The sequence below is a fragment of the Pelobates fuscus genome, chromosome 2 (genome assembly GCF_036172605.1).
Source record: "Pelobates fuscus isolate aPelFus1 chromosome 2, aPelFus1.pri, whole genome shotgun sequence".
In the NCBI taxonomy this organism is placed as follows: domain Eukaryota; kingdom Metazoa; phylum Chordata; class Amphibia; order Anura; family Pelobatidae; genus Pelobates; species Pelobates fuscus.
Window position 1 is genome coordinate 84208642 of NC_086318.1, and position 72089 is coordinate 84280730.

At 43.4% G+C, this 72089-nt stretch overlaps 1 protein-coding gene across 1 annotated transcript; it reads left to right on the forward strand.

Moving 5' to 3' along the window:
* The first annotated feature begins 32813 nt into the window (after positions 1 to 32813).
* LOC134586168 (probable G-protein coupled receptor 148) lies at positions 32814 to 33839 on the forward strand. The gene has a single exon (XM_063441671.1). It carries the CDS (start codon positions 32814 to 32816, stop codon positions 33837 to 33839), a length of 1026 nt encoding a protein of 341 aa, XP_063297741.1.
* Positions 33840 to 72089: the final 38250 nt, after the last annotated feature.

The window sequence follows — 72089 nt, forward strand, 5'->3', positions numbered from 1 at the left end:
CACCTGTCACGCTGATCCTTACTATCTGTCACTCCTGGTCTCGTGGGGCGGTCATATCGATCCCTCAACGTGATCGGATCCGCCATATCGGTGGCGCACGTTCCGGTACAGGGCGGACCAGTAGGTCAAGATCCACGGGGTTGTCGACTACTACGGGGTGCCGAATTATCGAGACCCGGCACCCAAGTATTCACACCTCTGGCAGGTGGACGTGGTGCTGTGATTCCTTGAGGGAATAGCAGGACAATCCTTGCTTGTCACGGAAACAACTTTCAGCCAAACTAGCCCTCTTGTTATGCCTCGCCTTATTTAGACGGGTGACGGACGTTAGGGCTTTCGATAGGAATGGTTTTCTCTATGACACCTGAGGGGATTACCTTTACCATATCGAGACGAACTAAGTCCAGTTCATCTTCGGTGTCATACCCATACTTTGTGTCAGACACCAAACTAGGTGTGGTCGGAACGCTAATGGAGTATACCGAAATCATTCCCCCTTCGTATTCATGCAACGGGTCTACTCCTGACTTCTTACGTGGAACCTCATGGAGAGGTGCCTACCGCTACACTGGCCAGATGGAGCCGCTGGCTATTGCACCTGGCGGGCGTCGAACCTTTTTCGGAGCCCACTCGGTCAAGGGAGCGGTGGCCCCACAAGTCCTTTTTCGGCCGACGCTTCCCTAACCGACACTACACGATGCGCAGTTTGAGCGCGAGAGGGTACGCTTAGAACGCTCTGTTTCAGCAAACATCTCATACTTCCTTCACACTGGTCAATTCTAAGCTTTAAAAATGCAAATATGAAGCCTCCTGTCATGTGGTAAAATTGAAGATTATACTAGCTTTAGTGTACTAATAATCTTAATTTTAGTAATGACAGGAGGCGAATATTTCCCACCCTATAGGATCCCTCCCATGTTTTCTCGTGTTGAACAGAATATACACTTTATGTTCAGGAAGGTAAGTACGTTATGGTTGTATGTTTGCTACTTAGATATGTGGCTTGAGAGACTTGTATAGGTTGAATAATTAGACATGTACCTTGAATTATGTTGTATTTATAGATTCTTAAATATCATTGCTTTAGAATTAATATATATGGATATGTTACTCATTCTAGTATCCATTGGTATATCAGATTCTTAATGTTTATTGTATGCGGACAAGTTATCACGCCAGAGTCCTTTCACCTTTTTCTTATTCTTACAGCGTGAACGCCTTCTCCTCAAGACAAAGAATCACCTCCCATAACTCTACATCACGGAACTACTGGAGTTGATTATTCTACTATGTTGTGGAACTGTTGAAGTAATATGATTATGTTTATTGTTGCTATTTATTGTTTCGCTTCAAAGAAAGAGGAAGTGATGTCATAGACAGGGCCTTTTATGGGCACCATATCTTTTCTCTGATTGGTTGTTACTGTTTCTATGCTGCTGGAGTCTTCAGTAAAGAAAGATATGCAAATATTCGCCTCCTGTCATTACTAAAATTAAGATTATTAGTACACTAAAGCTAGTATAATCTTCAATTGAGGTTGTTGTGGTGACTGTAATGTCCACTTAAGTCAGTGCCACCATCAAGCATCAATGGGTGCATTTTGAATGAAAAGTCATTTTTAATACAACAATAAAAAGATGATATAATAGGAGCAGATTTTCACCCAGCCCTTCTAAAACTGTTATAAAACTATGATGTGTGTGATTGTGGGTACAAAAATGTTACAATGAGAAGCATCACACATATACAACGGAATATGCTGGCGCTATATAAATACCAGTTATAATAATAATAATAATAATAATACAGACTGAGCGTGTAACAGGATGTTTTCTTAAGTGCCATTGTATATATGATCTCAATAACTTCCTCAATTTGACTAGGGCTTCACATTGCAAAGATATTACAGACAAGCAGATGTTCCTACCCGCAATTAATGTAAATAGAGTATTTTTTATTGCAGTGTACATGTGCAATAAATATTAGGTGATTTGTCATGCATACAGGACAAGATAGATGTAACCTAAGTTTACCTGTTATAAACCTCTGACATTTTTTCCTATGCCACATGAGATTCTGTTACATGCTGTAACATTTAAACGTCTGATGAGATTTTGATTTGATTAATTTGAGAACCATAATTGATACCAACTCCTTATGGTTTGCAAAGTATACAAAAGAGAATGCAGCAACCCTCGGAACACATTAAAGGATCACTGTAGTGTCAGGAAAACAAATTGGTTTTCCTGACACTATAGTACCATGAGGGTGCCCCCACCCTCAGGGTCCCCCTCCCGTGGTGCTGAACCCCTTCAGTTACTCACCTTATTCCACTGCCGGGCTCCCTTACCTCTCCTCCCCCGCCGATGTCAGTTCCCCCGTCTGACGTCAGCGGAGCGGAATGCGCATGCGCGCGCATTTAAAGTGTCCATAGGAAAGCATTGCGTGATAGAGGCTGGCTTAACCCCAAATGTAAACATAGCAGTTTCTAAGAAACTGCTATGTTTACAGCAGGCAGGGTTAACCCTAGAGGGACCTGGCACCCAGACCACTTCATTGAGCTGAAGTGGTCTGGGTGACTATAGTGTCCCTTTAAAGTGTATTGCAAGATACATTATCAGTTAACTTTCTGCCTTATAAAGATAACAAAAGGGTCCATGACAAAATTAACACTTAAAATAATAATTTGCATATTTCAGTGCTTGTAGTATTTCTGGTAATCCCTGGTAATTGAAATCGGTAAAATGAAAGGTGAAAGGTGGGCAAATATATACTATTACAGCTATACTGTAATATACTTATTAGTGCACTGGGTAAACTGGTTCCTTAATTATTTCCTTAAAAATTGCTATTATGAATTTAAAATGTTTACATCACACGATAGTAATTTAAAAAATAGAAAATGAACATTAAGTTTCACCTGTTATTGAATCGAATAGCATGTTTAATCAGCAGACAATTTGATCTATACATACATTTCAAATGTATGAAATCAAAGTTAGTTAGATGCATTAGGTTATCGAGATTAAATGTATAACATCAGTTAAGGTTTCTCATAAAATTGAGGTTATATTTTGCTGAATAACAGCAGTTACTGTCTGGAAGGTCATCCTGGAGGCCAGACACATGGTTTTTCTTTACGGCAGCGGGTCTCATACTCAAGTAAGGTATTAGAGACCTATTAACTCAGAAGTATTATTTGGAGGGGACTATGCATCCTATTTGATATTTGTATGTTTTTTTCTGGAACAGCAGACAAATGCCTACCCCTGATCTATGAGTCTATCTGATGTGGTATGTGGCGTGTTTTAGAGAATTGGATATATCAATACTGATAATGCCAACAGGGGGTGCGGGAGCCCTTCAGGGAACAAATGCACAGGTACAAACATTGGAACTGTATATAAATTATAATCAATAAACATATATATTGTTTTAAATTCTTTATTTGTCTGTGCATAAAGTGGTACAGGCAGTCGTGTTGCCACGACAACATATGCAAAGGATAGAAACAACATGAAGAATGGCATATACATGGCATATTTCATAGGCACAGTTTTGAAGATATTAGAACATTCCAATAATATTGCTGCCTTATAAGGGACTTTCTATAGGCTTGTGGTTAGGCCTGTGTGTTTGAGACTAACAACCTGAGCTGGCCTGGGGCCAAGAACAGTGTGGGCCGTAACTATGTGCCCAGTTGCCTCGTTTGCTCCGTTCTTCGGAAGGGTTATGAGTTCATGGCAGTCTCATATGTGTGCTATAGGTTGTAAGGAGTAGCTGTAGTAGTGTTGTAGTAGGAGTAGTGTTGAAGGTCGGATGTGGTGGGGTCGGGTAGAGACTCCCGCTTGCTAATGGGGGTGACGCTCGCTATATCTTCGACAGCATGTGTGTTATTCACGTTCATTGGTCCCTATTTTAAATGTCTATTGCCTTCTAGCTGTTCCATCCATCCCACCATCCCTCCTTTACTGCTATTCCCTTTTTAGCTGGGCGATTCAGCTACCGTTAGCATCTAAGAAAAAGAAAGAGACAGGACAGAAGGTAGACAGAGATAAAGAGAGGGTATGAGAGGGAGGGAGGGGTACCCTTTCAGCTCCGGGCGAGCGGGGGAAGACGGGGAGGCCGGACAGGGAACGGGGCGCGGAGCGGTTGCCGGGGGTGGGAGCCGTCCCCCACCTAGTCTGCAAGGTGGCTCTCTCTCCATAACCCCCACGTTTTCTCAAACCTCTTTTGCGTGCCCCATACCCTTGCAGTAAGGTCGTCCATAAGGCAGCTATCCTTTATTTTTCCGACCATTATTGACCTGGGGGCGGTTGGGTTTTTAGCCAGTGTTGTGCAATGGCTCTACGGGCGGCTAATGTAATTTTCTGGAGGGGTCGCTGATCTTGTCTCGGCCAGTCATCTATCGACCTATTCAAGAGGTATATCCAAGGGTCCAGAGGGGGGCCCCTCTGGAAAACTTGCTCTATGATGTCTCTCACGTCCTCCCAAAACTGTCTGAGTTTAGGGCACTCCCACGACATATGGGTGTACGTGCCCCTAAGGCCGCAATTCCTCCAGCACAGGTTAGTTGGTGATTTACGCATTCTACATAGTTGGACCGGGGTGACATACCACCTAAACAGGGTTTTAAAGGATTGCTCCTGCATGGAGATACATATGGAGGAGGTGTTGCTAGCCTCCCATATTTCCTGCCACTCCACTCCCTTGAGGACCTCCCCTAGTTCTCTCTCCCAGTGAGATGTATATGTCAAGCTGCCCCACTTGGTGGTGTCTGAGCATAGGTGAGCGTATAGCAGTGTGATAAGACCCTTAGGGGGACTTTCCTTTAGGCATATGTTTTCAAAAAAGGTGCGAGTTGTTAAAGCGGCTGTTTTCATGTGGGGTTGTCTAGCGAAGTCTGGTATTTGGAGATACTTAAAGAAGTCCGCTGGGGTGAGGTGTTGTCCTTGCCTAATTAGGTCGAATGTTATGAGGGCACCTCCTTCATATAGGTGGCATATTCTCTGTGGGCCTGCTTGTTCAATCCGTTTAAAGTTGCGTGCCATTAAGCCAGGGGTAAATGCCCTATTCCTCAGAAACGGCATGAGCGGAGATGGTGCAGAGGAGAGGTGAAATTTCTGAGCCGACCTGTCCCATAAGTGTATGGAGTTGGTGATGGTGGGGCACTTAGTCCCCGGTAGGGGCCTAAGGTCCTTTGGGACCCACATGTAGTATTGTGGCAGGTCGGCCCCCATAAGGAGTGACTCCAACTCCACCCACTTCCTTGTCCCCATTGGGGAGTGCCACCTCGTGACTTCTGTGAGCTGGGCCGCCAAGTAATAATAATACAAGTTGGGTAGGCCCAGCCCACCCAAGCGCTTTGGGCGGAACATGATGTGCTTGGCCACCCGATGTCGTCTGTTTTGCCATACAAAGTTGCCGATGGCTTTTTGTAGGTGTGCTAGGTCAGCTTTAGTGAGCGGTAGGGGGAGGGCCTGAAAGAGAAAGAGGATCTTTGGGAGGACATTCATTTTTACTGAATGGATCCGACCCATCCATGAGATGGGCCTGTCCGTCCAGTTCTCCATGTCCTGAAAAAGGGCTCTGATCATGGGGGGGTAGTTATATTTGTACATGTCCTCTGGGTTCGCTGTCAGCTGTATGCCTAAGTAACTAATGGAGTGTGTTGTACATTGGATGCCGTGATTATCGCGAATGTTGGTGATGTCTGCTATGGGTATCCCTAAGGGAATAGCACTGGATTTAGACATGTTAATCTTATAACCTGAGAGCGGGCTGAACCTAGTGAGTATGTCCTGCACCCCCTCCATAGAGGTGTCAATAAACATATTTTATATTCATTAAAGAAAATTCACAATATATTCTTGTCCCCTCCCTATTGTCATGAATGCATTCCATCAGTCAGTCACTGATCCTACTTCTCTATGAAACATGGTAAAAATTACATATGGTAGATTGTATATTGCCATTTGTCTCTAGCTCGGCCCTTTGAAATTACCAAGTGATTCTGTTAGGTGAAGCTAACCAATCCTGTATATACTTGCATTATTATTAACAGGATTGTCAAATGCTAGGGTAGACATCATACAACCCTGCAACTGTTGCCTGACCTGGGCAATTGCTGGAGGGCTATATGTTGCCTACCTCAAGCTTTTTAATATCTACACATTGTAAAATTGCATTGTTAATGTATTATTGGTTCTCTATGTGAAAGGGCCCCCCATGTGCATTAAATGAAGTTGTGAGTTAATTTGTGTGATTATCTATCTAGTTGTCACTCACTGTTGAGTAAGGCAAGTATGTTTATGTTAGTAGTGTCCTTAATACAGGCCTCTTGTATCTCTGCCTATAGACATTAACTTTATCACGAATTGTACTCCCCTGCAGAGAGTCACCTTCACAGTTACACACTTAAAAAAAATCATAAAAGTGTGTGATGTGTTGAAAGAAAAGGTATCATTTTTTCCATAATTTAATAGCCAGGTGCTGGTAACTTAACCAACATTTTCCAAGAATGTTTGATCAGAGTACTTGCTAATACACCCTCATAGGCAAACACTAGATCCCACACGAAGGAAAATAAATTACAGGTTGACAACAAAAAAATGAGTTCTGGCTAGTTATAGCCGCACACGTTATATCTGGGCTCTACTTCACTAATTGAAATGCTCATGAGAATATATCTACTTTGTAAATATGGTTTTAATAAAATGTCTATCTCCCTGGCATACCCATTCCTATATAATCTATATTTTCCTTTTGTTATTCTTTTGTTGCTAGACAACAATGTGTACACAGCGATTTCTCTCATGCATGTGTGATGTCTGCTCTGGGGTTATGTTTGGTCATTGCATAGCCTTCTACTGGATGCAAAGTTAAGTAACAGTACCCAGTATATGTAAATCAATATGGAATTATGGCTGGTCCTTAGAATTGCTGACATTGTATCCATGCTTTCAGTCTTCTGAAGTTTTTGCTATCCATGTGCTGGGATCTATCAATGGATTGCGCAGGAACAGCATAAGTAACTGTTTCTACATGGTAGCCACCACCAGGGGAAAATAAACATTAAGACACGAGTCAAGGAAGAGAATGGAAAAAAATAAGAAAAGTGTTCTAAAGGAGTAGATCTAGAGGAAACAATTAATCCCAGATGACAAGACTCAAGTTTCTTTCAGAAAATGCAATAGTTCTCCATTAATATGACATCAATGAGATATCAACGGACATCTTTTTTTTTTTATCTTCTTCAACCCTTCTATCTTGGCATGAGAGCTGTTGAGTACTTAATATAATGCTATATTTTTACTAGAATGTCCTATGGATCATGGTGTGTAGTTAAGAGGGTGGGCAATGCTTGCTGTAAATTATTGTGGTCTCATGGAATGTATGATGTAGCTAGAGTTCAATTTCCCTGTAATAATGAATGTTGTGGAATTTCATATGACTTATATGAGTGAATTACATTTTTCTAGCATGCTAAGGACTAAAGCATTGTTGTGATGTGCAGTCAAAACACTGTTAATGTGAGCTATCTTGGGTGTTCTTCATACGTACATGTAGCATGCACAATCCAGCAGAGCTGAATGGGAGATAGGGTTCTCACATGCACATCTATGGCAAAAAGAAAACATGTTGAATCAGCCATTAACTCTTCTTTTTTTGTGACCTAACAGGGTGCCATCACAAAACTGGGCAGGTGGCTTGTCATATGCTACCTCTTTATACCCATCCATTATGCTATAGGATAAAAAAAAAAAGTCAGAAGTAGCATTAGGATTTGAGATGCCAATTTTCTAGTGTCTCTTCTTCACCCTTCAAAGAACAGGTAAGAATGCTGGGGGGGCGGGGCCTGACCGCCATGCTGACCGGTCGCAGGCAACAGAGGCTCCTGCTGACCCCAACCTAAAATGGAAGAAACGATGGTCTCACCACAGACAATGGGGAGAAGAAACCCACTACTGAGCACGGGAACTGGCAGGCGTTGCCGCGGATCCCGAGATCGGGAGTTTCCAGGACCTTCTGGCACGAAACTTCGGAGCCCGCGGCCTACACGGGTGGACCGTGGGGCGGACGGCCGCTGCCCTGCCGGCAAGCCTGGAAGCCACGCCAAGACCCTGTGAAGTGCCTCACAGGCCCCGTTCCCCCCCCTTGGGCCGGGGGGGTTATCCCGGTCCCCACTGGCAGGAGCCGACTCTCCATAAGAGCTCAAACGGAACGCACGTGGCGCCGGAACAAGTGTGCTCTGCCTGCAAGATGGCGGCCTCAAAGCCCATGTTATGGTACTTTTTGGAAGTAAACCAAAATGTTCAAATGTCTATCTGTTCCTGTCCAAATCAATAAAATTAAATTGCGTATATACGCTGAAGTAATTAAGTCTGACACACAAGGTTCAGGTTAAAATAACTTCGAGAAAGTTTATTGGCAAGTGAAGAAAAAGCGGGCGCGCAGGCCCTTTTAAGAGGCATTTTGCGTATCATTGATTATTAGAATATCAGCAAATAAACACCATCAATTGGATTAATTGTTAAGTGTCGGGGTTAGTGTCTTACCTATTGGTTCAAAAAATTAAGAGGTTAGTCCCGTGTCCACCCACCAGAGGTGGGATTATTCTGGACACGGGTGGGGACAAGGGGGTCCTAAGCGTCATTTTACACGGTCAATGATATCAGGCTTCATGTCCAGGTGCAAGGTCTCTTATGAATAGAACATTTCATTACTACTGTGTTCTGTGGCCTTCAAACTATACTATCTTACAAGTTCTAAGGAGTAGCCAGCAAGTCTTAAGGAGTAGCCAGCACCTCCTGGTACTTGTCCTTGCAGGAAAACACAGTCTTTGTCTACTGTACTAATTGGGTTGAGAAGTTCAGTCACGTAATGTAGTTTTAAAATGAACAAGTTAAGTCATGAGGACAAAATGGAGGATTGAAGAAGTCAGGTTAGGAGGACAAAATGGAGGATCATCACAGTATAAAGTTAAAATGGAGTTAGTACAATAATTCGATACAAGTACAATAAGGATTTTTAATAATCCCACATCAGTCCCCCCTATGAAATGTTAGATTCTAAGAGATAAAAACTTTATTATGTTAGTATCAGAAGACGTGTTAACCCAAAGGCACAGAAAACCCCGTGGCCGCTAGCTAGGTGTTAATGCAAAGTGCAAGTCTATCCCTAGAGCTTACCCTAATAGGCTAACTCATCCGTCAGTATGGCTCTCGAACACTTCACACCCATGGGTGTCCCATGGCAGCTAACCCACCACTTCTCCACACGGGGCCTTTACCATTCACTGACAGATGCTGTCCCTAAGCTAGTCCCTTCCTAGAATTCCTGCACTTTATCAACAAAAGGGATTGTTTGCAGCGGCAGACAGGGTGAGTTGACGTCTTGGAAATCTTGGTCATCAACTTCGAGATGGGTGAAAGTGGGTGCCGCTTGGTCAACAGTCTTCATGAGGGATTTTCTCAGACATGGGAGGATACAACAAAAGAGAAGAGCAAAAATAAAAAGAAAAATTAGTATAGCCATACCAATCTGCATTAAAGCCTTTTGCCATCCTGTCATCCAACCAAACCATCTTTCCCAGGGATCTTTTACCCCAGAATTCCTTTTTAATTCTTCAGACAGGTCATTTAATTTTTCTATGGCTAGTGTGACTTTACCATTAGGGCCTGTGTTTTCTGGGATGTAGGTACAACATGTCATGGTGTCGGGCAAAATTTTACAAACCCCTCCTTTTTCGGCTAAGATCATATCTAGGGCCATTCTATTTTGGAAAGTCATTTGGGATGTGGCCTGCAACTGTTCGGCCAACCCCTGGAGGGCGTCTCTGGTGTAATTAACAAAACGCTGTTGATTATAATAAATGTAATTTATCCAATTTAAATTCTTGTTTGCGGTAACTATGGTGAAGATTGATTCAAATCCTGCGGCAACTTCATCCCTTGCTTTAAACTCATTGGGCACCCCCCTGGGCACTCCAATGGCATCAATATACACATGAGGATCAAAACTTCCTTTCACTGGGGCGTCACGTTTAACCTTAGTGTGGCTGGACTCATGGGTGTTGAGGTGTGTGTCAGAGATAATGTGTATAGGCATAATGGCCTTAGTCAGGGTACACTCCCCCCACCATTCCGTGTCCATTCTGGATCTTAGCTGTAAATCCCCACACAACCAGTAAATGTCTCCTAGTGACCTAGTGTGATGTTGCAGCAAGCGTACAGGGACAGTTCTGTATGTAGCACAATAACCTTTGGAAAAGTTACCTACAAATTTACCAATACCATCGTACATGGCATAGCAAGTGTAATTACCTTTATATACGGTAATACCATCAGGGGGTTTGACATCTTTGGCTAGAAGAGGATACTCCTTTGTCCATGCAATGCATATGGACCTGTTAAAATTATAGTGATAGGCAAAAAGGCTTAAAACACATTCTTCTATATCTACGGGTAGGATTAAAGGTACGGTACCCAGGTGAGGCCGGGCACCGCCACACACATAACATGCAGTTCTATTATGCTTATTAGCATTATATTTCATCCATTCTAACCATAAATTCACATCATTAAAACCTGTTTCAGCGGCCATGGTATCTTCAAAGGTGGGGTTGGCAATGGCCATCATGTCCTGAAAGGTCTGGATATGAGGTTTTAATGGATTAGGGACCATATGGGTGGCCCCTTGCCACTCAGAAGAGTTGCACATATCTTTGAGGTAGAAATGCCCTAATTTCTGGTAGGAACCTCTTTTCCAATACATTCCCATCACATACTGGTCTGCATCTGTTGGACTTGGATGCTCAATGTTAAGGATTAATTTCATTGGTGTGCTCCCCCCAGGCTTTCTTAAAGTCATTCTCTGGAGAAGCGATCTACCATGATTATCTACTTTGGCTACGGCACTCTTTGGTTTGTAACCCCAGGCAGGCCCGGCATTCCATCCCGCCACCCCCCAATGGTTACAATTGTGCCCCCATTGCTTGTCAACTACACAAACATATGGGTCTTTCGAATGAGGGATATCTCTATAGATGCTCTGGATTTGTGGTGTGGGAAATGGGCATTCTACAATATCACAGTAGTCAAAGGTATAAGTAGCCACCTGGGTGCATGATGAATTATACCAGAAGGTGTACCCACTAATATCTTTGGTAATGGCTACTTGCTGGGCCTTCATAAGGCTAATTAAGGAGAAGATGTACCAGAGATACATGTTTGTGTGATATTCGCTTCTTCTGGGGCAGGAGATTTTTTGCAGTGGGAAGCGTGGATCCAGTTTGGCCTACCGGCCACTTTGACGGAGGTTGCGGTAATCAGGAGAACTTGGAATGGACCGTCAAATCTCGGTTCTAGGGTATTTTTCCGCACAAACTTCTTGACCAGGACCCAATCTCCGGGAAGTAGGTTATGGGAACCTGTATCCAATTTGGGATATGGAATTGAAGAGAAAACTTGGGCATGTATTTTGTTTAAGGCACTTGCAAGTTCAGTTACATAATCTACTAAAACATCTGATTGGAGCTGCAACTGTTGCGGATAATAACAACCTAGTCTGGGTGCTGTCCCAAATAGAACTTCATATGGGGACAGTGAATGCTTCCCTCTAGGTGTGTGCCTAACGCTAAATAAAGCTATTGGCAGGCTTTCTGGCCAGGGCATCTTTGTTTCTTGTGACATTTTTAACATTCTGGTTTTTAGAGTGCCATTCATGCGCTCCACTTTACCACTACTTTGTGGGTGGTAAGGGGTGTGGAAGGCTAGAGTCACCCCTAGAGCAGTCCAAATTTCTTTAGTCACTGTTGCTGTAAAGGCTGGGCCTTGGTCACTTTCAATGACTTCTGGAAGTCCGAACCTACATACTATCTCGGTAAGTAGGCGTCTTGCGGTTGTTTTTGCAGTGATATTGGCCACTGGGTATGCCTCTGGCCATCCTGAGAACATGTCCACTATAACTAGTGCATATTCATGGGGCCCACTCTTGGGCATTTGGATGTAGTCAATTTGAATTCGCTGGAAGGGGTACATGGGCTTTGCCAGGTGTTTTGCAGGCACCTTAACTGGTTTTCCTGGATTGATTTTGCACAAATGACACAGGCTTTGCAGAAGTTGCTGATCAATGTTGTGATTCCAGGTGCTTCATAATACTTCTGTATGAGGGCGGCCATCAGTTCTTTTGACAGGTGTGCAGGCCCATGTGCCCATTGGACCACTGCTGGGTACAAATTTCTGGGAAGACAAAATTTGAAGTTGTTGTAATATATTCCGTCCCTTTGGACAGCTCCTTTCTTTTTCCATTTCTGGATTTCCTCAGGGGTGACTGCAGCTTGCTGTTCTTGTAAAATTCGTAAATCAGTAGGAAGAGTTTGCAGAGCAAAAATAGGGACTTCTTCTTCTTGTCCGGACACTTCTTCATCCACTTCCTGCAGATCCCTGGCCGCTAGCTTGGCAGCCTGATCAGCCAAATGGTTGCCCTTTGCTTCATCTGTATCCAATTTCCCATGGGCCTTGACTTTCAAAACGGCCACTTCTTCGGGAAGTAGGAGGGCATCCATTAGCTCCTTGATTGCAGTGCTGTGTTTGACTGGTGTACCGGCGGTGGTAAGAAATCCTCTTGTCTTCCAAATTAGGCCGAAGTCATGTGCCACACCCAGAGCATATCTTGAATCTGTATAGATGTTGGCACGTTTTCCTTCGGAAATTTTGCATGCTGAAGTCAGAGCCTGTAATTCAGCTTCTTGCGCAGACATTGCTGGCGGTAAAGATGATGATTTGATAACTTCATCTGTTGTGGTTACGGCATATCCTGTGTGATATGTTCCTCCTTCATCGGCATATCTTGATCCGTCCACAAACAGGGTAAAATCCGGATCTGGTAATGGGTTCTCATGCACAGTTGGTAAGTGCACTGTTTCCACTTTCATCTGTTCAAAACAGTCATGAGGTGTTTCTGGGTCATAATCATTCTTTATGACCAGATCTTGAAATTCCTTTTCCAGGAAATGGCGTGGCCATGCTTCTAGAAGGTCAGTTGTTGGGTATTTGACAATACCATTTTCCTGTAGCTGTTCTTCATTCATGGTGGCCCATAGTTTTGCCATGGGCCCAAGATCATTCCATGACCTTGTCTTCAACTTGGTAACAGGAATATGTTGGATAGCAGTATCCCAATGACGGTAAAGGTAGTTAAGTTGTTGAGGTAGCTGGATCAAGACCATGCTATTGCCTTCAGAGTCACAATAGAAGTCTTGTGCAGTGAGCCTTACATCGGTCCAGTGGTAAAGCTCATCTTCATAGCAAGGTTCAGGAGTAATGTTCGGCTTGTACCACATGGTGCAGAAGGCGTAATCCGGGCCTTCACAAAGAGGTGTCTCATCTTCATAAAATGACAAATGTGGATGCATGACTTTCTTGATACATCCACAGAGCAGGTAGATGTAGATTTCATCTGTGATAAATCCATAATAGATACCCCCCTCAGGGAGTGGAAGAAGAGTGGACGGATTAAGCACTTGACATCTTTGGATGGAAATGTTGTCAGGCAAAAGAAGATGACACTGTAGACGCAGGTGTCTTGCTGGAGACACGTGCTTGAGCTGGACTTGGTTGATGATGGCAGAAATGTCATGAGGGGCCAAAACAACCAGAGGGTGGCCAAGGACCAGGTCTGAGGTTCTTTCTATGAGTTCTCTTGCAGCAAAAACGGCCCTGAGACAGGAAGGAGTCCCTCTGGCCACAATGTCCAGTTGACATGAGAAATATCCAATAGGCCTCTGGCGGCCTCGTAAGTCATTAGTTTGGGTAAGAACTCCTGTTGCATGGCCTTGTCTTTCAGAGACAAATAATTTGAAAGGTTTGGAGTAGTCAGGTAGGCCCAAGGCAGGAGCAGAAGCAATGGCACGTTTGAGAGCATCGAAATTGTCCAGAGCTTCATTGGTCAGACAGAACGGGTCAGACTTAAGAGTATCATAGAGAGGTTGCATAAGCAGAGAGGCTTCAGGGATCCATGCTCTGCAGTAGGAAATGAGGCCTAGGAAGGCATGAAGAGACTTTGAAGTCCTTGGAGGTGGAATGTCCAGAACAGCTCTTACCCGGTCCCGAGTAAGATGTCTGGTACCTTGAGATAGGCAATGTCCAAGGAAGATCACTGAAGATTGACAGAATTGTAGCTTGATGAGCGAAGCTTTGCATCCCTGTTCTGCCAAATAGGAAAGAAGACTAATTGAACACCTTTCAGTAGTGGGTATATCATCTCCACACAGCAGTAGATCATCCACATACTGAAGCAAGACAACTTCTGGGTGCTCAGCTTGCCATGGGTCAAGGATGGTACCCATGGCCTTTGCAAATTGACTTGGAGAATTTTGTGCCCCTTGGGGCATGACAGTCCAGGTATACTGTTGCATCTCATGAGTGAAAGCAAACAGGTATTGACAGGATGGGTCCAATGGGACACTGAAAAAGGCATTGGCCAGGTCAATAACTGTGAAGAATTTTGCAGATGGTGGGACTCCAGAGAGCAGAGTATGGGGATTTGGTACAAGAGGGGTGTCCAGGACGGTAGCTTCATTGACAGCACGGAGATCCTGAACCATCCTGTACTTCTCTGGCTCACCCTTTGGAGTTTTCTTTTTCACAGGAAATAACGGGGTGTTGCATTCAGATTTACATTTTACCAGGGCACCCTTCTCCAAGAGTGCCTTGATGTGGACAGAAATTGCAGCAGACTGTGCTGGTTTTAATGGATATTGTGGTTTTCTTGGTAACTTAGCTCCTGGAATCAGCTTTACCACCACAGGGGGAACATTTAGGTGACCTATATCCTCTGGGCCTGAGGACCATAACTTGGCGGGCACCTGTGTTTTTAATTCCTCTGGGAAATTGGACCTTAATTCTGCTGCTTCCTCACGGGGCTTTTCTAAATGCAACATCAGAGGCAAGGAGCACAGGGCTGAGGTGTCTGATACAGATAGAGGTGTGAACATTTCTACTTGCCCGTCTGGGGTGAAGGTGATGGATGCTTGCAGGCGTGAGAGGACATCAGCACCTAACAGGTTAATTGGGCATGTGGAGGATACCACAAAGCGAGCGAGCAGGCTAGAACCAACTCGTAGTGGAGTTGTTAAAGGGCTATGTCTCGGCTGGCCATCCACTCCAACACAAGAGACATCAATATTTGACAGAAAAGATGGGTCTGGCAGGTCTTGTTCTCGCAGAACACTACGGGCTGCACCTGTGTCAACAAGGAATGTGGTAGGGTGGCCTTCAATGGGTAAAGTTACTGTGGCAAGTGGCCCCCCTTTATCCCCTGTAGACACTGCCATTACAGGGGTTACAGACACAGGCTTGCCAGTTTCCTAATCATCTGGTTCTTCAACAATTGGAACCTTTTTCACGGTCTTGGGGCCTGGGGCGGGCTTGGAGAACTTTTTGGGTGCCCCTGGTTCCCTTTTAGGTTCCGGACAATCACTTCTGTAGTGTCCCTGAGCCCCACAATTAAAACAAATTACATCCTCTAACTTGACTCCCTTGGTGCCAGAGGTGATGGGGGTAGCGCGGGCCACCATGAGGGGAGCTGGATTGGGTCTCCTTGGGGTCTGAACAGATTCCAAACCTCTAGCAACTAAAAGCAGGGTATCCAAGGGAACAACCTTATATTCAGGGCGTGCAGCAATGATTCCCTTACGTATAGAGTCTTTAACACCTTGGACAAACGCACCTGACAGCATTTGTGAATGAATTTTGTCAGTAAGATCAAATCCTAAATCTGTGAACATTTGATACAGTCTTGCATGGAACCTTTCTACTGATTCTCCTTTATCTTGAATAACATCAGTGAGGCCAGCAGCCTGATCTGCAAGTTTGTCTTTAGCCCATTCTCTTAATTGAGTGCAAAAGGTTACCCCGGAGGGGTAATCAACATCACTGGAAAGCAGATCTGTACTGAGGTGACGGGCCATGCTCGGCCAGTATGCATCCCCTGCTTTAATAGCACAAATGCTCAGCAAATCACGCCATGCGGCGGAATAGGTCTTTTGTATTTGAACTATCCCTCGGTAAAAGGGCATAGGCTGTTTTTCTGGGTCAGGGAGTGATTTCATTAGAGCACTAGCTTGAGTGGGATTGAAAGCAACATATTTAGGAGGGGCCTGTTCTCCCCGACCCTTGTGGCCAAAGGGGTCATCGATAGAACGATGAGTTGGGGCTCCCGCGGCAAGCTCCGATGAGACATGGGACACCCTGTCCATCTCGTCATCATCGAATTCTATGATATTAGCTCTTTTGCGCGGTGCAGGGCCCGCATGAGGGGAAAGGATCGGTGGTTGGGAACGAGCCCCAGATGCAGGGGTGGCTAGCGAGTCATAACCTGGGGATAGGTAGTCACCGGGGATTACCGGCATCAGGGCCGAACTGGGGGCCGCCAGATTGGTGGCCGGAAAAGGTACTACATTAGGGTTAAGGGAAGAAGTGGCGGCCATATTGGATGAGGGCACATCCGGGGCAGACTGTGCCGGACTGGGCATGACCGGAACCTGGGGAGTGGCTTGGGGAAGGGGTAGTGGATATCCGGGATAGGGCAGGGTCATGGGATATGGGAAGGGGTAGGGCCAGGCTGGGGAGGGGAAGGAGGTGGGGTATTGGACTGGGGTGGAGATAGGAGGGGACGGAGAGGGATTGGTAGGGGTGGGTGTAGAGGGAGGAGCCGGGGCAGGGGTGGAGGAGGTGGTTAGCTGGGCGGATGAAAAGGGGAGGGGATCATTAACGGAGAGAGAGCGTAGGGAAGGAATGGCAGATGAAATGTTAGGGAGAGGTACAGCAGGTAGCGTAGGGATGGATGAGGATGATGGGAATGTTAGGGACGGGGAGGGGGAAAAGAAAGATCCATCAGAATTCAGGACCGGGCAGACAGGGGAGGTGGCGGGATGGATGTTAGGAGGATTGGGAGTGGGGAACATAGTTAGCTGGCTATCACCTATTGCTGACTGAACCTTGGGGATAGACGTCCCCTGGGCGCCACTTTGGGGCGCTGGCTGAGGGTAGACCCCAGCAACACAATTCTGATGATACACAAACAATTTCACACCTTTGTGATTTATCTCTTCCTCAACCCAACCTTCTAACTGAATAGCCTTCGCTACTCTGTACCATGCTTCAGCAGTCTTTAATAAACCATTATCTGTAAGCTTGCCTTTCATTTCTGCCAGTAACTTACGCCAACTTTCTGGTTGCAATCTTCCACCCGTTGGTACAGTAATTTTACATACTTTTGCAATCTTTTCAACACCTTGAACCATCTCCTCACCCTCTCTGTTTTCTACCAAATCACATGCTAACCAGCCCTTACTGGGCTTGCTTAAATCCTGCCCCATAATCCCTTTACCCCTATACCAGCGTCCTAGATATAGAGAGAGAGAGAGAGAAAACTGAACAAGAACGTCTACAATGCTCGACTGCCACCCGAGAACCGTGGGACTTTCTCAGGTGCGTCTTCCCAAAACGTAGACTAGTCACTGAATCCGCCTACCCGGGGTGGTAGACACGGATTGGAGCGAGGTGAGAAGTGTGTGACCAATCACTTCTCTTTTAAGAGGAATGGGAGTGGATAGTATAATAATATAGGAAGTATAGAAAAGATGAAAGGCAAGGAAAATCCTTAGAGACAGACACAGGAGTTCATGAGACTCCTAATTAGACAAACAAGACAACAATACAATTGAAATACAGTGCATGCATCACAGTTCAAATGAAATCAACAATAATCCCTTTCCTTTTACATGTGCTTACTCCAAAGTCACCTCCCTCAACCTCGTAGTGTCCCCACTCGGAGAATGACTTCCTCAAGTCTCACTACCACAATTAAATAATCAGTGGACCTTCAACTCAACTAGAGCCGATGGTCCGGGTCAGGACGTCCCCAACTCAACTAGAGCTGGATGGTCCGGGTCAGGACGTCCCCAACTCAACTAGAGCTGGATGGTCCGGGTCAGGACGTCCCCAACTCAACTAGAGCTGGATGGTCCGGGTCAGGACGTCCCCAACTCAACTAGAGCTGGATGGTCCGGGTCAGGACGTCCCCAACTCAACTAGAGCTGGATGGTCCGAAAGCGCACAGTGAAGCTAGCTAGGCTATCAAAGTGACACAAAATTGGATCACAGGAAACTATGATTCTACACAGATCCCACAGTTCCACAAACTTATTTTTCCTTACAGCCACAGCCACGAGGCTCCTAAAAGAAGTAAACAGGCAACAGAAGACCCCCAGGAACACATCCACAGGTCAACCCCCCTTTATCCCAAAAGGGGTAAAATACAAACAGATAGACAGACACACTGAAGACCCAGGCAAATCCTCTTAGGTCCACCCCCCTTTATCCCAAAAAGGGGAAAACAAGCAAGACAGAACCCCAGGCAAATCCCCTGCAGGTCCACCCCCCCTTTATCTCAAAAAGGGGAAACAGGCAAACAATTCAAACACACCCAGGCAACAGATAGACTAAAATGCAGGTAAACAAATGAGTAACGAGACACCGGGCAAGATATTACCTGTCTTTGATGTCCTCCCGGGAAGCAGTCACAGACACGTGGACGGGTCAATCAAAGGGGCCGGAACGTACCGGTGGCTCTGCAGAAGTCTCTACCGTGTATCTGGAGGTGATCAATCTCCCTTCCTTCCCCCTGGATTCCTCCGTCCACCCTTGTCTTCCTTAGGACGGCTCACCGGCCGGACATAGCCCGATGCCCCACGTTGGGCGCCAAGTTGTTATGGTACTTTTTGGAAGTAAACCAAAATGTTCAAATGTCTATCTGTTCCTGTCCAAATCAATAAAATTAAATTGCGTATATACGCTGAAGTAATTAAGTCTGACACACAAGGTTCAGGTTAAAATAACTTCGAGAAAGTTTATTGGCAAGTGAAGAAAAAGCGGGCGCGCAGGCCCTTTTAAGAGGCATTTTGCGTCATCATTGATTATTAGAATATCAGCAAATAAACACCATCAATTGGATTAATTGTTAAGTGTCGGGGTTAGTGTCTTACCTATTGGTTCAAAAAATTAAGAGGTTAGTCCCGTGTCCACCCACCAGAGGTGGGATTATTCTGGACACGGGTGGGGACAAGGGGGTCCTAAGCGTCATTTTACACGGTCAATGATATCAGGCTTCATGTCCAGGTGCAAGGTCTCTTATGAATAGAACATTTCATTACTACTGTGTTCTGTGGCCTTCAAACTATACTATCTTACAAGTTCTAAGGAGTAGCCAGCAAGTCTTAAGGAGTAGCCAGCACCTCCTGGTACTTGTCCTTGCAGGAAAACACAGTCTTTGTCTACTGTACTAATTGGGTTGAGAAGTTCAGTCACGTAATGTAGTTTTAAAATGAACAAGTTAAGTCATGAGGACAAAATGGAGGATTGAAGAAGTCAGGTTAGGAGGACAAAATGGAGGATCATCACAGTATAAAGTTAAAATGGAGTTAGTACAATAATTCGATACAAGTACAATAAGGATTTTTAATAATCCCACATCACCCACACCAGGCCCAACTACACTCACCATTCCCGGGCAGCACTGCGGATGGAAACATTCACCTCCGACCGGGGACTACACTGGAGGGCTCCCTCACTCTCCTGCAGCAAACATGGACTGTCGACCGTCCGCACCCCAGGCTTGGACCTGGCCTCCACGACAGCCTTTCTGGGCCTTGAGCCCCTGAGGATACCCCTCACACCGCAGCCCAACACCTAGACCCGTTGCCGGCCATCCATGGAACCGGAACCGAGGGCACAGATGGTCGGCTCATGTAGAGCCCGGGGCCGGCAGCGTGGTACATGCCAGATCCTTCCTCACAACGGAACTCTTTATAACCAGGTCGGAGGCAGGGAAACCACAGCTTATTGTCTCCTGCAGCCTGGCAGGCAGGACCCGTAGAGCGGGAAGGGTCACCGGCGAAACCCCAGTGGAGTTTACTAGCCTTTTTTCTCAGTTCACATGTTTAACTTTACGTTGTAAATGCTATAGGCTATATCTCTTGATGTGTTCAACTCTTTACATGTTTCCTCATGAGCAAAATCTTCAGCGAAGTATATTAGATTGTATGCATATACAGCCTAGCATGTCATTAATGATTATCTACCAGACTCGCAACTATTTGCATCTCTAGTTGAAAATGTTTAACTTGCATCTCTATACCCTATATGCCGAATTAGCATGATTCAAGCTAGTACCTAAATCAGAATGTATGTTTAGACCGGAGCCAAGCTAGTTTCAATCTATATACTATTGCCAAGTAAACGTTTAACTAATAATTTGCTAGATAACACAAACTACTGTGGCAACCCTAACCTGCTAAAACTATAACGAGAATCCTTAAATACAAAAAAATGTGCTTGTTTTCACATGTACCTCTATGTTCATATGACATTACGTTGGAGGAATGCCTTTGGGGTACCTCTCAACTGTTTGTTATTAACTCACGCACTACAAAAACACAGAGAAAAAAAAAAAAGGATGCTGGTCTCCCTATCACCTAACATCCATGTATTTTGAAATTTTATCAGAACGCATTGGAACATCATAAAGACACATGTTCATGTTTTAGGAAGACAATCTCAATCCTTAACTTTCCTGGTGTAACACATAGTAGGTTATTCCCTAAACCAGGAATTGTGGTGAACGGACAATGGAGTAGAACATTTTAATGTCATATTTTTGGATACGCTTTTTAAATAATTTAATATTTTTTTAATAAAGGTTTAAAATATTTTTTTTCTAAATATTAACATTTCAAAAACACATCTTAAATAAAATAAATCAACATATAAAACAAAAAATCTAAATCTTAAAATGTTTTTTAAAATATAAAAATATTTGAAAAGCTTATTGAAAGATTTTAGGTCGAAGCCAGTGTGAGTATGTAATTAAATATACACCCATGAGACGTGTAAGTATCTTACGTGTAGCTACAGACCATAATGTGAATGCTACGGAGTCTCAAAATGTTTTCCAGCTAGATTCATAGCTCACAGCATGGCAACTCTTGAGTTGACAAGAGAGTCTAACACAAAGGATTATATAAGAGAACATGTTAATTCACTGTCCTGTAATTGACTGGTTAATAAAGTTGCTTGTTCTATGTTGACGCATTTCTGCTTAAAGGGTTTTGAAGTGGTCATTGGTGCTTGGAGTCAGAATATGTCGCTTTTCACTATGAAAAGCTGCAAATACAGAGTTAAGCCCCTTTGCTGCTGATGGTGAAATTCCGTCTCTGGTAGTCTCATCCTGGCGTCCCTAGCCAACCTGAAACAGGAGTTCTGCGCATATTGGACGTCTGTCGTCAGCATGCGCAGCAAACAATGACACAAAGCTTCTGCAGCAAATTGCCGGGGCACAGAAATGCTAATATCATGCTACGTGGTATTGTATTATGTATTGAAAAGTAAATAAAAGGCTATTGCAGTTGATTAGAAAAAAAAAATAAAAAATCTATAGTACTGATTTTCAATTGCATTCTCACAATCTTAACCACAGGGGGAAAAAACATAACAATGATAAAAATATTTAAGGAACACAACATGATGTATGTAAGTATGAGTCAAGGAAGCTGCCACTGTGAACAGCCTGCCATTTCGTAAAGCAGAAAATCAGAACCGATTTCTTACAGCATACAAAATGGATCTTACTGTACATACCCATAATGCACTGCAAACTCATTTTAGACATGTCTTCAGAAAGATTTGCATCCTTGCCAATTTTTGAAACTGTGTAGCTTAACAGAATACTCTCAGCTCAAGTAGCAACAGGAAAACTTAATGAATTACAAGTAACTAAGGACAGTGTCCATCGAGAATTGCATGGACGTGGCTTTAACCATATTAGTCAACGAAATGAGTCAACAAACCACTATCTGCTGATAACCAATTCATTACATATTAAAAAGCAAGGAGGAAAAAATGATTTTCTGTAAAGTGGTGCCGATGAATCCAGTGCTCCACACAAACATTTCATTTGCAGAGGGATTAAGTCTATGATCTTTGTCTTTCATCTTTAAATCTTTATGAGATTTTTTTTTCAAAAAACGGGAATTATACTAGGTAAGTGAAAAAAGTCCTTGTGCATTAGCCTTATTAACTAGTTTACTGGAAGGTCAGTTTACTAATGTGTTAACATGTACCATAGCGCAATATATTTACACAGTCTTATAAAAATACTGTTATTATTACATTTTAGATTTTGTGTTCATTATCTAACAAATGTATATTTCTGTATATCTGTTTGTCTACTGAAAATATACAATTTATAAAGTCATCCGTTGCATAGAATGCTGATTCATTTTGTCCATTTAAAATATATTGGTTCTGCAGCATGGACGTCTAGATAATAAAATCCAAATTGATGGGTAAAACATTACTAGTAGTTTTAAAGATTAGGATTCACAGAAAGAAAAAGAAAAACAAGGTCAACACAATCTGTGTAATTTACTAATGTGAGAATTAGATTGGAAACAGAATAGTGTTGAAGAGTTTTTCAAATTTTGGCCTAAATTTTGAAATGTACTTCATATTAACTTTGAATTCCCAGCAATTCTCACTTTATTGAATAACCCTTAATATTTTTTTCAGTGATACAGTGATTTGTTGGCACTAAATGGTTGTGCTTGTTGAAATAAGCCACTCTTAAAGACTTACAGAGTTATTCACTACACTGAGAATTGCCAGAAATTCAATTTGAATTCCAAGTGAATTTCAGATTTAAGGTTCAAATAGCCAAACTGTAAACAGAAGCCAAACTGAAAAGTCTTAGAAAATTGGCCTAATTTTTTAAATTCACTTTCAATTCTTAGCAATTCTCTATTTTAGTGAAACACCCAATGTGTTATTTTGTAGAATGTTTTGAAAGTAAGAGTATCATGGTATGTTTATGTGAAATAAATAGTGTTTTAGCGGGGAGGAGAGTCAGAAAGCTCACATTATAGTATTAAAGCGTAATCTCAGTTTCTTCGGATACAAGGTAGTTTGATGACACTTGCTTTTTCGAGCTAATAACCTTCTTATGGATGCTTAGTGCACTGTTAATCCTAAACTAAAGGTGCTTTATTCTCATTCGATATATGGCCTTTACTGATAATGATTATTGAAAAACTTTCATGTATTTATTTTTATCAATAATCCAAAACAATGTGCCACAGAATCCCATTAGATTTATGAAGGTAAGATATTGCTTTGCTAACATGCTGAGTTTAATGCTGAATTTTGCTGTTTTCCTGTTTGTCGGTAGATATCTGATTTTTCTGACACTTTGCACATGAAAGGAACACTCCATTTATTAAAAAATATATATATATATATTTTAAGCAATTTTGTAGATGTACCCCACCATGAAAACATGCATCTATTGTTTCTGCATGTCTGCTTTAGGACCATAAAAAAAAAAAGTTTGCGAAAGCTACAGTCCTGCTGTCGGCAGCATGTCCAAGCCCTCCCTTTTATCTCGTATGTGTCAGGAAATGACCAGCATGCACAGCAATCACTGCTTTCCTATGCTTCTCTACTGAGCTAAACTATCAGGAAGTAACATGACCAGTTGTTTGACTGACAGCCAGGTGGGTGTAACAAGGTTAATTTATAAAAGTGCCAATTTCTATTAAAATCCACACTTAGTGAAAAAAGAGCACACATACAGTACTTCGGCTAGCTTTATGTGCTTTAGGTGTTTGAAGTGTTCCTTTAATGTCCCGGATTTGTCATTCTATATCCTTAAGAACAGTCCAGTTGTAGTAAGCTGAGTTGTAGAAAGCCATTAGTAAATGTTAGATAAAATTAAAAGGATTACTGGAATGGTACACAATCCGCACAATTTAACAGGGGTGTTGTTTTCTGTCAGATCATGAAAACTAGAAGATAAACTGCATTTGAATTGAAGCAGGACTGGTTTTCTTTGTGTTCTGTAATATCCATAGCCAGCCAGAGAGTTAGATAAGAAATAAGAAAACGAGAAGTAACTTCAGGTTTTTCATACAGAAAACACTAGTACGACAACAGATATTGTAGTGGGTCTTCAGTCACGCTAAATCTTTAGGAAACCGCAAGAGGGTATAGCTTTTAGGAATTAGGTTCCCATTTTAATCACAAAGTTAAATGTTTCTTACATTGTTTCTATAGTTCAACTAAAGTTAAATACAAATTAAATCTCTCACAGATATTGTTTCACCAATACAAGTGAGCTGTCATTTTTAAGATGAGGGTAGACTTGAGTGTGGAATTTAATTCTGAATCTTCATTGTGGGGAAAGGAGCTTGGGAGCAGCATAAATGTGGTTATGGGACCCAAAGTTATGGCTGAAATCAGGACCGTTGCCGCCCTAGGGAAACAAAAATTTGCCTCCCCCCTTCACAATGCCCCACCCATATGGTCTGCCATATGAGCCAACGCCAGTGCTGCACACAATGTTTTTTCTCTGAAAAGTCAGTGTGTTTACATTAAAAAGCCTGCAGGCACAGGCTATAGACACCAGAACCACTACGTCAAGCTGCAGATGGTTCTGGTGACTAGAGTGTGTATGTGTGCATGGGCTGCATTGTGTGTGTGTTTGTGAGGTATGCATTGTATGTTTGTGAGGTATGCAATGGTGTGTTTCTGTAAGAGTGTAGGATGCATTGCATGTTTTAGTGTGTGTGTGTGTGTGTGAGTAGGGATGCATTCTGTGCATTTGTGTTTTTGTGTATGTGTGTAGTGTGAAAGAGAGGGTTTGTGGGGTAGAAAGGGGCTGAAAGGGGAGTAGCTTTTTAATTTTTGTTATTATATTTATTTTGTTAATATCATTTATTTTGTATATTTTCTCTTTAAGTTTTGAGTCTTACACTCCCCTTTAGTGTATATCTTACAAACCCCTTGTATGTCTATTTTTCCCCCTCTTTCTATGTCTACTACATCCTCCCAACCCCTTTGTTTGTCTTACTCCCCCAGGCCCCTTTGTGACTTACTCTTCCCAGCTCCTTGGTGAGTCTCTCCCCCCCCCCCCCCCCCAGGTCCCTCTGTGTGTATCCATCACAAGCGACTCTGTGTGTCTCTCTCCTGAGCCCCTCTGTGTGTCTCTGTCCCTACCAGAACCTTCTGTGGTTCTATTTCAGCCCTTCCTCAGCCTTTATGTATGTTTTACAATCCCCCCATTCCTTAATGATTTCTTCCACTTCCCCCGTCCCTTAGTGGTCTCAACTCCACTTCTCACCATATCCCTTAGAGATCTTCCATCCTGGCCCATAAAACTCTCCCCTCCCCTTCTGTCCCTTAGTGTTCTACCCTCCCCTCCTGTTCCTTAGTGTTGTCCCCTCCTGTCCCTTAGTGCTCTCCCTACCCCATCTTTCCCTGAGTTTTCTCTCCCTCCCCCCAGTATCCCTTACTGGTCTCTCCTCCCCCCCTAGTGTCCCATAGTGGTCTCTCGTCCCCCCCATCTTTCGCTTAGTAGTCTCTCCTTCCTCCCAATCTTTCCCTTAGTGGTCTCTCTCCCCCCCCCATCTTTCCCTTAGTAGTCTTTCCACTCCCCCCCAGTGTCCCATAGTGGTCTCTACTCCCCCCCAGTGTCCCTTAGTGGTCTCTCCTCCTCTCCCTCCCCCCCAGTGTCCCTTTGTGGTCTGTTGTCCCCCCAGTGCCCCTTAGTGGTCTCTCTTCCCCCCTCCCCAGTGTCCCTTAGTGATTCCCCCCCCCAGTGTCCCTTAGTGGTCACTCCCACCCCTTCCCTATTGTGCCTCCTACCTCTGTGTAGTGTGGCCGGGGGCCGTGGTACAGGAGCTTCTCTTTCCTGAACCCTGCTGGACTGACAGGAAGTGCTCACTGAGAGAGCACTTCCTTTCAGTCCGGCCGGGTACAGGAAGCTCCTGTACCGTGGTCCGCTCCGCCCGGCCACGCTACACTGAGTGACTGGCAGGAGGGAGCGCTGTATGCTTCCATCATGCCGGGTCACTCTAAACATGTGCCGCCGGGCCGGTGCACCCTAGGCGACTGCCCAAGTCACCTATAGGACGCGCTGGCCCTGGCTTAAATCCCCCCGGTTTGCATCCAGATATGTAATTTGTTAAATTACGAAGATTCTGTTGCTATGTAGATTCAGTTTGGTTTCTTTGGTATAACAAATTAACAAATACACATTCCTGGCTAATCATGGCAGCATCACTTATGGGTTAGCCCCGCCCACAACAGGAACAGGACAGGAAACAATTAACTAATTAGAACAAGACTGTAGGCATGAAATGTCCCTCCTCCCTCTACCCCACAGTCTTTATTTCTGTCCTTAACAGGACAAACAGGAATTTGTCTCCTAAGACAATTTTTTTGAGACCACCTTCCCATGTGTACCATGGGCTTACCAGATGAAGTTCAGCCTCTCTTCATCTGAAGAACTCAGTAATCAGCTTGCAGGAGCAGGACTAACTGAGTTAGGTACATATTAGTATATGTACCATGTCATTGGAATCCTATAATATTGGCTGCAAATATTTACAATTAATGTTGGGTTGGAGCTACCTTAAAAATTCACCTTGTATGCATGAAATAACCCCCTCTGATCCTGGAGCAGAGAATTGGGAAAAACCTGGATAAGTATTTTAATTTACTTAGTCTGTTTATGTACCTGATTCCTTGGGCTTTCCATGTGTATCAAGCTGCATGCTGCTTCTGCCTCTCTCTGAGCCAAAATTAGTGTTTTCGACGGCTTTCCCAGTCTCTTTCTCGGAAGGTGGAGCATGCGAAGTAGCGTCGGCATCCAGGATATCTGTTTGCGCATGCGTGAGCCGCTGAGTCCTTTTTACATTCCCGGGAACTTTAACCCCTTAAGGACCAAACTTCTGGAATAAAAGGGAATCATGACATGTCACACATGTCATGTGTCCTTAAGGGGTTAAAGGCACAGTTCATTTTCGGTATACAGTGACACTACAGTGATTGGAACCTGTATAGCTTGCTGGAAGGCTGTCCTAGAGAGTAAATTTATCTAATAAGGTAAAATTACAATCTTAAAAAAAAAATTTAACCCCTTTTTCATCTCTTAAGGATTTATAATTCCTATAATTATTCTTTGTGTTCTATTAATTGATGGCTTCTCACTCTGCATCAAGATCTTTATCTAGAAGACAAGGTGAGCCTCAATAATAAAATATATATTCAGGGGGTAAAAGAGTGCCTCTATGGGCCCAATATATATTATTATATTGGCCTCTTTCAGCCCGAGAAAACCACGGGAGGATTCTCCAAGAAAACAAATCTTTACTTTAAAGTACACATAACGCCAAGGGAATTTCTCTCACATAGGATTAGTCAAATTGGCACAGTGGAATATGCGTCCAATTCAAATGAAGTTCTTACAAAACTTCAAAAAAAAGAGTGCAACTGGGATCAGAGAATTCTTCTCACTCAGAAAACATTAGACAACCTATCTTGGTGGACAAAAATGAAACAAAAATCTCTGGGCTTTCCATTGGAGGAACCCCCCTGGAAGACAGCTACCATAGATGCAAGTCTCCAAGGATGGGTGCACATTTAGAAGAGAAATGGATACAGGGTACATAGACTTCAGAAGAGAGAAAGATGCATTCAAATCTAAAAGAACTAAGAGCGATTTACTATGCCCTTTTGGGATTTCAGAAGTGCCTAGAGAATTATTGGGTAAGAATTCAAACGGACAACAGAGCTGTGGCGTCCTATATAAATCGACAAGGTGGAACCCGAAGCAAAGCGTTCTTATTAGAAATAGTTCCACTTATGGAATTTGCTCAAGACAAGATACAGGGTCTGAGAGCAGTCTACCTCCCAGGACAGGAGAATGTTTTGGCAGACTATCTGAGCAGAACTATGATCCTAGCGGGAGAATGGAAATTGCATTCAGAAGTATTTTAAATGATATCATTAAGGTGAAGCACGCCTCAGACGACTTAATGGCTTCGAACAGAAACGCTCAAGTCCCAAAGTATTTTTCGGGACAAGCGGACTATCGATCAGCAGGACAAGATGCCTTTTTCCGTCCCCGGGACTTTGATCTGGGTTATGCATTCCCTCCCCTGCCTATGATTCACCAATTATTGAGGAAAGTTTGGAAAGACGGGAAGATGTTTATAATAATAATTCAAACTTGGCCAAGGAGACCTTGGTTCCCTATCCTGAACAGAATAAGCTTGAGTCCTCCATTGCCACTTCCTCAGAGACCAGATATTTTGATCCAAGGTCCAGCAGTTCATCACAATCTTAACCAGTTGAAATTGGGGGCTTGGATCTTGAGAAGCAGAGACTCTCAGAGCAAGGATTACCTGATTCTGTGGCTGAAACACTTTTTTGAAATCCAGAAAAGGATCCACTTCAGCCTGTTATCACAGAATATGTGATCATTTTTGGTTATGGTCAGAACAAAACTCCATAAACTTCCTGCATCCTACTAATATTGATGTTCTGAAATTCTTACATGCAGATCTGGAGAAGGGTTTAAGCCTAAGCACATTAAAAGTACAGTCATCAGCAAAATCTGCATTGTGTAACACCTCATGGGCATCAGATCCTCTGATAGCGAGGTTCTTCAGGGCAGCTATACGCATAAGACCTCCATCCAGAAATTATGCTCCTCCCTGGGATCTACCTCAGGTGCTGGATGTTCTGTCAAACACCCCCTTTGCTCCTGGATGAGTTGGGTATTAATCTTCTGACATATAAGACATTGATCTTAGTGACGATTACCATGGCTAAAAGAATGTCTGAGATCCAAGCCTTATCTAGTGATGAAAATCATATCCAGGTCTTCAATGATAGAATTTGTCAGGATCGGGACAGGGATCCAACACGCAGAGTACAAAGAGTGGAAAGGTACGTATACCGGGCCTTAGAATGGCCGGACTAACGTACCGAGAGTAAAGAATAGTCAGAGACAAGCCGAGGTCGAGGGAACGAGAAGACAGATAAGCGAGAGACAAGCCGGGTCAAGGGATAACAGAGAAACAGGGTAGTACAACGAGCCGAGTCAAAACCAAAAGAGCAAACTAGAATACCAGAGCACTGAGTGACTAGACAAGCTAGAACCACGACAGGGCAATGAGCTGAAGTAAGGAGTAAGCTTAAATACCCTGGTTCTGGATGGAAATCACGCCTCTGAAAAGTACCGATTGGATATCGGACACTTGAGTGACAGATAGCTCGTGCTAGCGTCATGACGTCACGTATTGAGCGTCCTGCTAGAAAAGGACGTGGATTCCTCGCGGCCGGTGTTTAAGTGACTGGATGAACCGCGAGGAACGGAGAGGACAGCTCGCCTGGACGGATACACCACCAAGTCTCTACCTCCCTTAGAGGTAGATGCCTCAGGTACCCTGACAGAATTATCTTAAGACCTAGAATAGAATTCCTACCTATGGTGGTTTCACAATTTCACATTTCACAGGAAGTTGTCGTGCCATCCTTTTATCCAAACCCTTCCTCCTCTGAAGAATTTAAGCTCCATCAATTGGAGGTTAAAGAATGTCTGATGAAATATCCGGAGGTCACTAATCAGTTTCGGAAGTCACAACATTTATTCATTCTTCCAACTGGCTACAGAATAGGTTAGGCTGCTTCTACCGCTACTTTGAGGCGTTGGATCTCAAACACCATAAAAAAAGGCTTATCGTGTTAAAAATCTATCTCCTCCAGAAAAAATAAAGACTCATTCGACTAGAGCACTGGCTACCTCCTGGGCTACTTGGGCAGAGGTTTCATCTGATGACCACCTGGTCTTCTCCTATGACCTTCATCAAATACTACAAACTGGATGTAGCTTCTTCATCTACTTCCTTCGGGAGAGGAGTTTTATCCTCAGTTAATTCTCATGAATAAAATAATGTTGCAGAAAAAAATCTGTTTTTTTCTCCCTCCCATTGGTCTTAGTTTGGGTATTACCCATAAGTGATGCTGCCATGATTAGCCAGGGATACAGAAACATTTTTCCATACTTACCGTCATTTTCTTTTCTTGGCTATTTTTCATGGCAGCATCAGCAACCCTCCCTTGTTTTGTTTTATAGCTTTTAAACTAGACTGTAGAGTAGAGGGAGGAGGGACCTTTTATACCTCCAGTCTGGTTCTAATTAGTTAATTGTTTCCTGTCCTGTTCATGTTGGGGGCGGAGCTAACCCATAAGTGATGCTGCCATAAATAATAGCCAGGAAAGGAAAATTACAGTAAGTATGGAAAAAAAATTCTGTATTATGATTCAATAATTTTTATGATTTTAACAGCTAACTGAAAATAAATTAAAATACTGTTTAAATAACCAAAAGTGCCATGTGGAAATAGCTGAATAGATATATCACATTTTCACTTCTAACAGCAACATTTGGATGCCATTCAGCATTTTATAATAAATAAATAATAAATCCTGTGCTGTTAGAAAAGCATTAGAGAGACTAAATGGCTCAATTGCCTATTGTTTTCCCTTTAAAACCATGAGTGTTCATTATTCACTAAAGTGAGAATTCAAAGTGAATAGAAAGTGAATGTCAAATTCAAGGCCCGAGCAGCTGAACTGAAGGCAGAGCTGGCTTGTAGAAGTTTTCCAGTTTGGCTATTTTGACCTTAAATTTTAAATTCACTTTAAAATCTTACTTTAGTAAATAACCCTGTATGTTTCTGTATTGGTTTGTCTAGCTGTTTTACAGACACGGATTTATGTGTCTCTCCTGCTGTTGATGGATTTCGGTTTCCGTGATTCTGAGCTAGTTTTCATGGTGTAAAAACTGATGTAGCATCAAGGCAGTTGTAGCTTAACATTTTCAGACCCCTGATCTTGCGATACTTAAACAAAAACAATAGCAGTGTATTCCTAATGCTATAGCGCCTTGCTACCTAAGTGTCCCTCCCACCGTCTGAGGGTATAAAAGATATTACTTCATTTTCAGCCCACTGCGCGGTGCTCTTCTTGCTGCCCCTCCATCACTTTGGATGAGGTCATCAATTTAGCCGAATTGTAAAATAAATCAGTTATGTTTAAACTCTTTTTCATTTGTACATGTAACACTAATGTTGGAAGGCTGGGTGCCAAGCCTTAAATGTTTCTCTGCAAGTTAAGCAGATACTTGGCTTCCAATGCAACTCAATTCTAAAAGTTTAACTTGGCCCATCATAACTGCCTTTTCACAGCAATTTAAAGATAATGAAAATATATATTAACATTTTTAACATATCTGAAATGTAAGTTTGTTTGTTAATCAGTCATGAGACATATTAAGTTGGACTTTGAAAAGTCCTTCTTGGACACAGAAAGTTGAGAAATCATCTTTAAATAATGATCCCAGAGTCTATCTATCTATCTATCTATCTATCATCTATCTATCATCTATCTACCCGTCTGTCTGTCTATCTATCTATCTACCTCTCTGTCTGTCTGTCTGTCTGTCTGTCTATCTATCTATCATCTATCTACCTGTCTGTCTGTCTATCTATCTATCTACCTGTCTGTCTGTCTATCTATCATCTATCTACCTGTCTGTCTGTCTATCTATCTACCTGTCTGTCTGTCTGTCTGTCTATCTATCTACCTGTCTGTCTGTCTATCTATCTACCTGTCTGTCTGTCTATCTATCTATCTATCTATCTACCTGTCTGTCTGTCTATCTACCTGTATGTCTGTCTGTCTATCTGTCTGTCTGTCTATCTATATATATATATACCTGTCTTTCTATTTATCTAGCTGTCTTTCTATCTATCTGCAAACAATTGCTCCAATAAAATGGCTTTCTAGGCACTGACCTTTATTAAATGTAAACATTGAATGCAGAATACAAATTTAGAAGTACTACAGTGACATGGAAGAAATAATACCCCATGGAGTATAAGTCAATAAGTCTTACATTTAATTATACGCACCCCTATATAAATCAATGAAAATAAGACCAAAAAGGTGCAATTTATATAAGATATGGATTAAAGGGACACTGTACTGTAACCATTTCTTCTCATCCCTGGAGTTTCCTGTAGTTGTTCCATTTAGTGTTAGACCATTTTCAATGTATTTTCCAATACCTACTAGAGGTATGGCTAAGGCATAGAGTACACACTTCATTCTAACCATACCAATTCATCCCAGTAATGGGTGCTGTGATAGGCTTAAAGTGGTCAGTTGACACTTTTAGCCAATCACAATTACCTTGTACTGGTTGGTTAATGCTTCCTGATTAGCCCAAGCAGCTCAGATGGGATGGGAAGCCAGTAACTCTTGTTTAGCATTAAAACATTAAAAATGTGTGAATGCTGAATGTAAGGACACCAAAGGACAACTGACACAATAACCACTTCAATATGATGAAGTTGCAGTGCCCATAGTGTCCCTTCAAAGGAACACTCCTGCCACTATAACCACTTCACTACAGTTTAGCAAATCTCTGCTGCCCTCTCAATGCTCAAGCTAGTGCTACTGCATTATCCTGAGCACGGGAGGAGAGGCAGCAGGCCAGCCCCAGGATATGTTTGTTCATTGAGAAAAGTTGAATAATACTTGAAGGTATGACTGTGCCAGGGGACTACAGACATAACCATAACCATTTCATTGCGATTGAGTGGTTATGGTGCCAAGAGTTTTTCTTTTAAAGAAACATTTGAATGCGTTCCAGCCATTAGTGAAAAGAAATACATGATCTTAAAAATCATCAAACTACTGGTATAACTGACATCTCTGTTATCTCTACAGAATTTCATTCGTGCAAGCAAAGATTGACAATGCTACGTGTACCAGAATCCGACAGAGACTTTCTTACATGGTATATACTTATGTAGGAATGGGACATTGATCACGCAAATAAAGATGGATATAGACTACATCAACTGGACATCAAGCCTGCCTGATCTGTTGTCAAATTCCACATTTCCTATATCTTCATGTAATGACACATTGGATGAAAGCATAGACTGCACCCCTCGACCTAATTTGGAACTTTGGATTTTTCTGATTCCTTCGGCATTCTGCAGCATTGTCACCTTGTTAATGAATCCACTAATTCTGTTTATCATTCTAATGAATAGCAAGTTGAGGAAAGAGACAAGGTATCAGCTTCTGGCAAACGTGATGATCTCTGATCTCATCTTTCTCTTATTTAATACCATCATTTCTACGTGCAACACCATTGGTTGGTATATGCACCGGATCATATGCTTCACGCTGATTGTCTTTACGTTTGCTGCCTACACTAGCTGCGTTTTGACAGTTACAATGATGGTGATCGACACGTACATCGCTATTTGTTTTCCTCTGCATTACCACGCACTTCTGTCTCTTTCAAGAATAAAGAAGGTGTTATTGGGAATCTGGATTTTTTCATCCGTTTTCCCCCTAGCTATATTTTTACTAAGTCAGACATTTGATGGGAACCCATTAGAAAGACAAGATATGTGTCTCATGTTATATTATGGAAATGACGAGAAGAAAAACTATTTAGTCACTGTAGTTTGTGCCCTTTCGTTATTTTTTTTGTTTCTTTGCTCTATCATGATCATCTATTTTTACATAAAGCTATACAACATTACCAAACAGTCAGGAATTTGGGTGAATCGATTTTCTCGAGCCAAACTTACATTAATGATGCACTCTGTCCTCCTCTGCTTATACATTATACCTGCTTGTGTTCTGTCTGCGGAAATCATGATGTTTAAAAACAATATGATTGGAATAGATGCAAGAATGTGGATGTCGGCTTTTAACAACAGCATGGTAATGATGATGCCGCGAGCTCTCACTCCATTAGTGTACGGCCTTCGATACAGAGAATTAGCTTGTACAATCAAAAATCTCTTTTCTTGTAACAAAGTGAGTCACATTGGTACAGATTGCTGAAGATCGTAAATCAGCGTACTCAGATTAAGGCAATATTTGATAGAAGCAACTAATGTTCCAGCTAAGAAATATTTAAATTATATGTAATTAAAAAGAGAAAATGATATAATGATATACCAACAGTACATCAAGCTTCAAATCAATCTATATATGTATGTATCTATCTTAACTTTATTGAACCAACAACAACAAAAATGTTTTAGCAAAAATACCAGTAAGACATGACATCCTATTCTTAAAGGGGTGATTTAAGCACCATAACCACAACATGCTGTGTAGTGGTTTGGGTGCTAATTGGCTGCGGTCTGTGGATACCATACCTCACTTTGGAGTCAAATCATTTTGAAGCTGGGGGTACCCAAGGCATCTGTGTCCCCACCTCTGCCCATTGTATTGTCACAGGAGGCGGTCAAGAGACCGGGACCACTGTATGCCTGAAGATGGTAGGAGTTACAGTGTGGGAATGAACAATCAGGGTCTGGTGCAGCACCAAGGTTTGTGTGGCCACATACCTGGGCCCTGATGCAGCTTCTGCGGATCCTAGGAGCTTGATATTATGCAGATATGTGTCCAGTACTAGAAACAAGACAAGACTAGAAAAGGCACCAAACAAGATAACAAGACAAGACTAGAAGAACCCAGAACCGGAGCAGGACAGAAAGCAGAACATGTACACAAAACATGAGGGAAAGAAGAACAGGACAGGACTGTACATGAACTGGGAATACAAGACAAAATAAAATAAGACAAGAAATACGAGGTAAAACAAGAGGAAAAATAACCAAGTACTATATATGTAATAAACATTGGAAATTTAGACATACATAAATGGCCAAGATGTATGCAGCCCACCACTGTGCCAAAGTACTCCAATTACGGTGGGTCCTAACTGCCTAGATATGCATGACTAAAAGTACAACAATAAAACACACACAGTACTTACCTGCAAGGAAAGGAGCAGAGGAATGAGACCACTGCTAGCAGGAACACACTGAAACGAAAAAAAAAAAAAAGGATAAATGGCAAAGGGCGTGCGACCGGGCGTGGCAACAAAAAACAAACATATAAAGGAATCCTGGAGACTGGGAATTCCAGGAACGGAATAAATGAATGATCCCACAAAACCCAGCATAAAGAAAACCAGACGTAGAATAGAAAACCAGAAAAAACAAGAACAACTAAACAAGAATTGTGAAAAGAGTACTGGATACCAGAAACCATGATCAGGAATATCTGCAGAATGTAACAGGACATGACATGTATATGTGGTGTGTAAGTTACACTCCTGTATTAACAATATTATATACGTTCATATTTGGATGGCAGGCAGATGGCATGAAGAAAGAAAGGAAAAGAAAGAAAGGAAAAGAAAGGTAAGGAAAGGAAAGAAAGAGAGAAAGATAGGAAATAAAAAAGGGAAAGAAAGGAAAGAAGAGAAAGAAAGGAAATAAGGGAAAGAAAGAACGAAAGAAAGAAAGAAAGAGTGAAAGAAAGAAGGAAAAAATAAAGAAAAAAATTGTTGACGATTTTGCAGGTATCTAAACAGAAACGTATACATGTAATTATTCTTCCTTTAGCTTTTTGTCCCAAGTGTTCTCTGTACATTCCTTGTTTCAAATAAATATTATTTTCTTAATAAAAAGTGCTGGGTTGGAAAGTAGTTAAAATCAGTAAATCAGTCACATATATATTCAGGCAATCAGTAAATATTTGAGTAAAGGAAGTATATAATGTGAACTAGTGAATCATGGCAGATTAAGAAAGGTCTCATGACACGGTATTAAGATTATAAACTGTTATCAGCTGTATTCTGTAACAGGCAATATATCATATCAGTTACTATTATTAATTATTAGAAAAAAAAATTATTTTAATTAAAACACTTAAGAGAATCACGCAATCCATTGCTCAATCAAGTATTCTTCAGTAATATCCAAAGAGAAGAAACTCATTTTTCTTGAGAAAATAAAATCCTCCCTGGGACTAATGGAGGCTTCTATAAACTTGAAAGTTATCTTAGGGTTTTTTTCATGAATGAAGCTACTCTTGGCTGCTCATGTACTCTTAAAGGAGTAGAGGGATGGGAGTATAATTGCATTAATTTGCAAACCGATGCAGTGCTAACAAACAACGTGAAAAGAAAGACGTTCAGGGAGCTTCTTGCACCGCAATCCACAGACACATAGCTGGATATGGCACTCCCAAGGCCCGTTGAGCTGCACCACAAGCATGTCATAAAGAAAGACCAGGACAACATGGAAACCAAACCAGTGAGTCTAGAATCTGAAAACTGAGTGAAGCTTTAGAGACCAGTAGCAGTAATCGTGTATGCCAAGTCATTCAGAACATGTTATTCTGAGTTGAGTATACTTTTTGACTTTTTGTGTATTTTGCATATTTTTATACATGCATGTATTTACCCGATTGACACAGAAATTACAGCTTTTTCATGCAATTTCCTAATTTGTTTACTCAAAGGTCTTGTGAGAAAATGACCACATCCTACAGATACTTAACCTGAGCACATGATATCAGATATACACTCGGGGGACAATGAGTAAGGTTGACAACTCTGTGGACAGCATTCTATAGAATACTGAAAAAAACTCTTTGATTCTCTTGCATTCTGAAGGATACTTGATGGAAATGTGTGGTACAATAAGAGCAAGGAAACTAAAATGTAAAGAACAAAATTAAACATAAAATCAGAACGAAAAATTTAAACTCATAATATCTAGCAAGAACGGAGAGAGATAAATGCTAACTGCAACTAAGATAAATTATACAACTGGTTTCAGTTCTGCTACACCTTTGTGGGCAATAATATCGTTTTTGGAGAAAACTCTCCCGTTCAAAACAACCCAGCAAGGAGGAGAAATCCCAAGAAGTAATCTCAACTGGGGAAACTGAGAAAACAAACATAAATCCATAAAGGTACTAATTCACATTATTTTATCCAAGTAAATATGGAATAATACATACATACGAATCAGAAAGCAAATGAAACAGACATTAAATTAGATTTTGTTTGTTTTGTAATTCGTAATTCTGTCCATGGCGTCCAAAAAAAGATGACTAAGGGAAAAAAGCTGATTAATGGTTAGGGGACATCTACTAATTATTGATTTTATTCACACATTGACAGTTATTCACTAAATTGAGAATTCAAATTTTAATTTTAAGCTCAAAATAGCCGAACTGGAAACACGCATTCAGTATGGCTACTGTGGCCTTAAATTTGAAATTTACTTTAAGTTCACTTTGAATTCTCAGTTTAGTAAATAACCCTGTAAGAAGGCCTGTACTGACAATCAGGCAATCAGTGCAAATGCTCAGTGTCGTAATGACCAAGGGCCCAGACCAACCAGAGAGATCGAAGGATGCAGGGCTGACATTCAGTTACTTAAGTCCCTTTATGGGCTGATGGGGAGCTCAGAGATCAGATCTCATCTCCGGCTGGTGGCCAAGGGGTATATTCTCACAAGCTGCACTCACTGAGAGAGTTAGCATGGCAACGCTCTCACTAAGGCTGGAGCTTGTGTGAAGCAATGTACCACCAAACGCAGGGTTCTTCCAGTCCACTGGATCACCAGGATGTCCCCCTTCACTTAGACACAGGTAATAGAAGAAACAAATGGGGGTGGGGGGGGGGGGGGGGTAAGAAAATAATATTTTTTTTCTTTTTACAATTAGATTTTTTTTCATTTTAATTAATATTAAAATGTTCTTCCCCTTTGCACCCTGACCCCTCTGCCCCCACACCCACAACAACTTCTGTACATACACGCTAAAGCCCCCTATACACAGACACACACACACACACACACACAACAGCCCCTATCCAAACAAACTGTATCCTCGTATACACACTAAAACCTTTCTTATTATAAACACACACTACACACACACACCTTCCAGACACAAACTACACCCTTTAGACAAATACATATTCTACACCCTCTAGGCACTCTCTACAGCCCTTAGACATACACACACTACAGCCCCTATACACAGGGTTACTAAATCCACCATGTTTTAGGGACACATATCACGTATACATATTTATGGGCAGCACATGAAAAGGGTCAGGGCCGCCATCAGGGGGTGACAACCATAATGGTTGTCACGGGCCCAGCGGTCCTGGGGGGTCCGGACTGCTTTGGCAGTCCATGGCCCCACAATTACTCTCCGCACATATATATAGCGATGATCGCTATATATATATGTGCAGTGCAGGTGCAGCTGTACTTTACAGATCTTCCCTGTCTCTAACTCCTACGAGACGTGCGGCAGTTAGAGCGTTGCCACGGGTTACCATGGCAACGCTCTGCGTGGCGCGCATATCACGTCTCGCGGGAGTTAGAGAGAAGAAGAGAAGATCTGTAAAGTACAGCTGCAGTCCGCTGGGCCCCCTCTGCAAATACAGAGAGCCGGGGGCCCCACCATGCCACCGGACCACCAGGGATGGAATCCCCCCCCTCCCTGAACCAGGTAAGAAACAGGGAGGGGGGGATAACTTTCATTACATTACATGCATACACTAGAAACCACACGCACACACTCCGCATTCATTACACTAACACACACACTGCATTCACTGCACTAACACACACTCTGCATTTATTACACTAACACACACACTACATTCATTACACTAACACACACACTGCATTCATTACAAGACCTTGTGCTTTGTCAGGGGACCCAAAATTTCTGGTGGCGGCCCTGAAAAGGGTTGCCCTGTAGTAGGTAGAATTCAGAAGAAGTTGTATAAGATTAAGTAATTAGACAACAAATATCCTGCAGAATATGCATTATACATACCGCAGGGCAACCATTTTTATGCGTTTTTTATAAATATGACAAAATTATATGTGTCCCTCAAAATATGATGGATCTAGTAACTTTACCTATACATAAACACACAACAGACCCTATACAAACATATATTACACTGTACGCACAAACTACAGCCCCTATACATAGACACATATATTAGAGCCCCTAACATTGTAATTAACGCACACTACAGCCCCTATACATAGACACATATATTAGAGCCCCTAACATTGTAATTAACGCACACTACAGCCCCTATACATAGACACATACATTAGAGCCCCTAACATTGTAATTAACACAAACTACAGCTCCTATACATAGACACATATATTAGAATCGCTAACATTGTAATTAACACACACTGCAGCCCCTAGATGCACCCATACACACAACCCTCAAATAACATTACACCCACCCTATAGACAAATACACACACAAGCTTTATCACTCTCTCTAAAACCGCTAGACAGACAGACAAACGCAATGTCTACAGCCCCTAGATGCACACACTTTACATCGATTGGAAACACATACACATACTACAGTCCCTAGCCACACATAGTAGACCACAAATAGACTCCTTTACACACATACTACACCACAGTCACCTATACGCACACACAATAACACAATCAGCCTCAAACAAGATACAGCACCACAGACAGGCTCCCAACACATGCAACCTTTTACTGATCATGTACCACTTTTGTTTTCTGTGTTAAATTTATATATGTGTATATTTTTATATATATATATATATATATATATATATATATGTATTAAGGCAATTTGGCCTGGATTTGTGGGAGGTGCTTGGTATCCACTCCTAGCCTACTTAAGGCACCCCTTACCTTGCTCCTTACCGTTCGAGGTCAGCGTTGAATGAGGATCCACTTCCGGGTTCTCTCAGACGCCATCTTGGTTTTCAGTATCCACGAGTTTTTCCGCGGCAAGCTGTGTCCAGGAATCCTGTTTCAGGCCTTTTCCGTTCGTCCAGCTTCTTCTGACCCCGGTCATCGTCGTAGATCGCGTCCCAGGGACTCCTAAACCGTAAGTTTAGGATCGGTTCCCACGGCATACGGTACAGCACGGGTCCTCGCTTTACGGTATCCCTGTTATGTTGCAAATTGAACAAGCCGTTTGCGGTTTTCATTTCATACGGTTATTCGGCTAATCAGTATATTAGTTAAAGTGGTCATTTCGCATATAACTGTTCCGTGTTACAGTGAAACAAGTTTTCATTTCGGTTGTTTTTGCCGTTCGGCACTTATTCATGATATGCTTAAACACGCTTGCTGTTCGCATAAAATTTATGCGCTTAAATTATTCGTTACAGCTTCTGTTTCCCTTCACATTGGGTTTCGGTTTTCTTTCTATGTATTACGCATAAATCCTTTCGTGGATTACATTCATCATTTCATGTATATACCATTCGGGTAATGATTTGCTTGATTAAATAGACAGATTATTTCCATTACTGTTTAAAGGTATCAGTATTGTATTAATGTCCATACAAAACCAACTCACATATCTGTATGGATCATTTTGACTCCCACGCTTTCAGGGGTCTTCCATACTTATCCATTTCATTCAAGTTGGTTCAGCCTACATTACATGCCTCATTTCTGTGTTTTAAACTACGACACATACATAAGGATACAGTTTCCTTTTCCAAGTAATGAATTCTCGGGTTGAATCACACGTACTGATCCAACCAATCATACGTCTTTTACATTACAGTAATATTATATATAACTTGACATCACTTTAAAGCATTGTTTTTATCCCTGCCCCTTTTTGTTATTCTATTATTTATCAACATAACGCCGTTTAAATATAGGCCACGGCCTCCCTCACCCCATCCTCTTTTTCTACTTGACACCCATCATACATTCCCCACTGTTTTAGACAGAATTGTGCATTAAAGACACGGCATCACTTTGCCTTGGTAACACATTTATATTCTCATGGTATATCACTACACTTCATTTACCAAGTAATACGCCATCAAGCCCTTAAAATCATCGCTGGTACGGGCTACACAGTCTACTTCATTCCCACACAGTCCACACTCACTATACTACTCTCTTTTTACCCGTTTCAGGCTGTCCAGGTTTAAATATATATTTCACCACACGGTTTTCCTGTGAGATATTCATACTACAAGGTACGTACACCTGCTCATATGATATTCTGCCATACGTTTAATTTCTCCCCCCTAGGTTAGAGTACTGGCAATAGGGTCACAGGCTTCCCAATAGGTATTTACCCCTTCTTGGCAATTGCCATCAGTTAGTGGTCCTGCGAGGCCAACACCCCGCCTCAACGTTTCAGAGGCAAACACCCATCGGGCCACACGTTAGCTAGCCGCCTCGCATGTTGCATAGAAAGGGCCTCACCTGTCACTCCCTTTCCCTGTTTTTCTGTGTTACAGTCACCGAGAGGCCTAAAATTCCTGCCACTACGACGGGTGGCCTCAAATCCCCTCGCGCCAACGCATAGATAGAGCCTCTCAAGCCACTTGGCAACTAGTAGGGCCTCGCCTGTCACCAAACAAGTGTAATGTTTCGCCATCCGGGTTAGCTAGCCTGCCAGTACGATTTTGGTGGTTTTCATACACTAATTAATTGTTTTGTTTGTAGTATGTCTCAGGAAGGGGTAGAGGATTTCTCCCTGCCTATCACTCCGGCTAGAGCTATCACTCCTACACAAGGAGGAGAGGTAACTAGTCCAGCATCAATCAGATCCTGTACGATCCCTCGTATAACTATGGAATTGAGGAGACGGCAAATCCCCTACCCCGCTACAGCAAGGAAAGCAGAACTTTTCAAACTGCTACGTACCTCAACTAACAACATGGATGCCGGGGAAGGACCTAGCCAGTCCAACCCAGGAGACATACATTCCATGTTGTCTTCACTCATGGCATCCATGAGCAAGGTCAACTCCAGGCTGGAGAAACTTGAGTCGGTCACCACGGCCCTTACTCTAGCAGGGCCACCCGCTGCTGCTTCACTTGCTATTAGTTGCTCCAGCCATCACCCTGGATGACCAGGAAGTTAGCCCTGCTCATATGATCCCTGAGCACATAGAAATAGATATCCTGGAAGGTAAAGACGTCAACCTGGCTTCCCTGCTGATTGCCTCCCAGGATATTGTGGAAAATAAGACTTATGCTTACGATGATGTGTCTTTTGTTGTCAGATCTAGGGACGCCCGCCTAAACAGGAAACTGACTATCCCCGAGTTTGTACTGGCCTTTGGTATTTACCGGGATGTCATCTGTGCGGTCTATCCCAATAGAAGAGAGGAGTTTGATCTTTATATGCACAAGCTGGTAGACCTGGGCAACAAATATGGTGGTTCAGCCTTTTATGACTACCATAGGTCTTTTTCTGCAAAAGTGTCTGGAGCCTTCTCCCAGTATGGAACAAGATCCAACTGGGGAAGGATTGATACCGTCATATTTTGCAGACACTTTGCAGGTCTAAGAACACTGGCTTGTGCATACTGCTCCTCTACAGCCCATACGACAAATTTCTGTCCCAACACGGCGGACAAACATGCCTCCACGCAAGGAGCTAGTTCCTCTGGTGTTTCAGAGATATTGACAAGAGACAAACTGGGACGCCCAATCAAGTTTCTGGGCAAGTCCCAGATATGTAATAATTTCAATGTTGGGTCTTGTAATTATAGCGGTTGGAGATTATTGCATATCTGTTTAAAATGTTTTAGGGCACATGCAAAAACCATGTGTCCAAATAAAATGTACTCTAAGCCTTACCTAACGTCCATTAATATGCCGGTATTTACTGCATTTATGTCACATCACCCGTCTAAACACTGTTGTGTTTTGTATGTGTGTGGGCTCCCTGTGCTATGAATGTGTGTGGACTCTGTGGTCTTGTGTGTTGGGGGGCTGTCTGTGATGTTAAGAGTGTATATCTGTTAATTGTACCATTTGTGTGTGGTGGAGGCTTTCTTTGATGCTGTGTGTATGTGTGCTGTTTGTAGTATTGTTTGTGTTTATGTGGGATGTATGATGTGTTATGCATGTTTATTGTCTTTCTATGATGCCAAGTGTTTGTATTTAGTTTTCTGGTAGTGCTTGTATGTGTTATGCAGGCTATCTCAAATTGTGTGTGGGGGATGTTTGCAAGGTAGTGCATGTGTGATTGTCTATGGTATTGTGTGGGAATTGCACGTGGAAGAGATGTTTGCAGTTGAGTTGTGGAGGTATTTATGCAATAAATATTAATTAACTATATAATTGAATTAACATATATATATATATATATATATATATATATATATATAACCAAAAGATGCTTTAGGCACTCACCCCTGAATGATGTATACAGGTATCTTGCCTTCGGTGCTTCCGGCGTCCCATATATATCCAGCAATGAAGTGGAGCACTCAGAAGGACTTCTTAATAGTGAATTTTATTTAGTAAAAGTCGTTTACATCAACATGTAAATTCTGTGATTCGACGTTTCGACCCCTCAGGGTCTGTTCTTGAAAAAGACCCTGAGGGGTCGAAACGTCGAATCACAGAATTTACATGTTGATGTAAACGACTTTTACTAAATAAAATTCACTATTAAGAAGTCCTTCTGAGTGCTCCACTTCATTGCTGGATATATATATATATATATATATAAATATATATTTATTGCACCCTCCCTTTTACTTATCTTTTGCCAGAGTGGGGAGCATGAGTCTTAATTAATGTGACTTGCACATGTGCAGACCACTGGTTTCTCTGTCTCCATTCTAGTGCATTTTTGAAAGACAGAACCTTATCATTGTAAACTGTGGCAATACTCTGAATTACTGAGAAGCAACGGATTACAAGGGAGATTTATTTGTCGTGTCTCTGCTTGCTCTGGGTGCTGGGGCACTCTAGGCTGACTGATTCTCTGATCTCCCCATCTACGGGGTTGGATCACGTAATGTCATTCATTTCTGACTTATTTACTAAGGGACTAACTTCAAATTAAGTAAGAATAAAGCGATTCTTGGATACGTATAGTGGGGGTCAAGTATTAGGAATAATCCACCATGTTCATCAATAGAATTAGTTAGGAGTTTGTCCTGACTCCCTCTTCAATGGGACCTCACCAGGCCCGGTCTGGAGCTTCTATCTGCTACTGAGCAAGAAGTGGCGTAGCAGTCCCACCCCAGCACCAAGTTCTCTGTCACTAACAGCCAAGCCACCCCAGCAGCTTATTCCCAAAACTCTGCATCTGGGACATTTGGGGCATATATATTGAGTAGGTGTAAAATAGTTAGGCTGATTGCTCCTGTGACTAGTACAATGTCATTCTTCATTTATTTGTACAACATAAATCTGCAAAGGTTATTTTTTTCTATTGTGTAAAAAAATGGCTACCCCCATTATATGTAAAAATAGCCTTAGGGCGTAAAGTCTCTCATAGTTATGGTCAGTCAGAGTGAGCAGAAGCGTGCGAGGTAGGCGTGTCTCTTGCAGGAAGGCTATGTAAACCCTGCATCATTAAGATCATGGAATAGCAGATTGTGCTTGAGAGGGGAATGGAGTTGCTTTACAATAACTAGCACCTGGTCTCATAATTTGGCAGGTTGAAGGGGGCTTAAACTTCGCCCTGAGTCCCTAGAGTCCATGTAGAGGGAAGATGAAGCTCTGATGACATTTTACCAATTTTACAAAACAATGAATAACTGAGTTGCAAATAGAGTGGACATAAAAACTGTATTGGCCACTTTTCAGTGGGTATACGAGGGAGCATACGCTGAAAATTTTTGAAAACCTTGGTAGTGAGCAGACCATCCACCACGCACTCTGGCACCCATGTATCCACCCATGTAATTAATTATGAGGAGACCGGTTTGCCAGCTCTTCAATTGATATTTATAGTTGAGTTATTCGGAAGCAGAGGTTGTTGGTATGTTTAATCACCTCACTGTGAACCAACTGTACACTGTTCTCTAGCTTAGCTCTGCGAGCCTGTATCTCGGCCTTTACCTCCTACGATGTTCAATTTGTTGCAGGATATCAGCTGTATCTTCTGTGCTGGGAAATGAGGAGTCTGATGACACATCCTCTATATTGTTGTGTCATGTGGACGTCTTGTGGTGCTATCATGTGGGACTGAGGCCTAGCAGCAACCACCCTAAGTTGCAGCAACCACCCTGTGCTTTGGTTTTGTTTTTTTTATGGGAGGTGCTTATGTGGGTGCGAAGGTGCTCAGGTATGTATTTCAGAAACAAAAACCTCAGTTGTGCTTTTTAAAGCTGCTTCTGGCTAGGTGATGGAGTCATGGCTCTGTGCCTACACAACCCTTCTCTAAGACAGCCAACGACTCCTATATCAGTCATTTTTTTTTTCAATTCTTTATTTTTGTAGTGCATATAGACAGAACAACGCATATGTGGTGCCCCAACGGCAATCCAATTACGTTTCAACTACAATTGTTACAGTGGGGTACATCGGAACTTTTGCACAATTTCTGTTAAATAGTTAGGTCAGTTCTAGTGCAAGTGGCTAATATACAGTTCGACTATGTGTTAACAACCGAATTTTAAAGGGAATAAGCTGGATTAGTTTCGTGTGCTTATCATATATGCAAGGAGTTGTGTGTGACTCACGTCTGCATGGTGCTCTGGAACTTGAGAGAAAAATGATTGTCTCTTGCGTGGGGTCCCCGGCTAGGGATAAGTTTGTTGCGCTGTACTAATATGTGCTGTAGGGCTGGAGATAGTGCCGAGTTGTGTGAAAATTTGCAGTGACTGCAAATTATGAGGGAACGGTCTGATGGCGGGAGTAGCTTATGGTAAGATTTCCATGGGTTAAGCAGTCGTTTTAAGGGTAGGCGTTGAGGTTTCTGTGGTGTGTGGTAGGTGATGGTATCAGTCTGGGGCTGGGCCATATGGGTCCGTGGTGAGAGTCTGTCCGTCTGGTTTTATCCAGTCAGGTATAGGGCCTCTTCTTGTTATATATTTTTGGTGCATAGTAAGGCAAGATAAAGTAACGTAAGGTAAAAATAGAAATAAGAAGTAAGTAAGGCAAGTTATGCATGTAACAATAACAATATTCACAATGCTGTGAGGAGGTAGAAAAAATAGTGTCCCGGTGAGAGGCCTGGCAGGCTCAAGTTGTGGCCGCCGCGTAGGTCTCCGTGGCTTTCTGCCTGGGCTTGAATTCTGCAGCGTGTACCGGGTCAAGGCCTCGAGAGGTTGCAGGTAGCGCTCTACCGAGGGAGTCCAGAGGGAGACCCAAGTCTCTCAGTGCCGCTGTAGCTTCTTGCATGTCGTGAATGACATACGTTGTTTCACCTTTGGTGACATTCAGTGTGTTTGCCGGGCCCCATCGGTACCGGAGCTGGCGTGTGCGCAGTAGGGTGGTGAATGGTCGCAGCGTTCTCCTCCAGAACGCCAACGTTCCTCCAGAGAGGTCGGTGTAGAAGGAGAGCTCCATCTCCTCAAAGAGGTAGGTTGGGTGGCCTCTGATGGCTGCTTGTACTGCCATTTTGTCTGTGCGGCTGAGGAATTGAAGGATCAGGTCTCCAGTAGCTGAGGTTGGTGCCTTGCTTGATTTCGGTATGCGGAATATACCGGTGATTTGGATCGCTTTGGCCGCTTTGGGATTTAGAAGTGCTGCTAGTAGCCGTCTAGAGAAGTGCGGTAGCTCAGCATCAGTAAGGTTTTCTGCCACTCCCCGCACTTTCAGGTTGTTTTGGCGCCGTCTATCTTCCTGGGCATCGAGCTTTCGCTCCGTGAGGAGATTTTGTTGTTGGAGCTCTGATACCGCTCATTGCAGCTCCTTGATATGGGTTGCCTGTGTGTCGGAGTGTGTCTCAACTACCCCCAGTCTGCTAGACAGGCCGCGTAAGTCCTCTCGGACCGCGGTCACCTCAGCCGAGATTTTTTGATGGTGATCCTCCATCAGCCTGCTGATCGCTTCCATCGTTACCGGCGTGGAGGTTGTCGTGGGCGGTGGAGGTTTCAGCGGTGCCGTCGAGGGCCTCCGCGGTTCTGCCACATATTCCTCCTCTGCTTCGTCCGATGTCCCCTCCTCGAAGTCGGAGCAGCCGCCATGCAGGGACGCCATGTTGGGGCCTGGGGCACTTAGGGCCTGTTTCCATAAGTCCCCTATGTTCATGCCCTGCCGAGGTTTGTCGGGCTTTTGTTTTTTCAGTTTGCGGCCCATGGGGGTCGGGGGGTGTTAGGGTACCCCCTGATATGTGTGTAGGGTGGCGAATCCCACTTTTATCGAGTATTTTAGCTCTTTTACTCCCGGAGCTCCTCAGCCATGCGTCTGATCGCTTCAGTTGCTAGACTCCGCCCCCCTATCAGTCATTTTTATTTGTTCTTTTTCTTTCTACCTAGATATATCTAGTCTTGCATGTCTTACTTTTATTATTATTATTTTTTGTGAATTTTTTTTTACCTTCTCAATTATTTACTACACTCATAGCCTTCCTGTTACACCATTTTTTCACCGTCTCTCTTTTCTTATTAGCATTATAACAAAAGAAATCAAGAAAACTGGAAATCGACAAAATCAAGGTGATAAAAAGAGGAAGAAAATTACCAGATTTGCTTGAAATAAAATGCATTAAGTCTTTATAACATTAGAAAAGAAAAAGGAAACTATTTCCAGTAACTATTTCAGGTCACGAGAAATATTAGTAGTAGTAGTATTAGAAGTTAGTTATATGACAGAATGGGTGTCTAAGAATAGTGAAGGAAAATGTGCACCCAGCACAATGCATGCTAAAGAAAGCAGTAAAAGGGGACTTTTGGTGATATGCACCAATATTACAGCAGGTAAATATAGTGGGGATTACAGTAAAGGGTGTCTTCAAATGTTGACTGTTCTTCAGGTGTTATTTACAAAATGTTACAGTGCTTGTGGGTTGAGTTCTTTTTTCGCTATGTCTATACAGAATTCCATTACGGGGTTTTTCAGACATTATAACCCACGACTCCATGAGAGGTTTGTTTATGTCTCTCAAATACATGTTTCACAGTGATGCATTATTTTTATAATACAGGATTTTAAAAAACATATATTTTGATTTAATTATATTAAAAAAGCTAGAATACCAGAGATTGTGCCCTAACTTCCCTGCCATTGCACCTGCTGTGGAATCTAACACACATACACATGTAGTGGATATTAACACGCGGATACACACAGGGGCGGCTCTAGACTTTGTGAGGCCTTTTGCGATACTCAAACCACATTAACACCCAAAGTAAAATAAAAAAAGGGGTTGCATGACTGCTGACTCCATCGATCACCAAATCCCGTTACCCTTCCATTCCCAATAAGTAACGTAACACCATGTTAAGTGGGTAAGGGCAACGGCCACAGCTTTATTTAACCCTTTAAGTCCGGAGGGCGTACATTTACGTCCTTTTAAAAGCGGCTCTAAACGCCGCAGGACGTAAATGTACGCCCTCCGGTTTTTATTCACTTACCCGGTCGCCGGCGATCCCACGCCGGCGATCGCGGTTGGGGGGACTCCCAGGGAGCCCCCCCGCGGCAGGTCTTCCTCCTCCGGTCCCCTCCGGTCATGTGAGAGTGAGGTCCTTGCGAGGACCTCACAATCACATGGCCGGGATAGCTGGCTGCAGCAATGTCAGCAGGGGGACTAACTGTAATGACAGTTAGTCCCCCTGCTGGCTGAAAATCAAATAAAAATAAGTGTAAAAATAAAATAAGTGTAAAAGAAATATATATATACTTAGATCATATTTATATTACATATATATATGATCTAAGTATATATATACACATATACATACACACACATACACTGTCTAGGTGTATTTTAATATTAATATATATATAATTATATATATATATATATATATATTAATATCAAATTACACGTAGACTGATACTGATTAAATATATATATAATTATTGTTATATATATATTTATAAATAATATAAAAAAAAAATATGTAAATACGTAAAAAATAAATAAATAAATAGTTAAAAATAAAATATTAAAAAATATATAGATGTGTTTTATTTCGTTCTAACTGTATTGTGATATTAATATATATATATATTTATATCAAAATACACGTAGAACAAAATAATATATATATCTACATACATAAATATATACGTATATATCACTATATATATACCTATATATAAATAAAAATATTTTAAAAAAATTATATATATATACGTATATATACACATATGTATATATATAGATATATTAATTCTACACATATATTTATGTAATAATTTTACATAATTAGGTATCCTAATTAATTACAATTAGCGGGACCTGCCTGACAACCCATGCCGAAAGTATAGGGAATTTAATTTGCTAGCACTATATTTAACTCTATAACTTTCCAAGACACCATAAAACCTGTACATGGGGAGTACTGTTTTACTCGGGAGACTTCGCTGAACACAAATATTAGTGTTTCAAAACAGTAAAATGTATTACAACGATGATATCGCCAGTAAAAGTGACAGTTTTTGCATTTTTCACGCACAAACAGCACTTACACGGACGATATTATTGCTGCAATACTTTTTACTGTTTTGAAACACAAATATTTGTGTTCAGCGAAGTCTCCCGAGTACAACAGTACCCCTCATGTACAGGTTTTATGGTGTTTTCAAAAATTACAGCGTCAAATATAAGGCTTGTGTTTCATTTTTTTCACTTTAAAATTCGCCAGATTGCTTACATTGCCTTTATGACCCCATGGTAGCCCAAGAATGAAAATTACCCCTATGATGGCATACTATTTGCAATAGTAGACAACCCAAGGTATTGCAAATGGGGTATGTCCAGTCTTTTTTAGTAGCCACTTAGTCACAAACACTGGCCAAAATTGGCGTTTTTTGCATTTTTCACACACAAACAAATAATAACGCTAACTTTGGCCAGTGTTTGTGACCAAATGGCTACTAAAAGAGACTGGACATACCCCATTTGCAATACCTTGGGTCGTCTACTATTGCAAATGGTATGCCATTATGGGTGTAAATTTATTTCCTGGGCTACTATACAGTGTCAAAGGCAACGTAACCAATCTGGCGAATTTCAATTTCAAATGTAACACACTATATTTGACCCTGTAACTTCCCAAAACACCATAAAACCTGTACATAGGGGGTACTGTTTTACACGTGAGACCTTGCTGAATACAAATATGTGTATTTTATTGCAGTAAAAGGAAAAAAGTATTATGACATTGACAGTTAAAATGTCATGTAGAACTAAAAAAATAAAAAAAATCTTATTTTCTCCCATTTTTTTCATATTAAATTATGTTTCATAGCTAAATATTTGATATTAAATGAAAGCCCTGTTTCCCCTGAATAAAATGATATATAATAAGGGGGGTGCATTTAATATGAAAGAGGTGAATTACGGTTGGACAGACATATAGCGCAAATGCCAGGTTTTGTTTACATTTTGTTTCGTTCACAACTTGTACATTTGGCTGCGGTCTTAAGGGGTTAAACCAGCATAACCAACTACTGTCAGCTGCTGGTTTTATCCAGCAGACAGGTACACTTTAAACTTCTTCCAGAACCTCTTCAGCCTGTCCTTCGTCATCAACCAAATTCAGGCTGCGACTCCCCAAGCCCGTCCGGGCATTATTCATTTACAAACTTGCTGGCGCAGGAAACCCGCAGCTGTGACAAAATGAGAACAAAGAACACACAACACAAAACAACAATTCCAGAACAGAACCGTTGGGGAGGGTGGGTGGGGAAAGACACTGCCAGGCTCCCTCAGCATTGTTCACCAGTAGTCTGGTAATTTTCCCCAGAATTCCATGCTTTCAACTGTAAAACCAACTGTATCCTTTTGGTTGCTATGCCAACTCCTCAGGGCAGCAGTCATGCCCCCCCTATCTATTCGCTCCGGGGGTTGGCCTTTATGTGTGTGTATAAGGAGCAGTTGCTATATTGAAGGCAGGCTTGCAGCGCTGGATACAGAGAGTTAGCCTCTGTATTCATTGTTCAGAAGCATGCAGTGTCGCGGCTCCCTGTGCTGCTGCATTGTGAGCTCTCTGGCTGTAGTTGTAGCATAATTTGCAAACAAAATTAATTTGCAATAAACAAATTTAATTTGCAATTATGCTAATTGTTTATACACAATTGTGGGGTATGGTTGCACAGCCTGGCATTCGTGTATACATAAGTGCTTGTGTGAAAGAGATATTGGAAACAAATACGAAAATTTAGTTTGAGGAAAAAAGCTTTTAAAAATAATTTACCAAATAATAAAGTTACAAATAAACAGTGTTATAGACATTATCCCCACATATGCTATAATCCTTTCACATATATTAACTGGCATAAACTCTTTAGTGAAAAGAACACTGAGGACAAATGGATCATCTTCCAACAAATATTAAAGGTACATTTCTCAGTATGTACCATTGGGAAATAAATATAAAAGAAACAAATTAAAACCAATGTGGCTTAGTAGAGAAGTAAAACAAGAGATTAAAAATAAGAAAAGGGCATTTAAAGCATTTAAATCGGACAAATCAGATGCATCTAATAAAATATATAAGGAAGCAAATAATGCATGCAAAAAGACAATTAGATTTGCTAAACTAAGAAAAAAAAGCATTTTTTTTAAGTACATAAATTCTAAAAAAAACAAAAATGAAAGTGTAGGTACACTAAAAACTGAAACAGGGGTGTTGGTTAATGAAGACCAGGAAAAGGCAGGAATTTAAAATAACTCTTTCTCCTCTGTATATATTAAGGAAGAACCCATGGCAATAGATGTGTAAATGATTGCTACAAAAAACTTGCAGAATAATTGTAATTGGTTAACTCAAGACAAGGTGCTGCAGCAACTAAAGAAAGTTAATATAAACAAAGCTCCAGGGCCTGACTGTATCCAACCACGAGTTCTTAAGGAACTATGTGTAGAAATAAGTGAACCTCTTATTGTGATGTAATTCCAGTAAAATACAAGTTTAGCAGGCTAAGATTGCCACAAGGCATATGTATGTATATGTGTTTGTAGTATCAGTTAGTTAATTACACGTAGCTAAGATACTGTTATCACTGTACTGACCAGGTGCAGGAATGTAAGAACTGGAATTACGCGTCCCTCTCCTTTGTATCAGATGAGCCACGTGGTTAGACCGGATGGATGAGTTTAGACTCTATTTATTAAATAGGTTAAGGGTATGTGTGGGTGTAGTTAATTGTGGGAGGAGCTACAGTGCTATATAAGGAATGTACTCTATGTATTCAGTACTCAGACTTTGCTGTATTTTGGTGACGCTAGTCCCTCTGAGTCCCGATCGGTGATCCAATAAAGAATCTCTTCCTTCCTGAAGAAACCTGTGTCCATCTCTCTGTGCTTGGCTTCCGTCAGTTTCTCCGGTATCATTTGGTGCATTGGCCGGGAAGCTCATCGTTCAACGGTAGCTGAGAGGCAGAGGCGTGAGACGGTCTATCTTTGCCCACGTTCTCTACGGCTGCACCCCTGAACTTCTGCGTGGACCTCCCTTCGTCTCGGCGCCACTGGTCTGTTGTCCAGGAGATCATCGGCCTCTACGTGAGAAGTGCTGGGGTGTCCCCGTCGATGAGTGTGAACTCAGGTTCAGGAACGAGGAGGTAAGACAACTGCTGTTTTAGACGGCAGGACCCACTAGGGGTATACCGATTGTGCGGTAGGCCCAAAGGGGTTTTGAATCTGTGTATCTGCCCCCTCTGTCGGAGGGAAGGAGCGAAGGCGCACCGCTCGATCGAACGCTCTTTAGTCAGACCGTTTGATTTGGTTAGTCAGGCGGGGTCCTGGTGTAAATAGCCCTAGCCGGACACCGGTGTCTTGTCTAGACTAGCGTTCTAGGGTGTATATTACGTTCGCTAGGTCGGAGGGACCGGGAGACTAAGCGGCGCCTGTGTAAATTCGGTTCGCTAGTTCTCATCCTATCTGGGCTAAGTGGGAAGGCGTGTAAATTTGGAACCCACTAGACTTTTGATAGTGCGACTAAGAGGCGCCTGTGTAAATTCGGTTCTCTAGCTCGCTATATATGTGGTGATTGGGCAGTGTGGCTAACCAAAACGGGTGTATATAGTTTTAGGTAGTCCATTCAAGGTACTGGCCAATAGTTTAGTTGGGAATTGTAAATGTGTTAACGATTGTTTTAGTAAAGTGTATATCTTGTTAGATAGCGCGAGCTCAGCCGTCTAGCGAGAGTGTTAATAGTGTGTTGCTGTATTATAGTGCACGGTACCATAACCCTGTATATTTACTGACATTATATAATAAGTACTAATCATTGTCGTCCATTGCATGTTTAACACCATAACCACTAATAATTGTATTGTGACCTTAACTTGTGCTTTGACCTATGCTAACCGTACTGTAACCGCTATTTGTAAAAGACGATGTTACTGGGGTGTGTTATAGACGGGTAATTCGTATATAGAGAATTATAGCGTGGGTGACTGTATAGTTACGCCAAAGGGCATAATATTGATTATATAGTGACTGGTGTAACAGCTGTGTGTGTACGGGAATTCCCTGAGTGTTTATTGTTATTGTGTACGTTTCACTTGGTAACCGTACCACGTGGTGCTGTTGCCAGAGGAAACGGGTGTGACTGTTGAATAGTACGCGTGTATAGTATTCGTTGTCGACGACGTTCCATTGTTAAGTATGGGTGCGTCGCAGTCAACGATTCCGGATCCCTTAGGATGTATGGTTAAGAATTTTAAAAAGGGATTCAAAGTTTGTGATTTTGGGGTAAAGATGTCTCCTGTACGTTTGGTCACTTTGTGTACTAGGGAGTGGCCTACTTTGGTTGCGGCATGGCCGCCACGTGGCAGTTTGGATCCAACTCTGGTACAGCGCTTACACGTGGCTGTATCGGGTAGGCCTGAACTTTACGGCCAGTTTCCTTATATTGACTGTTGGAGACAGGCCGTAAATGACTCGCCAAAATGGCTCCAGACATGCCACGAGGAGCAGTGTCGCCTCATGGTAGCTAGGACTTGCTCGTCCACTAGGACTGGTGTTAGGCCCATTTTGGACACGCCCCCTGAGTCCGAGATCCCTTTGCCGCCCCCTTACTTTCCGTTAAGAAGAAGTGACGCAAACGCAGGAAGTCCTGCACCCCTCCCCTCATTACCCTCATCCACTTCCGCTTCCTCCTCCAGTACAGGATCCACCCCCCCTCGTACTAAATCTCCCCTTCCGGAACCAGAATCCACCCCCATTAGAAACGAATATCCTGATTTGGCGCCACTTCAGACTTCCGGTCAAGCTTCATCTAGCTCGGCTCGAAGTGTTTTATTTACGACCTTTTCCCAAAACCGACCTCCCACATCCCCATACCCTATCTCTCCCCGACCGGAACCCATGACTGACGCCTCTCTACGTAGCCCCATCCAAACCCGACAGTTGACTGGTGCCCAACAATTAAAGCACTATCAGATGCCTCTTCGTCTGAATCCCGGGTCAGCTTATATCGATGCCGCAGGTCAAATGGCACACGCTGACCCAGTCTTCGTATATGTCCCATTTACCACAACCGATCTTTTAAACTGGAAGACCCATAATTCCTCGTATACTGAGAAACCACAAGCTATGACTGATCTGTTCACCTCAATAGTACAGACGCATAATCCGACATGGGCTGATTGCCAGCAGTTACTAATGACTTTATTTAACAATGAGGAAAGGACAAGAATAAATCAAGCAGCCATTAAAGCATTAGAGGATAGAGCCCGTGCTTTGAACCAAGCCAATCCAGCAGCATGGGCCGCGACACACTATCCCAACACCGATCCCGATTGGAACGTAAATGGTGCTGATATGGTTCAACTCAGAGCCTATAGAGACGCTATAATTGCTGGCATGAAAGCCTGAGGAAAGAAAGCCATTAACATGTCGAAGACAGTTGAGGTGATCCAGAAAAGCGATGAAGCGCCCAGTGTCTTTTATGACCGATTATTGGAGGCATACCGCTTGTATACCCCCTTTAATCCGGAAGACGCAGACAATTCCCGAATGGTTAACTCCGCCTTTGTCAGCCAAGCATACGGAGATATTAAGCGCAAGCTACAAAAGTTAGAAGGGTTTGCAGGTATGTCCATCACCCAACTAATGGAGGTAGCAAATAAGGTCTATATGAACAGGGATACAGAAAGTAAGAAAGAGGAAGAGCGCAAGATGCGTAAAAAGGCTGATATGCTAGCGGTAGCGATCGCAGGCGTAGATAAACGGGGCCCAGATAGAGGCAATAATAGATGGAGTAGGGAGCCTTTGAGTAGGGATCAATGCGCGTATTGCAAGGAAGAAGGGCATTGGAGGAACGAATGTCCGCAAAGAGAGCAGTACGAGAGAGACCAACCCAGGGCAGGCTACGGAAACTTTAGAGGTAGAGCGAGAGGTAGAGGAGGCCCCGGAGGGAGTAATGGTTATAGAGGGAGTAATGGGAACAGAGGAAGTGTTAGGGAAGACAGGTATATTCCAGCAGCGCAAAGGTCCCGCGATAGAGAAGGTAGGGACTTTGTAGGATTGGCTGACACTGTCATGGAGGACTATTGATACCGACCGGGCTCCATCCCCCTTGGTCGAGCGGAGCCTATGGTCGATGTATCAATAGGGGGGAAAAGGAGTGCGTTCATGATCGACACTGGTGCTGAACATTCAGTGGTGACTAATCTAGTTGCTCCTCCATCTGGAAGGACTATTACTGTGATAGGAGCAACTGGAAGAAGTGCTGAAAAACCGGTTCTTAAAAGTCGACTCTGTACATTGGGAGGCCACGTAGTAAAACACCAATTCCTTTATATGCCTGAATGTCCAGTCCAATTGCTGGGACGTGATATGCTATCAAAATTACAAGCGCAGATTACGTTCCTACCAAATGGAACAACATCCTTAAAGTTTAATGGACCTTCAGGTATTATGACTTTATCCGTACCAAAGGAAGAAGAGTGGCGACTTTATACAGTGTTGACTAGCCAAAACCCTAGGAGTGATGAGACATTGTTTAACATACCAGGAGTTTGGGCAGAGAACAACCCACCAGGACTGGCCCGCAATATTCCACCAATAAAAATTGAACTGAAACATGGGGTTTATCCAGTGAGCCTAAGACAATATCACATTCCGCAGAAGGCTAAGAAGAACATCCAATCCTATCTGGATAAGTTCATACGGTATGGTATCCTAAAATTCTGTACTTCCCCCTGGAACACCCCATTGCTGCCTGTTCAAAAGCCCGGTACAGATGAGTATCGACCTGTACAGGACTTAAGAGCAGTCAATGATGCGGTTGTTAGCATACATCCAGTTGTACCCAATCCATATAACCTGCTTGCTTTAATTCCGGGCGGGGCTACTTACTTCACAGTCTTAGATCTCAAAGATGCCTTCTTTTGCCTCCGAATTGCCGCAGAAAGCCAATGTATTTTCGCTTTCCAATGGGAGAACGCTGTAACGGGCTCAAAACGCCAAATGACTTGGACAAGACTGCCCCAAGGGTTTAAAAATTCACCTACCCTATTTGGTTCAGCTCTAAGTCAAGATCTACTGGATTTCGAGTCTATCCCAGGAGAATGTGTATTGTTACAATATGTAGATGACTTGTTGATAGCAGCAGTTACAAAAGAAAAATGTCAGCAAGCAACGCACGATCTACTACATATTCTCTGGAAGGCAGGATACAAGGTGTCCAGGAAGAAGGCTCAGTTGTGTTTGCCAACTGTCAAGTATCTGGGATTCCATATCTCTGAAGGTCAAAGGATTATGGGGCCAGAGAGAAAAGAAGCTGTCTGCCAAATACCAATACCCAAGAATAGAAGACAAGTGCGAGAATTCTTGGGGGCAGCAGGCTTCTGTAGGATATGGATTCCCAGCTATGCGATACTGGCAAAACCTCTGTACGCAGCCATCAAAGGTACAGAGCACGACCCCTTCTTATGGACCCAAGAACAGCAAACGGCATTTGAAGATGTGAAGAAGGCTTTGATGAGTGCCCCAGCATTAGGTCTACCTGATCACACACGACCATTCTACTTATATGTACACGAGCAAAGAAGAATGGCTGTGGGAGTATTGACACAGTACTTGGGATCATGGCAAAGACCTGTTGCCTACATGTCTAAGCAACTGGATGCAGTGGCCAGCGGACTTCCACCTTGTCTAAGAGCCGTAGCTGCAGCCGCCCTGCTAGTAGCTGAAGCCGATAAACTCACTCTGGGTCAAGAACTTTATGTACGAGTCCCACATGCAGTACAGACGTTGTTGGATTACAAAGGAAATCATTGGTTTAGTAACAGCCGTATGACCAAGTATCAAGCAATGTTGTGTGAAAACCCAAGAGTGCATTTAGAGACTGTAAACACCTTAAATCCAGCTACCCTTTTGCCGCAACCTACTGAAAGTCAACATGATTGTTTGGAAGTAATGGATGAAGTATTTTCAAGTAGACCAGATCTTCGTGATTTTCCCATCCAGAACCCCGATGTTCAATATTACACCGACGGCAGTAGTTATGTGAAAGAAGGGATCCGCTATGCAGGATATGCAGTGACAACAATAGACAAGGTGATAGAAGCTCGGCCACTGGCGAAAGGAACATCAGCACAAAAGGCAGAATTAATAGCACTAACACAAGCGTTACAATTGGCTGAAGGTTTAAGAGTAAATATCTATACGGACTCTAAGTATGCGTTTTTAACCACTCATGCCCACGGAGCTTTGTATAAAGAAAGAGGACTACTGAATTCAGAAGGCAAAGAAATCAAGTACGCAGCTGAAATCCTACAACTATTGGAAGCAGTGTGGGAGCCGAAAGAAGTCGGTATCATACATTGTCGAGCGCATCTGAGAGGAGATGGTGATGTAACCAAGGGAAATCGGATGGCAGATAGTGCAGCTAAGCGTGCTGCTGAATCAGGAAGACAGGAGTATGTGGGGCATATAGCTGCTCTTATACCAACTCCACTGTCCCAATGGACTCCAGTTTATACAGCTCAAGAAGAGGAGTGGTTAAAGACTGAACCGGGAAAGTATTTGGAGAACAAGTGGTATCAGCTAGAAGATGGAAGAATAGTCATACCAGCATCACTAGCGGTAGAAATTGTCCAAAATTATCACAACGGGACACATTCTGGGAGAGACAGTACTGAAGAATCTCTCAGGAAACATTTCTACATACCAAGATTGTCCAACTTGACTCAGGCCATTGTACGCAGATGTGTAACGTGTGCTAAGAATAATGCAAGACAAGGACCAGTAAAGCCACCAGGAGTCCAGTTTATGGGGGGACTCCCCATGTCCGATCTACAAATAGACTTTACAGTAATGCCTAAATCGGGTGGACATCGTTACCTGTTGGTAATTGTGTGCACCTATTCAGGCTGGGTAGAAGCATGTCCTACTCGTACAGAGAAAGCAGGAGAAGTTGTAAGATTCCTGCTACGAGAAATAATACCCCGATATGGACTACCCTGTTCTATAGGATCGGACAATGGTCCAGCTTTTGTTCATCAGTGCCTACAACAACTGACTCATATGCTTGGTATAAAGTGGAGGCTTCATACTGCATATAGACCCCAGAGTTCTGGTAAGGTAGAGAGAATGAATAGAAATATAAAGAACCAGTTGGCTAAAATGTGTCAGGAAACCCAACTTAAGTGGAACGTTCTCTTACCCATAGCTTTATTGCGAATCCGCAGTACCCCTACCAGAAGGATGGGCCTCTCTCCTTTTGAAATCATGTATGGGCGACCACCTCCCGTACTTGGTAACTTAAGGGGGGACTTGAGTCAGTTGGGAGAAGGAATTACCCGGCAGCAGGTTGTAGAGTTGGGTAAGACTATGGAGGAGGTACAGAAATGGGTACAAGATAGATTACCTGTGAATATTTATCCCCCTGTTCATAGTTATCATCCAGGAGACCAAGTGTGGATTAAAGAGTGGAATAATGTACCGTTAGGGCCCAAGTGGAGAGGTCCTTATGTTGTTCTTTTGTCTACCCCTACAGCGATAAAAGTAGCCGAAGTAACTCCGTGGATACATCACTCCAGGGTTAAACCAGCAGCAGTCGATTCTTGGCAAATTACAGCAGATCCAGAGAATCCCTGCAAGATCCGGTTGAAACGCACTACTCAGTCGGAGTAACGAGGAATTATTGTGGATTACAAATTTTATTGTTACAGGTGTGAGTGAGAAGGCCATAATAAAGCCTGTCCGCTTACCAACACATAGTGTATAAGCCAGGAAAGTCTCGAAGGGACACCTGTGAAGACGAGCAGAACTCCATTCCCTGCAGCCCTCACATCCTGGAAGCTGAGGTTCCATCGCACGGACGAAGACTGAGGATGACGGCGAAAGATGTGCTTTTGATTGTGTTTATTTATATGTGTTTTTATATTCAGGAAGGTAGAGGTACCGACACTCCTAGCTGTGAGGTATGCATTAAGACTACGAGAACAGGTAACCATATTTCCCAAACCCTAATTTGGCATTCACAATACGAATGTAAAGGAGAGGTATCAAGATGTAGATACCTAAATATAGACTATAGTGTGTGCCATTTAGGAGTAGGAGAACCTAAGTGCTTCAGTCCAGAGTATCAACCTCGTACAATTTGGTTGACTCTCAGGAATGGAGATCCTCAGGGGACCCTAATTAATAAGACGGTGTTAGAATCCGTACATTCTTCGGGTGTTCTGCTATTTGATGCATGTAAGGCGATATCAAGTGGTAGAAAACCGTGGAATGTATGTGGGGATCTTAGATGGGAGAGGACGTATGGGTCTAATGATAAATATATTTGTCCCAGTAGTAAAAATAAATATGTGAGTCCTAGATGCCCAAATAAAGACTATAACTTTTGTCCATATTGGTCTTGTGTGGGGTGGGCGACTTGGGGACAGACAGTAGATAAAGACATGATAGTGACTAAGTTGCCGACTAGCCCTTATTGTAAGTCTATGGAATGCAACCCAGTCCATATACTTATTAATAACCCCGACAAGTTCCTAGATAAGTATGGAAATTTATTTGGGTTTCAGATATACGGGACGGGTTTAGATCCTGGGACATTATTGTTTATAGGAATAGAGACTGATACGGTATCCTCCCAGACTCATCAAGTATACCATTCCTTTTATGAAGAGATGAGTATAGATAATAAGATCCCCCATAACGCTAAAAACCTGTTCATTGACCTAGCTGAAAGTATTGCCGGTAGTCTTAATGTTACCAACTGCTATGTGTGTGGAGGTACTAACATGGGAGACCAATGGCCTTGGGAAGCAAAGGAGGTAATGTCCGGTTCTGAGGCAGTTGACCAACTAATATCTACACAAGCCGATTATCATTTGAGTGTTAGAGGTAAATCTGAGTGGAGATTAAAGACCTCCATCATAGGTTATGTTTGCATAGCAAGGAAAGGAATAATGTATAATACTTCTGTAGGAGAATTAACTTGTCTAGGGCAAAAAGCTTATGATGATGATACTAAAAATACAACTTGGTGGTCGGCTTCAAATGTCTCAGAACCATCTAACCCGTTTGCTAGATATACCAGTTTAAAGGATGTGTGGTTTGATTTATCCATCACATCTACCTGGAGAGCCCCAGCAAATTTGTACTGGATCTGTGGTAAGAAAGCCTATTCGGAGTTGCCACAGGACTGGGAAGGGGCATGTGTGTTGGGTATGCTCAAACCATCCTTCTTCTTGTTACCGATTGAAACAGGTGAGACTTTAGGTGTTAAAGTGTATGATGTGAATCATAGGAAGAAAAGGGGACCCTTAGAGATAGGCACCTGGGAAGATAATGAATGGCCTCCCCAGCGTATCATAGATTATTATGGGCCAGCCACGTGGGCAGAAGATGGTACCTTTGGTTATAGAACCCCAATTTATATGCTCAACCGTATTATAAGATTACAGGCGGTGGTTGAGATTATTACTAATGAGACCTCACAAGCACTCAATCTTCTAGCGAAGCATAATACCAGGATGAGGACAGCAGTGTACCAAAATAGATTAGCCTTGGATTACCTTTTGGCAGTAGAGGGAGGTGTATGTGGGAAGTTTAACCTGAGCAATTGCTGTCTTCAAATAGATGACGAAGGGCAAGCAATAGCTGAGCTTACTAGCCATATGGTTAAACTAGTGCATGTGCCTACTCAGGTATGGAAAGGGTACAATCCAAGAAGTTGGTTTGGTAGCTGGTATGAGTGGTTTGGAGGGCTTAAGGCAGTGGTAGGTGGAGTCCTACTGATTTTACTGTTGTGTCTACTCCTACCGTGTCTTATACCCTTAGTAGTTAGGTCTGTGCAAAGCCTGATAGGAAGTATAGCAGAGAGGAAGGCTGCTGCACAGATAATGGCGATATATAAGTATAAGGCTCTAGATCAAGGAGAACCAATGCAGGAAGATGAGTGTTAAAAGATTCACATCATAAGATAAGTCTGGTCTGGTTCATGGTAACCTGAGGTATATGCAAACCAAGGTTAAGTGATGCCTCAAGTAATTGTGAAATATCAGAGGCATCAAAGGGGGGAATGTGATGTAATTCCAGTAAAATACAAGTTTAGCAGGCTAAGATTGCCACAAGGCATATGTATGTATATGTGTTTGTAGTATCAGTTAGTTAATTACACGTAGCTAAGATACTGTTATCACTGTACTGACCAGGTGCAGGAATGTAAGAACTGGAATTACGCGTCCCTCTCCTTTGTATCAGATGAGCCACGTGGTTAGACCGGATGGATGAGTTTAGACTCTATTTATTAAATAGGTTAAGGGTATGTGTGGGTGTAGTTAATTGTGGGAGGAGCTACAGTGCTATATAAGGAATGTACTCTATGTATTCAGTACTCAGACTTTGCTGTATTTTGGTGACGCTAGTCCCTCTGAGTCCCGATCGGTGATCCAATAAAGAATCTCTTCCTTCCTGAAGAAACCTGTGTCCATCTCTCTGTGCTTGGCTTCCGTCAGTTTCTCCGGTATCATTATCTCAAGATTCTTTTCTTTCAGGAAGTGTTCCAGAGGATTGGAGAAGGGCAGATGTGGTTCCTATATTCAAAAAGGGTTCAAAAGCCTTGCCTGGAAATTATAGACCTGTGAGCTAAACTTCTGTGGCTGGGAAAATATTTGAAAGGTTATTAAGGGATAATATTCAAGAATTCCTTGAGAAGAACATGGTTATCGGCAAAAAATCAGCACGGTTTTATGAAGCACAGGTCATGTCAAACTAACTTGATTGCGTTCTATGAAGAAGTAAGTAGAAGTATAGATCAGAGTGTTGCAGTCGATGTGATCTATTTGGATTTTGCCAAGGCATTTGATACAGTTCCACACAATAGATTAGTGTTCAAACTCAAGGAAATCGGTCTAGATGAAAATGCTTGTTCTTGGCTAGAACATTGGCTTAAAAAGAGAGTACAGAGAGTTGTCATTATTAGTACATTTTCAAGCTGGACAGAGGTGGCAAGTGGTGTCCCTCAGGGTCTGTTCTGGGACCCCTTCTATTTAACATGTTTATAAATGATCTTGAAGACAGCATTGAAAGTCATGTTTCAGTGTTTGCAGATGACACAAAACTCTGTAAAATAATACAATGTGAGCAAGATATTACTTAAATTTTGGGCACCTGTTCTAAAGAATGATATTATGGCACTAAATAAAGTGTGTCTGGCACTGTTTAACTGTGTATGTGCCTGAGAATGTGTGAGTATCCTTGTATGTCAATGTGTGTCTCTGTGAGAATGTGTATGTTTGTGTCATGGACCGTATGTGTGTGGGGTAGCTGCTTGCAGTGTGTTGTGTGTATGGGCAGACTAGATGGGCCGAATGGTTCTTATCTGCCGTCACATTCTATGTTTCTATGTTTCTATGTTTCCTGTGGCCTTTGTGCATTGTGTTCAGGGCTGCCATCAGAAATTGTGGGGCCCCTGACACAGCTCAAGGTCTGGGCCCTCCCAGGGGACTGCCCCAGAGTCCACCCACAGGCCTGCCCCCGAGTCCGCCCACAGCCCCAACCTTGAGTCCGCCCACAGGATTGTACGGATTGTGGTGTGTGTATAGTGGATGTAGAATGTGTATAGTGAATGCAGAGTGCATGTGCTCTGATTGGCCAGAGCTCTCGAGCACATGGTCTGCAGCTCTGTACACTGCGGAGCTGCAGACCTGAGAAACCTGAGAGACTCTCCTACCTTGCAGACTGACTGGAGGGGACTCGCACCTGACGGCATACAGGGCAAGCCAAGCCGCCACTGGATACACACACTCATACACTCACACATCTACACAGACAATATGTACACATAATATAGAATATGAAAACATGATTTATTAATTCAGTCTCTTTTCCTTTATTGACGTCCTGGGAGAAGGATGCTGGAGAGAAACATGTCTGTCTATTCACAGCCCCTTTTTCCGAGATATTTGTAACTAAAGGGGGCATTAATGGGAGTTGCAATCTCCTGTAGCAGGAGCTATTTGCCACTATCATACCTCTTATTTTACCTATAACATAACATATAACATCAGTGGCGGAACTACTGTAGAGAGGGCCCTGGTGAAAGTGTTTAGAGTGACAATTTAAGGATGACAGATTAACTTTAACAGGTTAATATATAGCCCTTTTCTAAGGCCAAAACCCTGTAAAATATTTTAAAACTTACCTTGAATAAAGCACCCGGCAAAGCTCTCCTTGAGTGTTTCCATGCCCCATCAGACGTCACGCCAAATCACATCTTCCCTATCCAAGGTCCAATCAAATGCATTTAATTGGACCATTGACTCAGGGTGCACGCACGCACTTTGAGATGGGGAAGGGAGGGATTAGACGAGCAAAGCAAGAGGATAACAAAAAAAAAAGATGTGTATGATGGAATGTAGGGTGGCTAAGAGGGCTTAGATGGCTCAAATAAGGAATGGTGGGATGATCAAGCCTTTCCCCTGCAGCTCCTAGCACTGCCTTGAAGGGTAGCAGCTGCATTTGTCGCCAGCACGCAGAATATGTTGATGACAGGCATAATTTTTGCACAGAATTATCTTTAGGCCGCCTGGAACAGAGTTTCTAGCTAAAACAATGCACATTTAGATTCTTTGCTCCATAACCACCTTTAAAATCAGCAGTGGTCATCTAGGCTGTACTAACCCTTTAGGCACTTATATGGCTTATTCTTTTTTTTTTTTTTTTTTTTTTAATTCTTTATTTTGCAGTGCAGGTAGTAACAGGCAAGTATGTGATGCCACAACAGCATCAACTGACATACAGGGTTAAACATATTGGTACATAGGTATGGTAAATAAGTACTGTGCACTTTATTTTGTATTTTGTAAATAACTTGAGAACATGCTGAGTAAGCAACTTGCTGAATATTAGGGGGTGATTGAAACCTAATATAGCCTACGTTGTGGGGAAGTGAGATAATATTTAACTCAGATTAGTCAAATTTGGAGAGCATTGTCATCGTGTGTTTTAACTAAATTTCTGCATAATGCAGAGTGTGCTTATGGTGTACCATACGAGGCTCGCCTATGGTGTGATCTAGGCTACAGCACAGTTAGCGTGCAGGGTTGTAGGCAAAGTGTGTATGCTTGGTGATGTGTTCTGGGGGAGGCTGGTTGATGAAACACGAAAAATTAGAATGTTAACTTAAAATCATAAAACAATATGAAATTGCTGCATGAGCGTATAGGGGTCCAGTATATGCTGGTGGTGGCGTAGATAGTTGCGCGTGTGGGCGCTAAGACTCCCGCCAGATTATAGTTAGCGTCGTGAGTGAGGTGCCAAAAAAAAAATAAGAAAAAAAGAGAAATATAAAAAGTTAATTCTGTCCCAAGAGTCCATCCTTAACCTGTGCCCCAAATTGGATCAGCGTATCTCGAAGCTTACAAAGCTTACTAAGTTAACATTTTAGACAGGAGACTGATTGAAAACGAAAATGTTTTGTGATGTGTGATTAGGAAATAAAATAAAGTAAACTTACTGCAGGTAGACCGACATGGCTAACAAAAATTAAGAGGAAGCACATTCTGCACATTGTTAGAGAAAAGGTTAATGCAACAGGGAAACATTTCGAATATCACTTAGTGTCCCTGAAAAAACAGTGCCTAAACTTAAAATAAAACAGTTTTGTGCTCGTGCCAGCAGAGTGGCAGGGTTGGTGAGTGTCTGCTTCTAGAGTCCTGCGGTTGGAGTTCAAGTGGTAGCGGCTTTTTAGGCGTCCGTCGAGGAGCTTCTTGGTATAAACGGAACCGAGCCGGCTGGGTCCCAGACAGGGGCGGACTGAGCACTCGGGCAAATCGGTCATGGACCGAGGGCCCGAGGCTCTGGGGGGCCCGCCCCTGCTGCAGTGCAGTAACGGCTGAGCTGGGGAGTTAATCTCCCCAGCCAGCCTGCGCTCAGCAAGGGGCCCGCACAGCCGTCCACGGCCCCTGCTGCTACTAATTATCTCCTCCGTGCAGGGCACACTGAGAGACAGCTAAGGGGCCTTCCAAAGACCCCACTAAGCTGCCCCTCAGTGTGCCTGTCTCCAAACACAGCCTCACTGAGCTGCCTGCAACTGCTCAGGGCAGCTCCGTGCAGCTTGTTCTGCAGGAAGTGACATCACCAGTCACAGTGAGCTGTGCGGAGCTGCCCTGAGCTGTGTTACAGACAGCGTGTCAAGAAGATCCTGTGCTGGAGCTGTGAGGGACTTTCCAGGAGAGGATGTCTGGACCACCAGAGAGGTAAGACTTGTAAGGGGGGCTTTAATTTTTTTTCAATCTTTTTTTTTTTATTACAAATATGTTAATGATATTTCCCCCACTACTGCCCCTACCCCCTGCACCCTCTGCCACCACAACCCCCCTGCTCCCTCTGAAGCCCCTACCCCCCCCCTGCTCCCTCTGAAGCCCCTACCCCCCCCCCTGCTCCCTCTGAAGCCCCTACCCCCGCTCCCTCTGAAGCCCCTACCCCCGCTCCCTCTGAAGCCCCTACCCCCTCTGAAGCCCCTACCCCCCCTGCTCCCTCTGAAGCCCCTACCCCCCCTGCTCCCTCTGAAGCCCCTACCCCCCCTGCTCCCTCTGAAGCCCCTACCCCCCCTGCTCCCTCTGAAGCCCCTACCCCCCCTGCTCCCTCTGAAGCCCCTACCCCCCCTGCTCCCTCTGAAGCCCCTACCCCCCCTGCTCCCTCTGAAGCCCCTACCCCCCCTGCTCCCTCTGAAGCCCTACCCCCCTGCTCCCTCTGAAGCCCTACCCCCCCTGCTCCCTCTGAAGCCCTACCCCCCCTGCTCCCTCTGAAGCCCTACCCCCCCTGCTCCCTCTGAAGCCCTACCCCCCGCTCCCTCTGAAGCCCCTATCCCCCCTGCTCCCTATGAAGCCCCTACCCCCCCCCCCGCTCCCTCTGGAGCCCCTACCCCCCCTGCTCCCTCTGAAGCCCCTACCCCCCCTGCTTCCTCTGAAGCCCCTACCCCCCCTGCTTCCTCTGAAGCCCCTACCCCCCCTGCTCCCTCTGCAGCCCCTATCCCCCCTGCTCCCTCTGCAGCCCCTATCCCCCCTGCTCCCTCTGCAGCCCCTACCCCCCCTGCTCCCTCTGAAGCCCCTACCCCCCCTGCTCCCTCTGAAGCCCCTACCCCCCCCTGCTCCCTCTGCAGCCCCTATCCCCCCTGCTCCCTCTGCAGCCCCTATCCCCACTGCTCCCTCTGCAGCCCCTACCCCCACTGTAACTCCTTCCTTTACACTTACAACTCCTATCATGCCAAGGCACTTTAAACTTACAACTCCTATCATCCATACCCCCAGCTCCCTCTGCACACCCTACCCCACTGCACCTTCTGCTGCTCCTACCCCATGCTCCCTTTGCAGCCCCTACCCCCTGCTCCCTCTGCAGCCCCTGCTTCCTCTGTAACTCCTTCCTTTACACTTACAACTCCTATCATGCTAAGGCACTTTACACTTACAACTCCTATCATCCCTACTCCCTCTGCAGCCCCTACCCCACTAAACCTTCTGCAGCCCCTAACCCATGCTCCCTCTGCAGCCCCTAACCCATGCTCCCTCTGCAGCCCCTACACCCCACTCCCTCTGCAGTCCTTACACCCCCCCACTCCCTCTGTAGCCCCTACCCACTGCAGAGATCATACCCCACTGCTACCCCTGCACCCTCGGCTGCCCCTCACCCCCAGGCACCCACTACAACTCCTATATCCTATGCACCCACTACAGCCTCTATACCCTATGCACCAACTGCAGCCCCTATACTCCCTGCACTTACTGCAGCTTATTTTTCCCGTTGCAATCACAACAGCACCTATTACCCTACCCCCCTGCTCCCTCTGCATCCCCTACCCCCCTGCTCCCTCTGCATCCCCTACCCCCCTGCTCCCTCTGCAGCTCCTACCCCTCCCCTCTCTGCAGCTCCTACCCCCCTGCTCCCTCTGCAGCACCTACCCCCCTGCTCCCTCTGCAGCACCTACCCCCCTGCTCCCTCTGTAGCACCTACCCCCCTGCTCCCTCTGTAGCACCTACCCCCCTGCTCCCTCTGCAGCACCTACCCCCTGCAGAGATCCTACCCCTGCACCCTCTGCTGCCCCTGCACCCTCTGCTGCCCCTCACCCCCTGCATTCACTTTAGCCCCTACCCCCAGGCACCCACTACAACTCCTATATCCTATGCACCAACTGCAGCCCCTACACTCCCTGCACTTACTACAGCTTATATTTCCCTTTGCAATCTCAACAGCACCCTCTGCACCCACTACAGCCTCCCTTCCCCCCGTGCCATCTGCAGTCCCTTCCCCCTGTACCCTCTGCAGCCTCTTCCTCCCAGCACCCTCTGCAGTCCCTACCTCTTTGCACGCACAACCATAAAGGAACGCTATAGTTACCAGAACAACTACAGCTTAATGTAGTTATTCTGGTGAGTATAGTCTGCCCCTGCAGGGTTTTTGCTGTAAAGGCTGCCTTTTCAGTGAAAAAACAATGTTACCTTGCTGCCTAGGAACATCTAGGTCAGGGCTGTCCAACCTGCGGCCCCCCAAATGTTGCTGAACTACAACTCCCACGATTCCCTGTCTGTCTTTTTAATTGAAAGAATCATGGGAGTTGTAGTTCAGCAACATCTGGGGGGCCGCAGGTTGGACAGCCCTGATCTAGGTGCTTCCTGTGTCAGTGTTGCAAAATGTGCAGCACTGACATTCCGCATCTCCATGCTCCGTATGGAGACGCTGAACACTTGTCATAGAGAAGCACTGATTCAATGCATCTCTATGAGGAGATGGTGATTGGCACAGCGTAGTGTTTTGCCGCACATGCACAATAGCTTTCCAGTGCTTTCCTATGGTAGAGCATTGGGCTGGCTGAGATCATCTAAAATTGTTGAACTGTGCCAAGGAGTTTGGTCGGTGATGGGGAAAAAAGGTGAGTAAATCCCGTTTTTAAGGGGGGCCAGAAACCGATAGCGTCAGGAATACACTTTTGTATTCCTGACACTATAGTGTTCCGTTAAAGGGACACTATAGTCACCCAGACCACTTCAGCTCAATGAAGTGGTCTGGGTGCCAGGTCCCCCAGGTTTTAACCCTTCAGATGTAAACATAGCAGTTTCAGAGAAACTGCTATGTTTACATTGCAGGGTTAATCCAGCCTCTAGTGGCTGTCTTCCTGACAGCCACTAGAGGCGTTTCTGCGGCGCTGCATGCGAAAATCACATTCATCATGCAGAACGTCCATACGAAAGCTTTGAGAAATTCTTTTCTATGGACTGTTTGAATCCACGCACGTTTCTTGCCGCGCATGCGCATTCCGCTGCACTTGGAAGCTGACGTCGGCGGGGGAGGGTAGGTCACCAGCACCGAGGGAGCCCAGCACTGGATAGAGGTAAGTGGCTGAAGGAGTTTTAACCCCTTCAGCCCAGCGGGAAGGGGACCCTGAGGGTGGGGGGTGGGGTGGACCTAAGGGTTATATAGTGTTAGGAAAACAAGTTTGTTTTCCTGACATTATAGTGATCCTTTAAGGTAGGTTGTAACATTTAACACTTGATGATCTGTAATTTAAGACGCAAAATTTGGACCTCATACAAACACATTGGCAAAATTCAGAAATACCCCTTTATACAAACTGCCATGCTACATAAACACATAAAAAAAATACTACTCTATTTATAAAACTCAAAACATGTATTCAAATATACTATGAATTCACATATCCTGACACTACACACAAAGACATACATATATTCACTCACACTAGCGCTTACAGTTAATATACACAACATACATTCACTTTACACGTACATATAATTAAATACACGGTACACCTACACCAGCATATATATCGGTCTGCTTGGGGCCCAGTTGCTAATTTTGCCCGGGGGCCCAGGCCACTGTCAGTCCGTCCCTGGTCCCAGACGTGCGTTGCGGTTGTCATCCCTGCCCCTCTGCCGGTCAGGGCGTCCTGTGGGAGACCCAGAGTCTCTAGAATGGCTGCTGCCCCTTCGAGGTCCTGTACAGGATGAGATGTGACGCCTTGGAGGACAGCCAGCGTGCGGGAACCTCTCCATCTGTACGGTATGTTTCGTTCACGCAATAGCTGTGTGAAAGGCTGTAGGGACCTGCGCCAAGCCAGGGTGCCACCTGATAAGTCCCTGAAAAATGTGAGTAGTGATTCCTCAAAGTTGTAGGGTTTTTTTCCTTTTAGGGCTCCCAGGACTGCTATCTTGTCTTGCTCCGATTGAAAGCGGACAATCAGGTCTCGCGGCGCCGTGGCTGGTGCCTTGGTTTGTTTAGGGAGTCTGAACATGTCGACGGGTGTCACCGTTTTGGCCTGTTTAGCAGGCAGTATTGCTGTTAGTAGCCTCCTTACGAGGTGCGGTAGCTCTGCATCAGGGATTCTTTCTGCTACTCCCCGGATTTTGATGTTTTTGTCTCGCCTGGAATCCTCCAGCGCTGCGAACTGCTGTTCTGTGGCGGTATGTTGTTTGTGAAGCGTGTGTACCTCATTTTTCAATTGGGCAAGTTGTGTCTGCGTTTCAGGAGAGTCCCTTTCCACTGTCCCCATGCGGCCGGTGAGGCTCTGGAGATCTTTGCATGTCCGCCTTGGTGACAGGGGTTGAGTCAGGCTGTTGTGCTGCTGGTGTCGGGTTCTTGTTTGGCTCTCGCGGAGTAGTTAGTTGGAGGTCCCCGGGCTCAAGGCTTTGGTCGTCCGAGAAGTCTGAGCTCTCCCCTATGCAGGCAGCCATCTTAGGCATTGTGGAGCCGCGTGCCTGCCGCCATAGGTCACCGATACTCGTGCCCGGTTTCGGCTTGTCTGGTCTCTGCTTTTTAATTTTTCGGCCCATGCCGAGGGGGACTGGTGGGGTCGATTTTGGGGGGTTCGGGTCGATAAATTCACTTTTGTTAGGCCTCTGTTCTCGGAGCACAACAGGCGTGCGACCGTTCCATTCAGCAGCCAAGCTCCGCCCCATATGGCTTATTCTTATACTTCCGAAGCCTGATTCCGGTAAAGTGTAATATTTTGCAAAAATATGAGTACTTACTAAAATAGCATTTGTTTTCTAGTCAGTGGAGTAATGTTATCCCCCAACTAATTTGCATAATTTGTTTCAAAACATTAGCTTGTGTCGATGGTTAAATACATTTCTATATTTAAAGCTGACACCTGGTCCCAGGGCAGTCATGGGTGAGAAAACGGGCATGATTGAACATGTTCTATAATATATAGATAACTGACATATACCGTACTTAAATACACAGATGTTCATGTTCCCACATTAAAGAAACACTCTGTGCACCATAACAACTTCATCAAAATGAAGTTGGTATGGATCCAGGAGGTCCGTGGCACTGGTAAATCATACCTTTTTGAAGCCATTTTTATGAATGAGGAGCCACGGACTGGTTTAGAGTGTCTGGTGACCGCTTAATGTTAATCAGCTCCAAACCCTGCACAATGCCACCTCAGCTTTTCGTTATGAAGAATTTCAGAAATATATGAAGTTGTTATGGTGCCCAAATTGTTCCTTTAACTCACACTTCAATAACCCAACAACAAGCTGCAATATTGTCATTTACAGCTATGGATATACATCTTAGGTGCTTGAGTGCACATATATTTGCACAGGCCTTTTGCAACCCAAGATCTATAGAATTGTTTCCATGTGTCCTGTATAGATCAGCCAGTAAGCTCTTGTATCGTTGGCTCTCCCAGCAGATTTGTCAGTGTTTTAAAAAGCGTTTGATGATTTGTTTTCATGCTTAAAAATGCTGTAGACAGAGGTCACAAGAGATCAAAAAAGCAAATCCAAATTTCATAATTAGGCCCACTATAATTGATACCGGAGAAACTGACGGAAGCCAAGCACAGAGAGATGGACACAGGTTTCTTCAGGAAGGAAGAGATTCTTTATTGGATCACCGATCGGGACTCAGAGGGACTAGCGTCACCAAAATACAGCAAATTCTGAGCCCCGGACAATAGTGCAGGCTCCTTATATAGGCATATAACTCCTCCCATATTAAGCTCCACCCGCACATTCTCTTAACCAATCAATACAAATAAGAATTAACTTCCTGTTTGACCGCATGGCTTGTCCAGCACAATGGAGGAGGGGGAATACTATATCCTGTATTCTTGCACATGCTCCGTACACTACTGATCGTATCTTGCCTCGTGCAACCAACTGATCGATACGTCAGCATATGCACGTACACATGCCACGTGGTAATCTCGGCCTACTAAATTTATTTTTACCGAGATTCCACCACATTCCCCCCTTTGATGCCTCTTGATATTTTACAATTACTTGAGGCATCACATAACCTTGGTTTGCTTACACCGCAAGTTACCTTGAACCAGACCAGACTTATCTTATGATGTGAATCTTCAACATTCATCTTCCTGCAGTGGTTCTCCCTGATCTAGAGCCCTATACTTATATATCGCCATTATCTGTGCAGCAGCCTTCCTCTCTGCTATACTTCCTATCAGGCTTTGCACAGACCTAACTACTAGGGGTATAAGACACGGTAGGAGTAGACACAACAGTAAAATCAGTAGGACTCCACCTACCACTGCCTTAAGCCCTCCAAACCACTCATACCAGCTACCAAACCAACTACTTGGATTGTACCCTTTCCATACTTGAGTAGGCACATGCGCTAGTTTAACCATATGGCTAGTAAGCTCAGCTATTGCTTGCCCTTCGTCATCTATTTGAAGACAGCAATTGCTTAGGTTAAACTTCCCACATACACCTCCCTCTACTGCCAAAAGGTAATCCAAGGCTAATCTATTCTGGTATACTGCTGTCCTCATCCTGGTATTATGTTTCACTAGAAGATTGAGAGCTTGTGATGTCTCATTTGTGATAATCTCAACCACCGCCTGTAATCTTATAATACGGTTGAGCATATAAATAGGGGTTCTATAACC

Coding starts and splice junctions, on each gene's coding strand:
- LOC134586168 (XM_063441671.1), top strand. CDS start 32,814: ATGGATATAGACTACATCAACTGGACATCAAGCCTGCCTGATCTGTTG.